The sequence below is a fragment of the Vitis vinifera genome, chromosome 14, assembly GCF_030704535.1.
Source record: "Vitis vinifera cultivar Pinot Noir 40024 chromosome 14, ASM3070453v1".
NCBI lineage: Eukaryota > Viridiplantae > Streptophyta > Magnoliopsida > Vitales > Vitaceae > Vitis > Vitis vinifera.
Window position 1 is genome coordinate 20,551,477 of NC_081818.1, and position 72,089 is coordinate 20,623,565.

The 72,089-nt window shown below is 35.5% G+C and overlaps 3 protein-coding genes across 7 annotated transcripts; all 3 read right to left on the reverse strand.

Annotated features, from left to right (window-relative positions):
* Positions 1–5,084: 5,084 nt before the first annotated feature.
* LOC109123885 (uncharacterized mitochondrial protein AtMg00810-like) lies at positions 5,085–5,651 on the reverse strand. Its single transcript, XM_059742721.1, has one exon. It carries the CDS (start codon positions 5,649–5,651, stop codon positions 5,085–5,087), a length of 567 nt encoding a protein of 188 aa, XP_059598704.1.
* A 10,567-nt stretch (positions 5,652–16,218) lies between these two features.
* LOC100256677 (chloroplastic group IIA intron splicing facilitator CRS1, chloroplastic) lies at positions 16,219–36,617 on the reverse strand. 5 transcript variants are annotated; one of them, XR_009467550.1, is made up of 10 exons: positions 35,723–36,617; positions 34,253–34,784; positions 32,713–32,843; positions 28,395–28,745; positions 28,169–28,325; positions 21,468–21,760; positions 21,281–21,340; positions 20,838–21,034; positions 17,581–17,686; positions 17,068–17,384 (listed from the first exon to the last, which is right to left on the reverse strand). XR_009467550.1 is itself a non-coding variant. In XM_059742333.1 (9 exons), exons 1-8 carry the CDS (start codon positions 36,518–36,520, stop codon positions 20,870–20,872), a joined length of 2,487 nt encoding a protein of 828 aa, XP_059598316.1. In that variant the 5' UTR covers positions 36,521–36,617; the 3' UTR covers positions 16,219–16,657; positions 20,838–20,869. The 5 variants fall into 5 exon arrangements, 3 of the variants coding, with proteins under 3 accessions (XP_059598316.1, XP_059598317.1, XP_059598318.1); XM_059742333.1 differs by lacking the exons at positions 17,068–17,384; positions 17,581–17,686 and adding an exon at positions 16,219–16,657; XM_059742334.1 differs by lacking the exon at positions 17,581–17,686.
* Positions 36,618–38,576: 1,959 nt separating this feature from the next.
* On the reverse strand, positions 38,577–45,803 carry LOC100265283 (delta(7)-sterol-C5(6)-desaturase). Its single transcript, XM_002284044.5, has 3 exons — positions 45,357–45,803; positions 42,430–42,735; positions 38,577–39,149 (listed from the first exon to the last, which is right to left on the reverse strand). Exons 1-3 carry the CDS (start codon positions 45,571–45,573, stop codon positions 38,857–38,859), a joined length of 816 nt encoding a protein of 271 aa, XP_002284080.1. The 5' UTR covers positions 45,574–45,803; the 3' UTR covers positions 38,577–38,856.
* Positions 45,804–72,089: the final 26,286 nt, after the last annotated feature.

Sequence of the window (72,089 nt, forward strand, 5' to 3'; positions counted from 1 at the left end):
GGGAGGAGGATCTACATGTTGTCAATGTCTTCGAATTTTCCTTTTTTTTTTTTTTTTCTTTTTTTTTTGTGGAATTGAGATTGTTTTACTGGTTATGTCATAATATGGGAGGAGGATAGCACTGGGTCACAGCAATTCCACTGCTGCCAATTTGTAGGCACTACGCATCTTCACATAGCATTCTACTATTATAACAATTTTTAATCATGTTTTGAACCTTTTACAAATATTAAATATGTGTAGTGTTACAATTTTTTAAAATTTTTACTAATAATAAAAAATAAAAACATGTTTTGTGATCATATAACAAGAAACAATGGTAAAAGCAATGATTTTGGGATTATTTTTAAGTGAACCTCGATGATTTGTTATGTTTGACTGTTCTTTTAGTAAGGTTATGTTTGGTTCTTAAAAAATTTGAGAAAAAATAAAAAAGAAAGAAAATAAAAAAAAATGAAAAAAAATAAAAAATAGATTTAAAATCAATAAATTATTTTTTAATATTAATCCAAACTCATTTCACTCATTTTCCTCTATTATATAAATACTAAATAATTTTAAAATATATAAAATTTTAATTAATTTTAAATATATTTTATTTTTTCTTTTATAATAAAAAACATAAAAATATTTATTTTTCTTAATTTATTTTTTTTCTTCTACTTTTCAAACCAAACATAGTGTAAAGAAAAAACAAGAGTCCAAAGATAAAAGCAAACATAATGCTTTCTAGTAGACCTCGTTTTGGGTTGCCATTGCTGGCGGACCTTTGAGCTCCCATGCGCATACTGCGCATAAGATGTTGATTTAAGTAGTAGGACTTGGCTGCAAGCTTATCTTTAACGAGCCAGCCAAATTGGAAGAAGCTATTATAAAAAATAAAAACAAAAAACAAAAATTAAACATTAATAAATAAAAAATTAAAAAATATGGATGCTAGTGCAGTTGTGGCGTGGAAATTAATGCTGTGGGGAACAGAACAATTTTTTCAAAAGGCTCAATCAGTAGGCACAAAAGCCACCAATTTGGACTAAATCAAAGCCTATCAAACTTGGCCTCCAATCTTTGGAAAATTCAGACACTGGACAAGGCTTCTCACAATCATAGCATAGGCTTATCAGCCAACATACTCATAGTTTTCCACGTTAGAGACCCTTCAGACTCCACTCCATTAGTGTTTCAAACCAAAGATTGGTTCAATTTGTTAAAAGTCATAAGTATGACAAATATTAACTTTATTGAGTGGCAATGTCTTAGTAATAGGTATGGAATTGAATTTTAAGATGTATTTTCAACAGAAACATATTAAATGTACATGCCCATTTCAAGCATTGCAAGCAAAGTGTCCAAACATGTCACAGAGATGATGACCTATCGAATTAATTACTCCTTAAGGTCCATGCCTCTTCTTAAGTCTTTGTGCATAAAACGTGATCAGCCATGCTTTATGAATATGTCAACTGAATGGATCAAGTCAATATAATTAGGTTCCCACTTAGAAAACTTAAAGAAAAAAGAGAAAATAATAAGATATTTGTTTCATCATACCTAAGACCTTTCTTATTTTAAGTTAGAGAGGAGACCAATGAAAATAATATAAAAGGTATTTGATGAAATTTTAAACCAAAGTTAAGTGTATTTAGTTAATCCTATTTACAATAAAGTTTTAGCTAAAAAATAATGGGTCGAAAGTGTAATTGCAAGCAAAGTTTTCATGTGAAGGTAGCTTATGGAAAAGTTTAAGACATTCATAATATTATATTTGTTAGATTTCAGATGGTTTTGGAGCCTATCCGCATCTGACATCCATATTTGGATAATGGTTTTGAATTCAATTCAAAATATGTGTTTGAATTGATATGCTAATACTTCATACTGTTTGAATGGAATTCAAAATATATTATTTTGAATTCATATAGTTGGAATAGAGAGACATACTTGCATTTGAATTCAAATATATCATAGCCTATCACTACTCACTAGACTGCACTCTATAAGTCATGAGTTAGCTATTAGTGAGGGTTAGCATCCATCTAGAATGAAAGTGAGTAATTGAAGTCTAGAGTGGTTCTCTTTCAGAGTCTTTTATAAAGCAACTATCTTTTAGTTTTAGTCTTGGAGGACGAAAAGATTCAGAGAACTCTTGTAGCTCTTTATGTATATCTATTTTTTGCAGGCTCAAACAGCAAGCATAGTTGAGATCAACCTCGCTTTCACTAAAAGGTATTTAATCATATGATAATTGTTTGTATTATTATATCTCTGATGTTTTATTACAGAATTTATCTCCTCATACATGAAAACCCATTTGAAGAGTCCAACCTTAAGATGTAGCCTTAATTATTTGTAGCATTCAAATGAAATTAAATCTGTGGCACACTTATTTTGTTATGCTATAATAATCACTTATGTAGTTACAATACTTGACAGTTTTTATAATATGGATCTTAAGTAATTGTAAGGTATGATTATTGCCATATTTTGAAAAAACAAAAAAACAAAAAAAAGGGCCAATTATTGCGTCTTAAGCTTGAATATACTATTAAAAGCACCCTTCAACTAAACAACTGTATATCATTTCTAACTTTCTCATGTTTTCTTTGAGTTTTTAATGTTTATTGACTTAAGAATAATGATGACATTAAAATCCTCTTGGCACATCCCAGATGTGAGGATAAAGGGTGAATTAAACTAAAAAAGCAAAATTGCAAAGAATTCTAAGTGTAGTCTCTTTTCGACCAATAAAATGTTTTGAGGTGGTTGAAGGGGTTAGAATGTCCAATTGAGTTAAAACAAATTTTGTTGGATTCCTTGCTTTCCGAAATTAAATTTGACCAAAATTTGGAATTTTTGGAGTTCATTTGCTTGAGGAATAAATTACATAAATATGAGAGATATTCCAACTCAAAATGGTGCCACCAAGGGCTTCATGAGAACACCACTCCCTAGTGATCGCCCTCTTATTTTAAGGAGCATGTGATTGCCACCCATAAGTGACATTTTTTTATGCTTAAACCCTAGGAAATGGGATAGGCCTAATAGCTTACTAATTCCAAACCATCCTTGGGCCTTTTTCACATGGAGGAGAGATGTTCTCACATGAGGAAAACTTAAGGCTTGCTGAGAAAGGATATAAAAGGAGCATCGACATCCATTAAAGGGGTTTGGATCCTCTCCCTAGGGACATGCTAGCTAGTTGGTTCTTAGAGTTTACATTGGCAAAAAGAAGACCTTGGAATTATTTACATTCTTATTTTTATTAAGGCTATTTTAGAGTTTACCTTGGAAAAAAGAAGACCTTGGAACTTTTTTTTCATGTTTTAGGTTTTTTCTTTACATTCTTATTTTTATTAAGGCTATTTTCTTGTCTTGAATTTGATTTCTTTCAAGAAGTATTAAATCTTTTCATTATTATTGAATTTATACAATATCAATTTTGAGTTTTAAGATTTCTAAGCTTAGTTGTCTAGTCTTTGTTCTATTCATTCAATTTAACTTTCTTTCAATATTTAATGAGTAGTCACCTAGATTGAGGAAAGGAGGCCCTAAGGCATCCCCTTCCACCATTGGAATGGCTTTACTCATGAGATTTTCATAGTTTATATTCACTTTATTTTTGGATTCCTATCATCTAAATTTTGAAACCATTTCTTAACATTTGGAAATTAGATTTTAGGTGTTGTTTAAAGTATTTTAAGTGCTTAAGGGTGATACCCTTTTGACTTGGAATGATCATTATTGAACTTTTAATGTTGCAATTTAATAAATAGAAGACTATAGGGATTAAGCAAAATAACCAAACTTTTTAGATATTTGGAAATTAGAGTTTAGGGGTTGTTTTATGGTATTCCAAGTGCTCAAGGGTAATATCCTTTTGACTTGGAACGATCATATTGAGTCCTTAATATTGAGATTTAGCAAATAAATCAGCTTTTATGAAAAGGGTATATATACATGGGGATCTAACTAACAAGTTGAGATTTTCAATTCAATGTGAATGATATTGGACATTTTTTGACAAAGGGAACATTAAGATATCTTACTTGAAAAAATAATAATAGCAAAGGTCATTCAATGGTGAGAAAAGGGAACCCATAGGGTGTACCCCTTCCTCATCTATTAATTACAAATTAGTTAAGACTTTTTAACCAATTCTTGTTTTTCTTTCACATAGCTTTCTAAACCATTTTTTTTGCCCAAAACAAGAATTTTTGAAAAACTTTTCCACCTCCATTTCTTTCATTTTTTTTTTTAAATCTTTCCACTTCACCTGCATTCCAAGATCACTTCCCTAAGGTTTGACACCTGACTCATTGGGGTTTTAAAGCTACAACTACACCCCTATGCTTAGGGAATTGCCTTACTCTTTACATTTTATTTGGTGTAGTCTAGTTTTTAGCATAGTAGATAGTGTCAAAATATTGTGTGAATGGCCGAATGCCTTGGCCTTGAGTTTTGTATATTATATATAGACTTTACAAGGATGCTATACATGGAAAGCAAATAAAAGCAAATAAATTCCCGCATGATTCTAACCTTATACATGTAAACTATAATCTGTCAAATAATGTATGTTAACTGTACAGAATAATAAATGGAGAAATAAGAAAACAATTGTGGGCTAAAATAAGGAAAGTGTGGACAGCAAAGCTATCCTTTGACAGCCCCCCTCAAATTGATGCAGGTTGATCAACAAGCATCAATTTGCTACTTAGCAAGCAATGTCGATGACGAGGGAGAGCCTTGGTGAAGAGATCAACAATTTGTAAGTCAGTGGAAATATGTGGAAGAGTGATAACATGAGTTTCAAAGACTTCACGGATAGAGTGACAGTCCACTTCAATATGTTTTGTGCGCTCATGATAGATAGGATTGGTCGTGATCTTAATAGCACTTGTATTATCGGCATGTAGAGGTGTAGGATCGATCTCAGAAAAATCTAACTCCGCAAGCAAACCTCGAAGCAAAATGATTTCAGAACAAGAAAGAGACATCGTCTGGTACTCAGATTCCATAAATGACTTAGAGACTCTGTCTTGCTTCTTACTTTTCCAAGAGATCAATGCATCACCTAAGAACACACACTAACCAGTGATGGAGCGACGGGTATCCGCACAACCAGCCCAATCAGCATCACTATAAGCAGCAAGGCGAGTAGAATTGTCTACAGGGAAGAACAAGCCACGAGTAGAAGTGCCTTGAACATAGCGTATGATCCTATGGACAACAACCAAATGAAGATGACGATGAGTCTGAAGGAACTGGCTGACTTGTTGTACAGCAAAAGAAATGTTCGGTCTAGTAATGGTGAGATAAACAAGGCTACCCACCAACTTCCTGTATAAACTGGGATAAGCAAGTAAGTCGCTCTCCTCTTTGCGAAGCTTGACATTTAATTCCATGGGAGTATCAACAGAAGTAGCCCCTTGTAGACCAGCTGTAGCCACCAAGGCACTCACATACTTATGTTGATTAAGGGAAATACCAGAGGGACTATGATGCACCTCAAGACCAAGAAAATATGTGAGAGACCCCAGATCTTTCATATGAAAGGACTCGGAGAGATGAATTTTGAGTTGACCAAGTAAAGCAGAATTGGAACCAGTGATCACAATATCATCAACATAAACCAAAAGAACAACAATACTCATGTCTGATTTTCGAAGAAACAAGGAAGTGTCATACTTGCTCTGCCTGAATAAAAATTGTAATAAAGTGGTGCGGAATTTATCAAACCAGACCCTCAGAGCCTATTTGAGACTATAAAGAGAGCGACGAAGCTTACACACATGTGAAGTCGGAGAGGGAAACAATCCTGGGGGTGGCTTCATATAAATACACTCTTTAAGATCCCCATGAAAAAAAGCATTTTTTACATCCATCTGATGTAGTGGCCAATCACTGGAAGCAGCAAGAGTTAGAATTGTACGAACAGTAGTCATTTTAGCCTCAGGAGCAAAGGTATCTTCATAATTAACACCATATTCTTGATTATTCCCAAGTGCAACAAGTCGAGCTTTGTAACGATCTAAACTTCCATCAGATCGAACCTTGACTAAGTAAATCCATTTGCAACCCAGAGAAACAATAGTGGGAGGACAGGGCTCAATGTCCCAAGTGTGATTGGCCTCTAGAGCGGCAATTTCTTCCTGCATAGCTTGTCGCCAACAATCATGCTTGGCAGTATGTGAGTAGCATGTAGGAATATCAAAATTGGACAATGCAGTAGTAAAGGCTGAAATAGAATTGTCAAAACTGGAAGAGGGAAATCCATACCTATTTGGAGGTACAGACACTCAAGGAGAGCGACGTACTAAAAGTGTTGGAGGTGCTACAACTGACTGAATCTAGAGCGTGGTAGGATCAGATATCGAGTGAGCCACCGAAAGAGACTGTGAGTGGGAGCGTCTAGTATACACAATACCTGGTTGAAAGCGAGAACTGATTGGATGAAGATCTGAGAACTGCTACTCAAAAAAGGGAAGAACCACAGTAGAAGAGGACGGCACAGTAGAATATGATAAAAGAAAGAAATGTTGATTTTCAAAGAAAATAATATTCCTAGAAATACGTGTACGATGTAATGTAGGATCATAGCAAACAAATCTCTTTTGACACATATTATATCCCAAGAAAGCACATCGAACAAATTGATCAGATAATTTATGTCGCTCATGAGGAGGTAAATGAACAAAGCATACACAATCAAAAATACGAAGGTGATCATAACTAGGTTATTTAGCAAATAAGTGGAAATAGGGAGACTCTATATGTAAGACTTGAGAAGGTAAATGATTAATTAAGTGAGTAGCAGTTTTCAGAGCCTCTACCCAAAACATGGATGAATCAGAATATTCTAACAAGAGAGTATGTACCACATCTAGGAGATGACGATTTTTGCGTTCGACAACTCCATTTTGTTGAGGAGTAGAAGGACATGAACGTTGATGAATAATACCCTTAGAAACCAAGAATGCTTGCAACTCAGTAGACAAATACTCACCATCGAAATCTGTGCATAATGTCTTAATAGAAAATTGATTGTCAACATACACTAAAAATTCAGTGAAAGTACAAAAGACCTCAGATTTAGAGCGAAGAAAGTAGACTCAAGTAAATCTGCTATGATCATCAATGAAAGTCACATAATATTTAAATTTCTCATGTGAACTAACCGGGGAAGGTCCCCAAACATCACTATGGATAAGATCAAAGTAATGAGATGCTTTACTTGTATGCAAAGGGAAGATAAGAGTTTTACTTTTACCAAGTTTACAAGAATCACACTCAAGAGATAAAGAAAAACGATCCTTATTACCAGGTAAATCAGAGTTCAATACATGAGATAAGATCTGAGTATTGGGATGGCCTAAACGACGATGCCACACCATACTAAGATCTGAAACATTATTACAAGCAAAAGACTTAATAGAAGAAAGTGGAGAAAAATCTGGAACAGGTAAAAATAGTGGAAACAAGCGCCCCACTTTAGGTCCCTTCGCAATCGGCTCCCCCGTTACCTGGTCCTACACAACACAACCATTACCAGAAAAATTAACAACACAATTGTTATCAACTAATTGGCCAACAAAAATAAGATTCGTGGAAAGCTGAGGAGCAAGAAACACATCAGTGAACTTAGAAGAGGCATCGTCGATAGCAACTATGGGCAAAGAGCTGTCATTGGCAGTCTGAATGGAAGATTGACCAGTGTAGGGCCAAACATGACACAAAGCGGTGGGATTATTAGTCATATGATTAGAGGCCCCCGAGTCCACGTACCAGAGTTTAGTAGAACTGTTACCTTGGAACCTCATTGCTGATAATGCTGAAATTAACATCCATTGCACCATTTCTGGGGTGCAGTAATCTGGTGCAGGAGGTGCAGGAACAGAACACGTAGTTGAAGGAGAGTCATGTGCTGCAGAAGTTGCTACAGGAGGGACAATAACCGAAGTCTGAAATGCTTAGGCCTAACGATTCTGAGGGCAAATACGACATTCTTTAATAATGTGACCCTTCTGCTTGCAATAAGAACAAAACTTCTTAGGACAAGTGGCAGCAATATGCCCATATTCCTTGCAGCAGAAACACTGCAAGTTTTTAAAATGCATAGGTAGCGTGTCCTTGGGTAGCATAAGCTACAGTTGCCGTCCTAGAACTACCATGAGATTGCTCCAGAATAGCTTGAGTAATAAGGTGTTGCTCTTCACAAAGTAACTCACCAAAACAAATATCAAGAGAGGGAACATGAGATCTGTTCAATAAAGAGGAGCGGACAGATTCATATTCCGGACGTAGTTTCATAAGAAACTGATCATGTCGGGTAGTCGCGTGAATAGTCTGAATAGTTGAGAGAGCGGCAATAGGAACATCTGTTGTAACCAAATCAGCATATTCATGCCAAAGAGTCAGAAATGCCGAGTACTAGTCTTGGATGGAAAGACTACCATGTTGAAACATGGTAATCGCATGTTCTAACTAAAAGCGACGAGCATCGTTATCTTGATGATAAACTTTCTTCAAGTAAGCCCACATAGATTGAGCGGAGCGATGGGGCCGCAAGTGGGTGACAATATGAGGCTCCACTGAACCAAAAAGCCAAGACATGGTGCGTGCATCAAGCACAACTCATGAAGGAGAAGACCCAACATCCTGAGATTTGTCAAAAGTGGATGGTTTTTCAACATCTGTGTCATCAATATGATCCTAAAGCTCTTTTCCCTTGAGAAAAAGTTCAAACTGAAATGCCCAGGTAGAATAATTTGTGCCTGTAAACTTAACATACACAGGTGCGAAATCCATAGAAAATAAATAGAACCCAATACAAAAGGATGGACCAAAAAAAAATCCCAGAAGAAAACTGACCCACGACAGCCATAGAAATACCGAGAAAAATGGTTGTGGTTGGGTGCAGCACGGATCAACACAGACTTGACCAAAAGACACGAGAGGCACCTCCAAAACCAAGAAGACAGAAAAGAATTTGAGGGAAGAAAAATTAGCAACCTTGCTCTGATACCATGTCAAAATATTATGTGAATGACCGAATGCCTTGGCCTTGAATTTTGTATATTATATATAGATTTTACAAGGATGCTATACATAGAAAGCAAATAAAAGCAAATAAATTCCCGCATGATTCTAGCCCTATACATGTAAACTATAATCTGTCAAATAATGTATGCTAACTGTACAGAATAATAAATGGAGAAATAAGGAAACAATTGTGGGCTAAAATAAGGAAAGAAGTGTGGACAGCAAAGCTGTCCTTTGACAGATAGACCACAAGATATTTGGTTCCTTTCCCAATGTAATGTAAAGTAATATTGGGAAAGAACATACTAACAACCTAAATATATGCAAAATCAAAAAATAGAAAAGGGAATAATTTAGTATCATCATGCAAATGGTTGATGATAACACATTGTTATTGAAATTGCACAAAATTTCCTTTAGTTCTCCATTTTTTTTTCTTTTTTCTTTTTTTTTTTGGGAAATGGTGAGTGAATTTTCTCTCTCAAGTAGTGGTAGTGCTTGTCCTATTCTTAAACAACTTGAGTTTTTTATAGCTATTATGCTCATGAGGCCTATAGGCTTTTCCTGCTACTTTATAGCTTTTTGCCATACGTTTCCAAGGGTGTTTAGAGGTGTTTATTTAGAGTTACCTTTTCCTTCAATTAATATTTCTATTTCTTAGGCCTTATCTTCTCCTATCACAAGGAAAGAAGAAAAATGATCTCTGGCTTACTAGAAGAATTTCGAGTAGAGTTCAATATCCCACTTTCATTAGGCCTTTGTTTAATTGAAAATGGTGAGGTGTACCTTATCGTTAGTAGTCCCATCGATGACGAGTTGTTTTTTCCATGAGTTACTTTGAGGTCGAACTCAGGTTGTGTTTTCCTCCCTTGTTCAAGAATGTTGTTTTCCATCTTTGACTAGCTTCAAACTAGTTATACACTCACACCATGCGATTGATCATGTTATTGGTGTTAAGAAACCCTTAGATCATAGTTAGATACTATTAGGAACTCAGGATTACTCTGTTCCTAGGTCTTGGATCTCATAGGGAGCATGCATCTATTCCTAAGGTTATCTAAATCTAATGCAATAAAAATTAATGGCTTCAAAAACCATTTTAGAATAAAGATTTAGAGATTGAGAGACTCATACCTAGATTTGAATGTTTCTAGATCAAATCCACAAGGTGAAGAAGAAGTCTACAGTTTGCAAAGGTCTCACACACCCAAAGTCTTTCGTCTAATAACTTTGACCACAACCTTGGCACTCCAAAAAGTGGGCTTTGGAAGAAAGAAAGTTTTGGCTTTATCTCTAGGGAAGAGGAAAACGAATAACTAGAAACCTTAACCCCTAAGGGAGTATTCATAGGGTTCTCCTATTAAGCTTAAGTGACTTGAGCTCATGTGAATCACTTAATCTAACCCAAATCAGGTCTTAATTGATTAATTAACCTAACAAGGCTATATAATTAATTAATTATCTTAATTCAGATACCATGTTCACTATCCCTTATGCAAACTTGCATAATTACCAAAACACTCTTATGCATAAAAGTGAACCTAGAGCTAATTCATCCCTTGTAAACCATGTTATCATGGTATATGAGCTTAGAGTGACCATTAGGACCTATAGGAGAATTGGCTCTCTCATAATCCAATTCTAAAGTTGATTTAGCATCTTATTACAAAGAATCAACTACACTCTAATAATACCTTATGTAAATAATAACAAGACGAAGTTCGGGTCTATGACCTACTATTTACTACATGTAAACTCCCCATGAACTGGTGTTCATAATCTTATAAGATGGTGTTATCACCTATCAAAATTACCACTCCAATTCTTGAGTTATAAATCCCACTTATTATGTGATCAACTGACATACTCTAGCCCTAAAGAGTGTATGTCAGATTCCACTAATGGAATTACTATACCCACAGATTTCATGATCACATGTCTTTTGGATCACCCAAAGGAACACATTGTCTTAAACTCATGAGATATCATGGTGTCTCTATTAAGAATACCCATTGCTACCAACTTTCATCAATAGTGACACAATCCTTAAGGATATATGACCACTTTAGGGTCTCACCCACAAATCAAAATCTCTTATTGATTTTAGCATAGACTCAATATCATCTCAAGGCTGAGAATCTATGCAATATAGTAGCTTGATGAATTATGACAATTGATAGCATTATGTCATAATTCACCATAGGTCATGTCTAGTATGCATTATATACACTAGTGCACTCACCATGGAGAACTCGTCTCAAAAGTAAAAATGAGTCATATCTTCAATTATGAGGTAGTGCACTACAATCTCTACTAGATTGCCTAAATTCATAAATTAATTATGGACAACTTATGTACTTACAAGGAACTCATGACTTATATCTTTTATGCAACTCTTAATGCACATAAGTCATGTACAATGTAAGAAATATGGATTGAATACTTAAATCAATTTCAATGTATAAAAGGGACAATAAGAGGACAACGAAGCTTAACCTTGTTACATCATGTCTTGCTTTTAAAGGCTCAATCCTAACACATGTTATCTAACAACCTAGAAAAACTAGATCTACATGATAGAAGCGATATGAATATTACTAATTATAGATCTAAGGCTAAAAAAACTTACCTTTGATTTAAATCAAAATACAAATGATGAAGATGCTCATGATAATCTTCCATCCAATAACTCACTCTTTGGGCCTTGGCACTTTTGTAGGGTGGCTACATAACTTTCTTAAGCAAAAAAAAAAAAAAAAATGAAGGCTCTCTTTAGAAGATAAAAATTTGAAATTTCTTTTGTCTAACCCTAAACCCCTAAGGGAATTTATATAGAAATCCTTATGAGCTTAAATGACTTGAGTTTATCTTGAGCTTATGTCACTTAATTTAGCCCATTGGATCCTAATTAATTAATTAGCTTATTAGGCTCCAATAAACTAATTAGCCCAATCCAAAAAAGCAAAAAAAAAAAAAAAAGTTAATCATAAAATCTTATGTCATCATGTACTTTCACCAAAACGCCTTTATGAACATAGATGATTAATTCTCAAAAAACTTGCCAACAAAGAATATGAGCTCAAATGGGAACCTCTAATCTCTAGTTGGTAGGTTCTAGTTGTTTTGATCATTTAGTCCATTGAAGCACTCTATGATTAGAATATCAACTTTGTTTACCATTGTTTTTAACCTTTCTTATTTCTCTTCCACTTCCTTCTCATACATTGTATCACTTTTTCATAAAACTTCACAACACACAATATCAATCTAAAACAAAGTATTTTTTGGATACAAGAATTTTTTCTTTCTATTTTTCAATTTTCAATTACACATACACACACGCACACACGCACAAAGAAGATGATCTTGTCCGAAATGAAATTAACAAATCAAGGAATCAGATTAGTAGTCTTGGGCAATGATGTTGATTTTTCGATTCAATTATTTTGATTGTAAAAATGTAGCAATAGATCTGTTTTGAAGACCTATTAAACTAAATTCATCCTTGATACCGTTTTTTGCCTAAACCAAAAATGATTCTTAATTAAATTAAAAAGAATAAAAAAAAACTAGCATAACAACTACGTCATCTTCACAAGGTCTACTATGTATATTGTGAAACCAAAGTTTGGTTAATCTTGATTTTGATGATAACAAAACAAGGTTTAAAACTAATGATCATATTTCAAGTGTGATTAGACAAGACGATTTCCAAAGTGGCAATCACAAAGACAAATCAAGTCAATGACAAATCATGAAGAAGAAGACCACCTCAAAGAGAAGAGTTTTTCAAGACCAAAGCTTCATAAGATCTCTTTGTAAGGTTGTTGGTGCACTAGGACTTTCATGCATTTCATTCTTTATTTATGCACCAAAATCATCCAAGAGTAATATTGCTTTAAATATCTTAAGAATTGGATGATTTCATGTTTTTAACTAAAATTTTGTGTTAAATGATTTTCAAACTTGTGTTAAAAGGTTTTAAGTTGAAAAAAGTTGGGTTGTGAGCCAAAAAAATGGCTCAACCGGTTCAATCGGTCGACCGGTTGTGCTCATCCGGTCGAGGACCGGTTGAAGGAGGCCAAAAAGTTTCTCTCTCTCCCAGTGGCCTTCTCTTCCCGGTCAAGGTTGAGCCTCAACTGGTTGAGGTCCGGTCGAGGTCTGGTTGAGGCCCAACGGTTACCTGTAAAGCATTTAATGCTAACGGCTAGTCAACCGATCAACCCCTAGCTCGACCGGTCGAACCCCCAATGGCTAGTTTGACTTTTTTCTTCTATAAAAATGCTTCAATCTTCATTGTTTTAAGAGCTTAACCTTTCCAAATATTTCTTGATTATATTTGAGCCTTGGAAGAGTATTTTTTAGTGCACAATTATTTCAAAACTTGCATATCTTTAGAGCACCATTCAATCCTAGCTTTTCTTGTATCATTTGAGCTTAAAGTTCTTGTGCTAGGATTTTTGAGAGATCATTATATTTGTAAACCTTTGAAAGGAAGTTTCTCAAGTGTGGGATATCACTTGAGGGGTTGTTCAAGAGAGGGATATCTCTTGAGAAGTGTAAAGGGTGCTTGGAGCTAAAAGTCCAAGAGGGTGAATTGGAACCATAATCCAATTGTATTGCTTGAAGGCTTGGTTTGGAAGCCTTGGATTAGTGGAACTTCAAGCTCGGGATTAAAGCTAGAGGAGAGTAGATGTAGGTCGGGTTGTGCTGAACCACTATAAACTCTTGTGTTTGCTTTCTCTCTTCCCTACTCTTTAATTTATATGCAATTGTCTTTATATTACTTATTATATACTTGCATATAATTGTCTCTTCATTCACATAGTTTATATTTGCGAAAAGAGACCATCACCCTATTCACCCCCCCTCTAAGGTGATTACCATAGGTTGGATTAGCCTAAAATTCCTAACATATATCTATATTCCTTCATTAATCAGTTAGATCTTAGATTAGAACTATTCTTTGTAAAATTGAAAATTTGAACTTAGATAAAAACTAAAAAGATCAATTCAACAATTGAATAATCAATGATTTTTTTTTCCAAAAAGATAAAGACCAATAATTGAAAAAATCTTTCTATGCACAAATTTTGATAAATTAGAATATGATTTCTTGTCTATATGCTTTAGATCTCTTCTTAGAGGTCTAACTTCTATTCCATTAAGCATTGGTTCATTCCTAGTTCACTCTTAGAATTAGACATACATGATTTACTAAAAAACACCAGAGCAATTTTAACAAGATCATCAAATGTATTCACCAAGCATCATATATGTGAATTCTACAGTAAACATCAGAAAAATACTATAAAAAAATGATAAATCTCATATCTAAAAAGATAAAGTTGAAATCATTATAGACAAATGTACTCGTTCTTCATCCTTAACCGCAAAAGGTCGATTCTCCATATATTGACTAAAGTTTTGTCTTCTATTCCATGATCTTTAGAGGTGAAAACCATGTCTGGAAAGAAATAAATTTCATAGAAAATATCTTTAGAGAGAAAATTACAAAACTACTCTTGAAGCCTAACGAGTCTATATATGATCTACTTCTTAATAATCTCCAAAACTAAACTAACAAGATATTTATACATGAAGACATCTCATTTTCACCCAATAATAACTTGTCATGTCATCTAAACTAATCATAGGAGAATCTACGTAACTAAAAACAATAGTTCTAATATAGTTATTACAACACTCGTAACATTTCAATGCCACAATTAGAAAATTCGATACCAAAATGATAAGGCACTTTCATCTTTATTTCAACTCTCGGTGTTGACTCAATCCTATTGATATAGTTCAATAAGTCATGATACACAAATTGGTATATCTTCATTTCTCGAATTGCATTTGCATGTCAAATTTATGTACGAAAACTTCCATTAAGATAAGACTGATTGAAATAAAATTCAGTAACGTTTAATATCGCTCAATACCATATTTTTCACATTTCCAAGTATTGAGATAAGATTTGATATAACAATTGTTGTTCCCCTGATCATAATAGCTTTGCCTTTTTGTTGAAATCAACAACCAATATCAAAATGGAAATTTGATATCCCACAAGTATATTGAATTGTCATTAATCTTCATTGATTCGATACACCATTACTTTATCAAAAGGCATTCCAATACTGGTAATGTTTTATCGTCAGGTATCAATTCCTCTTTGTTGTATTGAATGAGGTATCAAAATTAATTGTTTCATCACCAACTGCTCACTGATCTTTAATCTATCTTGATTGCTTACTTTAGATTGATGTCAAGACTTGAAAATATCTTATTTTTACACATATACTAACTAATTTCCAATATCAAATCCAAAAATATAGGTTAAAGAAGGTAATTTGTATGCATTTGTCTTAAGAAACTATCCTTTTAGCTTCAATAAACCATTTAAATTACATACAAATCATTAGATCTTTAATTGACAAATCTACAATCAATTACATTCTAATCATGGTCAATCATTAGTTGGTCAAAATCTATAGCTTTCCAAACAAAAAAAAAGGGACTAACAAACCTAGTACAAGTGTTAGGTCCCCCATAAAGATTGAATTACCTATTGTCAAAATTTTAAATGAAATTTCTACAAATCTAATGCTAAATATGATGATATTAAAACTAAAACTCAATTAAGGTATTTAAAAATGATGAATAGATAACCATAAGATAGAAAATGTGATAAAAAAAAACACAAAGTAAAAAAAATAAATAGAAATAGATATCTAGACATATTTTTGCATTAAAATTGAATCAACACTTTAACTAGGATCCTCAACAAAATAAATACAATTTTATTTTTCAAAATTTAGATTCTCTAAACTTTAAGATCTAATTCATCTTTAGATCTAGTCAAAAATCCACACATACATAATCTAATTGAACCATATTGAATCCTACTCCTACAACAAGCATTCCATGTACATAAAGCATCATTCATATCAAATTTAAGAGAGATTTCAAGTGAATCCATACAAAGAAGGAGAAAATCATGAATCTTATAATAGAAAGTGAATTATACCTATACTTGATGCACTTTTAGTGTAGATCCTCTCCCAAGGGCACTCGTACTCCAAATGTGAAGTGTTGTAGCCATTAAACATGGTAAATTTTGCCTTTTTCATCTTATTTGACAGTCAAGAAAATGATAGAAAGTAGAGAAAGTAGAGAGAAGAAAGTAAAAATTCAAGTTCACAAATCCCAAACCTACATTCAAAATGAGTCTAAAAAGCTCCATACAATAACCAACCAACCTATATATAGCTCCTCAAATTAAAGGGACAAGATATCCCATTGCCACATCACCCTAAAACATTAATAACCATCCATGAATGACCCTAATGAAGTCAATTACGAAACTGAAGTTTACATTTATAGTTAAAGGTAAAAACATTAGAAATATTTATATTAGCATCAAAAATTTTGATAATTCAAAGATGGATGTCGATAACAAGCGATAACAACCTCAAAGTCTCAACTTCAGCATCAGTGTCGAAATAGCTTCAACATGGTTATGGTATCAAACTCAATATTGATCCACTGTCACCCTCTATCGTATTTAGATTCCAGCATTGATTTCTCACAAGCTTGCATTCCAAAGTCCCTACCAAAAATTGATACCTCAAATCAAGTAATTATTTTTTGCTACCACCTTTCTTGTATCAAATTTGGTAATTGCTTAGGATATGCTATTATTGTATTGCTTATTGAAATGGGACCAATACTTCGATACATAGCATAATTCTACTCTCCAACTTTCTTTCATGTGTTCATTCTTTTGCTTTCCATTCATCATCGAAATACCAAGATTTCATCCCTATTTTACTGCATAAAATCCTCAATATCCTCATTAGCAACGAGGACTAATAAAAACATAAGTTAAGTGGAATGATTTGTATACTTTTCCACCATAAACAGCGCCTGCATTACATGCTCAGATCAATGGGGATATACAAAAGCTTAGAGATGCTGCTCATCACAATGGGGATAGATAATGAGCAAGAAGTGAGAAAATATTATAAGAGCAGAGGCTAACTGCAATTGGATAAACGACCAGAAAACATTGTAAAGTATATTCAACCAGTGGTTACACTAAACGTGCATAGACTGAGGCAACTGAAGATTCAATGGTGCAAATAAAGAATGTACAATCAGACAACTAGAAAAGCACAGCCATTCCATCCCATGCCCTTAGAGCTATGTAGTCAGAGTCATTAATGTTCTTGAACTTATTTATTGCTTTCTTGGAGTATAGCATTTGTTCCCCAGGATGACTGGTGGTAGTTTCCAGTTACCTTTCTCATCCAGAGGGCCAGGCCTGACTGATTCACCTGTTGCAACCAATATAGGCCGTATGCATCAAAGATCAAATCTCATATGCCCTAAAACTTTGCATATGATTAAAAAATATGTCAGAAATTGGAATAAAACAACTGCTTGTAGTCACCTGTGTGGTTGCATTTTATTCCATGATTATTGGTCTAACTGCAAACTAAAAATTATTAGATATAAGGCTACTTCTCTTACCATGCCAAATGGAAGGATATTCTTTTCTTCTTCTGTTGGCAATAGGTATTCAGCAGTCTTCTTCAGCCTCAGCAGAAGCTGAAGCAAGACATGGGGTATGTTATACCTTCCACATTCAACACAATCAAGAAATTAGTATCATCCAATGAGCTATTCAGTTGGTTTGAGCATTATGTGATTAAGAGGAAGGTCCTGTATTTGGGTCTATACTGAATATATTTACCATCAATTGGAAAAAGGAAAGGAGGTATATGAATCTATAATTATTATACCTAAATAATTACAATACATGGGAGGGGATATGAATACAGCCTACTTTCTGACACCAAAATCAAACAAAAATAAAGAGCGGTAACAATTCCAAAATCAAAATCATAAGTAGCAATGTAAGCCAATCAACCAACATATTAAACCAAAATTTCATGCAAAAGCCCAGACAAAAATGATGTCAGAGACAACAGTACTTGCAAGACATTGAAAAATTCACTTTACTGCATAACAATGCTTCTGAAGAAGATTTCTCATACACCTAATCACTACACACTCTGCTGAGATGTCTACCCTAGTACAAATCACTGCCCACATAAGACATCCTGTTGTATTTGCAAGTAGCACAGAGACATACACACCATCTCATTCTCTGTCTTCAGCATAACTATGATGATAATCTGTTATGAATAGCTAGTGTTGTACTAACTGTTCTGGATTTAAGCACTTTAACCCTTTCATATATTCTCTATATTGCTTGCGATGCACTCACGCATTTTCAATCCTCTGATCTTGCTGAATCTTTATCCAAGGATCTTCTCTGTCCCTCTAGATCCTCTCAACATCTTACTCAACAAAGACTTTAAATGACAAATTCCAACCTTCCAAAACCTTTTCCATAGCAATCAAAGGTTAATGTCAAGACCTACACAACTACCAGGCACATTGAATTCAAGACAATAATTTTAAATTAACAAGTGATTTAACATATCTTAAGTCAGTAATCACTCAATAGCCCAAGTCTGACAATGAATTAACACATGCTTGCAAGAGGTAAAATTTCTTGCACCTGTTGTGATCTCATAAAGGCACCTCGAACTCATCTTGGCCTCATCTCTCTCTGAGAAGTTAGCTCACCCCCTAGGAATCCCTCATGTCAAGATAGGTACTCTGTTTTAGTCTAAGGAGAGAGGCCAACCATCTCATCCTCCATTGTCTTATTGCACAGTGTCGGGGACAGAAATTCTTCCTTTTGGCCGGTGTGTTCTGGATTTCTCCTAGACATGATAATGATAGCATTCCAGGGTTTTGAGAGAGAAACTAGGGGGGCAGTGCTGCGATAGAGACTAATCATACCATTCCTTAAACAGAGGAAACTTTCTTTTCACCTGTTCATGATGTCACAAAGCACATGGACATGATATGCACCTCACCTTTCTCTAACAAGTTAGCTCACCTGTTTGGGGTCCATATAAAAATGTGCACTTGGTTTAGTCTGTGAAGAATCCAACCATCTCTTCCTCTGCTGTCTGATTGCCCTGGGTCTGTGGCAGAAATTGTTATGTTTGGAAGGTGCTTCCTAGGTTTCTCATGGGATATTCATACATTATGTGATAGTGTTCTAGGGCTCCAAGAGAAAACCTAGGGTAGAGAGTAATCATTCCATTCCTTAGCTGACATAAAGTGAGAAGAGTGCCAGGATTTTTGCTAATTGATTTGAGGAAAATAGATGTGCTATATGATGCTGCACATACCTCACTTCACTTTAGATATCTTGTTACAGTTATGGGGAATTTCCATTAGTTTGATTAGAATGGGTAAGAGAGGAGTGTACCAGTGACTTGAAGGGCCAACTGATCACAAAGATGAAAGGACACTGCCCTTACACCCTTTAGAATGGTTTAGACTAAATTTCATGGTTGTTCTTTGAGCAACACAGGGCAAGCAGGAATTGGTAGAGTATTCAGAGCAAAGCCAACTTGATTCTTCTTGACCATTGAGATAGAGGCCCTTGTTTTATTAGAAAGATTTGGTTGAGACATTGTCAATCCCATTCATAACCCATGATAATATGAGCTTGAAGCTTCCTTCGTAACTCCCAGAGCTTCTTCGTAGTGGCTCCGTTTGATGCGTCATTTCATAGGGAACCTTAAAGTCATGACTTTATGTGGTCGATTTTGGTGTCTTAAGAAAACAAGAGGCTGGGAAATTGGATCCTTCAATTCAAAAAGTTATTAAACCCTCAAGAGAGCACTAACTCTCCTCTATGTTAGGGAGGCACTAAAATGGAGATGTGAGTACCTGACCTGGTTGTTGTGATGTCCATCAGATCCTAGGACTTAATGAATAGCCAACTATCTTTACATCAGAACAGCTAAGCCCACAACATAGCAGGATGAATGAAAGTGAATGAGTGTAAGCTTTGTTGCCTGAACATGATTGTAGCTAAACCTACCAGGTAGTGCCATTGTAGCACCAGAAGCAGGCTGAGCCTGTCTTGAAAAGTGTGGTTCCTAATCTTAGGAATATACCTTTTTTCACTTATACATCCAAACTTTATTTAACAGGAAGGTAAAGGAAGCATCAGGGAGCTATTGTAAGAACATTAAGGAGGCTGTTCTTTCATAAAATTCCAATAATTTCTCCTGCTCCTCAGAGGCCCACAACAATGGAGTTGGTGCTCCCAGCAGGACATTGATTTATTAGGAAGACTATATATATTTCTATTAATAATATTTCTCTCATTTCTAATAAAAAGGGGAAAAAGAAGAAGGAAGAAAGAAATAGTCATGGCCTAACCTAGGCATATCACAACCCAAAATGTCATAAGACATGAGTCAAAGGAGCTCTCTCAAGAACTCAAGTCAGAAAACATTACCTTCATTTATCTGACCCACAAACAACTACCATATTTCCTTGCCAGCAAATGTGATCAATCTTCATTTCTAAATTTGTATTGTCATCATTCTATTTCATAGGTTTTTCCTCAAAGGGAAACTTATTAGCACCACATGAATCATCTACTGGACTGTGTATGCTATTGATCTAGGCATTGTAACCATATCCCTGTAACTCCACCACACATGCTACCGTGTTTTCTGTAGACTACCCATGCCACAAAATGCCTGAACATAGGGTGATGTCCAGATTGACCCTATTGTCCTATCCATTTCTGGAGAAATCTCAAGTGGGCTAACCTTGCTTATACATCTAGGACATGTAACAATTTCCAAGTTGTGTGTGTGTGCGTGTGTGATACTAAAACTTACCAGAGACATTTTGAAGATTCCAAGAACACTTGCTAACTTGGAGGATGGTGAGCTGAGGACTCCCCTCTGATGGCATACCCACACCTTTTTACCCCTTGAAAATAGGATTCATGATATGCCACATCAGGTGGTTCATGCTTTGTGAACTTTTCAGATTCTCTTTGATCAATTCTTCTGCTTCCTTTCTGTAGATCTGCCTGAAAGTTTCATAAACTAATGAATTTATCAAGTATTCTGGTTAAAGTTTTCAAATGTGATGCAATGCATGAACAAATCTGGCATGCTACAAAAAAATATTTGGGATATTAACTAGAGGTGTCAACCAGAAATACACAAATTTCCTTCCATGAGGTTATTTTGCCCAAGTTGATATGATACTAGCTCAAAAAGACAAAAAGAAAAAATTAAAAAGATTCTAAATGAACAAAGGCTTAGAGAAATACCAGTTTAAGCTTCAAATCTGAGATTGCCTGCTGTCTCTGATATGCAAAAAATTTAAGTGACTGAAACAGAGAAAAACAGGTTCAACTCAGTCCAGCAACCTTATGATGAAATGCTGATCAACTTATGAAGGGTTTTCTATTAAAAATGGGAAACATGAAGTAGTGAGAAACAGAGAGCTTCACGTACTCCAATTCTCTGCATTTCAAGGGACCTATTTAATGCTTCTCGTTTAGTCAGAAGATTCTTGGGCACCAACTTTATAGGGCGTCTGTAGTTTTTCCCACGATAGATGATTATAGCATGGCCTTCTTTTAGCTTGTCTATTGAAACTAGAACTCCTCCACTTTCTGATTCAAGCAACTTTGCAGTATAAAGGACCTGTGAAAATGATCTCTGCATTGTGATCACCTTGACTATTTCTCTATGCTTCCAGTGTTGATGGAGGCCTTCAATTACACCATCAAAGACCCCTCTTCTTCCTAAAGCCAATATTCAACTAAAAAATTAGAACATGCCATCTGGCGTGTGACCTAAGAAACAAACTCCAAGACTGGGCAGCCAGCAGCATAGAGAATATGGCAATTACGGCCCTGATTATTTTAACAGAAGTCATTGAGATAGGAAATTCATACTTCAATTGATTCCCTCTGTTAAAAAAGCTTTTTAAATCTATATGATGCCCCAGATGTTTCATTGCTGTCCAGGTTATCACTAGTAATCTTGGTTAACCTAACCTATGTAAAGGCACCCCAGTAAGGATCAGTCTTGTACCCAAGCATCAATCTAGAGCCTGAGATAGGTTTAAGAGAGGCAGGTGGACTTCTTAATGGATTTCACTCCACCTTTTGTCCATTTGAATGAGATTTTCACAGAGCTCTGAATGCCAGGTCAAGTCTGAAACCTGAAAGAAGCTTCCCTGCAAAGGGTAAGAGGGAGAAAGCCTTCGATGGCATTGAAACAGAATCAATAACGGTCCAATATAAAATTATTTAGTAGCAGGTACGATTGTCTGTCTTTCTCATGCCTTACCATTGATAGTTCCTTGAATTGAAACTTGTCTTATTGGAAATCTTTTTCAAATTATGTCATAGGCAGAGATGACCATAAGAAATTTTCTTTCATTATGATCAGACCAAAGTAATCTCCTTGCTCCTGTCCAGCAGGAAGAGGATGCATATCACTTGCAGTTCTTACAATGCAAAGCCACTTTTGTGATATGTTTCTATTTTTGCAGGATACGGTTTTCATTGCGATAAACTTAAACTCACTAAGAACCTCAACCTTGTCAAAGTAATGTTGATGAGAGGTCTGCAATGCCCTAGTCATTAAAGAAATCAGAAAACAGACTCATGAGCTCTTGTTCCTTTGACACTCTAGATTGCCTAACATAGCAACTTCTCTAAGAATGAATCAAATTGTTTGTACAGCAGAAATAGTTTGCTTTTGCATGTACCTTCCAGTCTTTGTTTTCTAGATAGATTGGATCTGGACCAGAACAGAGTTTGTCCGAGTGCCAGCTGTTAAAAAATAACTCAAAATCTTATCTGTTTAGTATTTTTGGAAATATGGTCCAAACTTTAATATGATTCTCATTGGATATCCAATCCAGTAACCTAATACTATCAAAATAAATGAACAATGTATATAGCTTTAGATTATATTTTATATGTAATATTATACTGTTATATAGCCTATGCTAATAGACAAACACACAATATACCTTTAAAAATATACACTGACATATAGTTATTTTGCAGGCAAGTAGGGGTAAGATTTAAATGGTAATGAAGTGAATACACACAAATAAATAAAAAAGTAAACTACTCCTTTGCTCATCAAAAAATAAATAAGTACACAAATAAATAAAATAACTGTTTGTTGAAAACTTCTAAAGTTTAGGACTTAGTTTTATTCTAATTTGGTGCAGAAAAAGTTAGGATAATTCATTTTTATATATTTGTATTTTAAAAAAAGTTTATTCTTAGTTTAGAAGAAGTTAGTTGTACAGTTTGTTAGTTCTAGTTTGCAGCTAGAATTCAATACGCATAGTTGTATATAATAAGCATATGTATTCCTATTTTTCTTAATAAAAATAATACGATTCCTTTATTCTTTTCTTAAACTGCGTTCATGGCATCAGAGCTGGTTCTTTTCCAGGCCCAGTGACTTGTTTGCAATCTGGCTTCATCACCAGATTATGGACGATTATTACTCTATTTCTTTCATCCCTTTGGGATGATTTAGTTGTTCAAAGGAGATGTCAGGTGTAAGTGAAGAAGAAGTTTTCTCACAAGTCTGAAGGTAAGAAAGTAGAAGAATCGTGATGATGGACAAGACAACTGAACCTACCATGGTTTCTGAAAATTCTTCTCTTAGTGTTTCTATTATGGAAGGTTTGTCAACCGAAGTTGGAACAGTAGCTGTTAGCCAAGAGAAGAAGTTTGATGAAAATAAAAGGTGTGATTTCTGCAATAGGCCATGACATACTAGGGAAACCTGCTAGAAGCAGCATGGAAAACCATCAAATTGGAAAGGGGGAAAAACCTACATAATGAACCTGAGGAGCGCAAGCACTGGCAGAAACTCAAAGTAGTATTGAGCCATCACCAATGAGCAAAGAGCAACTTGAACACTTGTACATGTTGATGAATCAGTCCTCTCAAAATCCCTCATGCACTTTAGCCCATAAAGATATTTTTCCTAGAGCTCTAAGTTCTATTTCTTTTTATACACCTTAGATTATTGATTCAAGTGCTTTAGATCATATGACTAATCAATTTCAACTTTTCTCATCCCATACTTCATGTTCTAGAAATTTAAAGATTGGGATTGCAGATAGTACTTTGCCTTCGGTTGTAAGAAAAGGTACTATATTTTGTTCTAAGAATCTTACTCTCAAAATTAGTCCTTTATGTTCTGAATCTTGCATTGCAAAATTCTCACATTCTTGCTGTAAATTTCAGGACATTCATTCCAAGATAATGATTGGCAATGCTAGAGAGGTTGATGAACCATATTATTTTGATGAGGATTCCCTTGAGAGTAAACAAGCTCAAACTGCAAGTAGTAGTGAAGTTTCTTTTTCTGCTAAGAATCAAATAATGTTATGGCACTATAGACTAGGCCATCCAAGTTTTCAATGGGGAAAGTTGTCAATTATCTAAACATCATCGTGTTTCTTTTCATTGTAACCTTTCAAGGAATCCAAGCCTGTTGCGTTTGTTCATAATGATATGTGGGGACCTTCAAGGGTGACAAATTTAATAGGTACAAGATGGTTTATCACATCCATAGATAATCATACTAGGATATGTTGGGTGTATTTAATGAGAGAAAAATTCAAGGATAAGAGAATTTTCAAAGAATTTCATAATATGTTAAAATTCAAGTCTAAATCCAAATACAGGTTTTCAAAACCCACAATGAGAGGGAATGCTTCAATACCATTCTTGGCCCTTCCTTGAAAGAACAAAGCATTGCTCATCAATCCTCATAAGAATTGTTGAGTATAAGAACATACACATATTAGAAGTGGCTAGGGCTATTATGTTTACCATGAGAATTCCTAAGTACCTTTACAGAGAGGTAGTACTTGCAACTTCTTACTTGATAAATAAAATGTCTATTAGGATTTTGAAATTTCAAACCCCATTATAGTGCTTCTTGAAATGTTTCCCTCAAACCAGAATTATTAACTCTCTCCCATTAAAGCAATTACTAGGGAAGATTCTTTTTTGAAAATTTTGGGTTCATTACCCATGCCTATAATAAATTCAAATTTAGGAGGAGAAACACTAGTTGACCAACCCATGCCTATACAAAATTCAAGTTTGGGGGGTGAAACACTAATCGAACAGCCTTGCATCGAACTTCATATCTACTTAAGGAGGAAGAAAGATCAAGGTTGGAAAATCAACCTCCTACAACTCACAAAACATCACATTCAAGTGTATATGCCATGGCAAAAACAATTATTCCAACCCCTAAATCTCTTCAATTTGTTATTCTCACTTCTAAATCTCTTTTCTCTGATAATTCTAGTGCAGAAAACACCTTTAGTGATGATTTAAATGTTCTAATTGTTGTTAGGAAAGGTACTAAGGTTTGTACTAAACACCGTATTGTTAAACATGTCTCATATCATAGACTTTCTCCCACTATGAGGGCCTTTACTACTAATCTGTCTAGTGTTGAAATTCCAAAGGATATACAGGAGGCTTTAGCTGTTCCCGGGTGGATGCACTAAGAGGGAAGAAATCCATGGATTGTATATGGGTATTTACTTTGAAATACAATGCAAATACATCTATTAAGAGTTACAAAGCAAAACTGGTTGCAAAAGGCATCACATAGACCTATGGGATTGACTACCAAGAGACATTTGCACCGATTGCAAATATAAATATAATAAGAGTTCGCTTGTCCCTTGCAGCCAACTTGAACTGGTCTTCACAACAGTTAGAGGTCAAGAATACTTTTCCAAATGGTGAATTAGAAGAAGTTTATATGGCCTTGTCTCCAGATTTTGAAAGAAGATTTGGGAGTGAAAAGATGTGTAGTCTGAAAGAACCGCTCTATGGACTGAAACAATCACCAAGACCTAGGTTTAACAAATCTGCTAAGTCCATTAGAAGCCATGGATACTCGCAAAGCCAAGCAGATCATACTCTCTTCTACAATCATAATGGGTGATGACAAGTTTGCTATACTAATAATCTACATGAATGATATGATATCTAGCTGAATTGGAGTGATTGAAGAATTTTCTAACGAAAAAGTTTGAGGTACTTCTTGAAAATGGAGCTTGCTAGATCAAAGGAAGGTATTTTTTGTGTCACAAAGGAACCATACACTGGATTTGCTCAAACAAACTGAATTGCTAAGATATAAATCCCTCAAGACTCCAATTGATCCTATTTGCAAATTAGGGTCACCAAAAGAGAGTGTGTTAACAAAGAACAGTATCAAAAGCTTGTGGCATTGATATATTTCTCTCATACTCAGCTAGATATAGCTTCTTCAGTGAGTATTGTGAGCCAATTCATGCACTCTCCAAATGAAGAGCATCTTAAGGCAATCTATTGGAATCTTAAGTACCTAAAAGGGAGTCCATAAAAAGGCTTAATGTTTAAAAGCAACAATAACCTTCAGATTGAAGCCTACACCAATGCTAATTGGGCTGAGAGTATAATGGATAGGAGATCTACTTCATGTTAATGTTCTTTTATAGGAGGAAACTTAGTGACATGGAGGAACAAGAAGTAGTCTGTTGTTGCAAGAAGTAGTGCTAAAGTTGAATTCAAAGTAGTCACTCATGGCATTTATGAACTTCTTTGATTGAAGAAACTGCTTGAAGACCTAAGACTTCCCAGTTAGAATCCAATGAAGCTTTACTATGATAACAAGGAAACTATTAATATTGCTCATAATCCAATTCAACTTCATAAACTAAGCATGTTGAAATGGGCTGTCACTTCATCAAGGAGAAGCTGGAAGTAGGACCAATTTGCATGCCTTATGTACCTACTGAAGCACAGTTGGCAGATGTTCTGAGGGACTTCATAAATAGATGTTTAAATACTTAATTAACAAGTTGGGAACAATAGATATTTTGAAACAACTTGAGAGGGAGTGTAGAAGATTTAAGAAGTTTAAGAATAAATTTTATTCTAATTTAGTATATAAATTGTAAGGATACTATAGTTTCATTTTGTTTCATTTTTTTTTTTAAAAAGTTTGTTCCCAATTTGTAGGAAGTTAGTTGTATAGTTTGTTAGTTCCTAGTTTATGCTTGAATTTAGCATACATAGTTGTATATAAATAGGCATCTATTTTCCTATTTTCTTAATGAAAATAATAAGAATTCTTCATTCTTCTCTTAAATTGTGTTTTGTTAAGACGTGTGGAGCCTAATTATTATTCTGACAATATTCGCCCTAACGCAGATTGACCTTATGCAGAGACAGCACATGGATGAAACGAAATTTTGTAAGGGTATTTTGGGAATTTTACACACGTAATTTGGTTAACCTAATTTTTTTATGTTTAGGGTAGCCGAATTGGACAGATTGGGGTGAAATTGAGAGAGATAGAAAAATATAGAAAGAAAAACTTAGAGAGTAAGGCATTTGTGATTTTTTTGTAATTTCATTTCATCATAGTGAAAATCTGCAACGACAACAAGTAGATGTAGCTCTCACATTGAGAGTAAACTATTATAAATCTCGTGTATTCTTGTCCTTTAATTTTTTTCATATTCGTTTATTGTTGCTTTTGGAAAATAGGATTAGAGTGTTTTAATCCTAATATGGTCAAGTTATTTTGCAAGCAAATAGGGGTAAGAGTTAAATGGTAGTGAAGTGAATACACACAAATAAAAAATAAGTAAACAACTGTTTGCTTATCACAAAAAAAAAGGTAAACAAATTAATTAAATTACAGAATGATGCACTACTAATGTTGATTTCAGATTACCGATGAGGCTTTACCAGAATGCAGATTCGCAGATCAAATTGGTGGGAATAACCTAAAAAGCTTTCAGGTTTATAACAATGGAGATTCTACATGATACACTAAGAAGAGAAACATATTTCTGCAACTCAATCATAAATTGAAAGCTAAATCCTGGATGAATACTGGTGTAACTAAATAGACTTTAATTGTTTACCTTTTTCCGTTAAATCATGAACTCATTTTCAAGAGAGGTCTAAAAGGAACTAAATCAGAAAAACAGAAATTCTGAAAAGAAAGTATCCCCTAATTACCTATTCTAATACATAAAACTCATTTGAAATCAGCTAAGCCTGTTACTTCAAAAGTTTGAATATCTAGAACAAAAGTTTGAAGTAGAGAAACAGATCTATTTGGAAAGTGAACCTTTTCCTTACCAAGAAGGAGACTGCTATCCATTTTCTGTCCTATCTTTCTGAAACATTCTCTCTCCTCTTCTGTTATCATTTCTTTGTCTGCATCATGATCAGCAGGTCTCCAAGCAGAATTCAACTTTGCTAACACTTTGGCTGACCTCTCTATCTTCCTTTTAAGCTGCAAAATCCATCATAAAGATTGTCAAGAGCTGAGCATAATGAAATAAGATGATAGCTCGAACCTTACAATGAAAAGATTGCGCTCCTGCTTTTTCAGTTCCTTCTCTAATCTTTCTTTTTCAGCTTCCAATTCAACTTCAATCTCTGTATTTCCATCTTTCAGGCCCCTGAATTCTGTTTCTATATTCTGGAATTCTGATAATGTTCCAGTAGTGCTAGTGTTTGCCAGTGGTTTATCAGTCACAAAGGAAGTTTCAATTGCTTTCAGCCTGGCATCTTCTTCACGAATCTGGCATCCTTTGAACTCCATTTCTCTCTCAACTATTAAATTTGCAACTCTACAAGGAAGAAAATCTTTGCCTCTATAAAGTATGATAAAGAACTTATTACGCAGTAACAGAACTCCTCCAGTGAGACACTGCATTAATAGGACAATGATGTTAAGTATATAAACTAATATAGCTTTATAGGCATACTGTATACTTGCAAGTCACTGGATGATGAGTGAACAAGTGTTACTGAGTCTCAAAATACAAAGATAAACCAATACTTCAATTAGTGAATGTTTCAATAACTTTTTCTTTGAATCTTGCCAACGTACTGTTTTTTTTTTTTTTTTTTTTTTTTTGAAGTTTCCAAGAACATGTATATTTTTTTTTTGATAGATAAACAACCAAATATATTAGAAAAGGCTCAAAAGCCGCATGTATACAGGGGGTATACTAAACAGCCCAGAACAAGGCTGAAAAAAAACAAAAAAAAGGGGGAGAAGCCTCACCCACCCTCAAGTGGACCCAAGCCACTCCAAAAAGCCTAACAGAGAGGAAGTTTCCTCACCAATGTACACCCTAGCCCAACACCACAAGTTACTTACAAAAAAAATTTTGAATTTCTGAATATCTAAAGACCCTCCCCTAAAAGCTAACTTATTCCTCTCCTTCCAAACCGTCCAAAATATGCACAACGGGATGGAATTCCATATCTTTTTTCTTTTTTTCCCCACAAAAGGACCCCTCCAGCTAAGTAACACCTCTGGGAACACCCATTGAACACCGAAAATGGCAAGGGTAATCTCCCAAATAGTTTTAACCACTGTACAATGTAAAAGAATATGGTTCGCATTTTCCTCTTCGCAGCCGCATAAATAGCACCTATTAGGGAGCTGCCACCCCCTTCTCTGAAGCTTATCCAAAGTGAGGATCTTCCCCCACGAGGCTTTCCAAGCAAAAAAAGACACTTTTGTTGGAACCTTATCCAACCAAATGTGTCTATTCGGAAAAACACCGGCTGAGGAGCCACTCAAACTTTTGTAGGCCCCCTTGGCCCCAAAAACTCCGTTGCCTTACCGCTTCCATCTCACTGAGTCCTCTTCAGGAGAGATCCTGAAATCCTTCAGAAGATTCAACATATCTCCTATCTGATCCATCTCCCAATCATTGAAATCTCTAGCCAAACTAAGATTCCAACCTCCTTGACCCAGACTAGAATCCCACACTTCACAAACTTTGGCATTCTTGTGACACGCCAAGGTAAACAACTGAGGAAAAGTTTGAGAAAGCGCCTCATTGCCACACCACTTATCCGTCCAAAACAGAACTCTATTCCCCTTCCCAACCTTAAAATCAATGCTCTCCCAACACCAATCCACCTCCTTCATGATCTCCTTCCACAAACCCACCCCAAAAGGCCCACACACTTCCTTAGTCCGCCACCCACATCCCTCTTGACCATATTTCACCCCTATCGCCGTTTTCCAAAGATTATCCTTCTCATAGGCATATCTCCAAACCCATTTGCCTAGCAAAGCTTTGTTCAACAAGTCTATCTTTCGAATGCCTAAACCACCCTCCTCCTTAGGGCTGCAAACCACCTTCCAATTAATCAAGTGAGCTTTCCCCTCCAAACTTCCGCCCCCCCCCCCCAACAAGAAATATCTTTGAATTTTTTCAATCCTTTTTGCCACAGCCTTAGGAATGTGAATTAGGGAAAGGAGGTAGATGGGAATGCTGACCAAAGTGCTCTTAATAAGAGTAATTCTTCCCCCCTTCGAAATATATTGTCTTTTCCACTGAGCTAGTCTTTTTCTCATTCTCTCCTCCACCCCATCCCAAGAATAAGAGGTTTTATGATGGGCTCCAAGGGGCAGCCCCAAATAAACAGTGGGTAAAGCCCCCAATCTGCAACCTAGCTCAACCGCCAACTCCTCCAGCTCATCCACTTCCCCCACAGGAATTAGAACACTCTTAGCCAGATTAATTCTGAGGCCGGAGGCCGCCTCAAACCACGCCAAAATCCAGCTTAGATTGGTGAGTTGCTCTCTTCTAGCTTTGCAGAAAATGAGTGTGTCGTCAGCAAAGAGAAGGTGAGTAACAGTCAGCTCTTCCCCCCCTCTCCCCCGCAGCCTACAGCCTGAAATAAAGCCCCCCTCACCAGCCCGTCTAATAAGGGTGCTAAGCACTTCCATACCCAAGACAAAAAGGTATGGAGAGAGGGGGTCTCCTTGCCGCAGCCCCTTTGAATTCGAAAAGAAACCAGCTGGAACCCCGTTGATTAATATGGAGAATTTGGAAGTAGAGATACACCACCACATCTAATCCATCCAACGAGAACCAAAGCCCATCTTCCGAAGAACCTTCATAAGAAACTTCCAGTTGATGCTATCATAGGCTTTTTCGATGTCCAACTTGCATATCAACCCTTTCTCTTTTCTTTTATACCAATAATCAATCACCTCATTAGCTACTAGAGACACATCCAAAATCTGTCTCCCTCTCACAAAGGCATTTTGGTCAACAGAGACCACCCTATCCAGCACTTTCTTTAGCCTATTTGCTAGGACCTTGGCTAAAAGTTTATACAAACCCCCAAGCAAGCTGATTGGCCTGTAGTCCCCCAAGTCTTTAGCTCCTCCTTTCTTAGGAATAAGGACCAAAAAGGTAGTGTTTAGAGACTTGGCAAAGGACCCATGCTCAAAGAAATCCTTAAACATATCCACCACCTCCTCCTTTACAAAATCCCAACAATCTTGCCAAAAGGCCATTGTGAAGCCGTCCGGGCCTGGAGCTTTGTCACCCCTCATCTCCATCAGTGCAAAATAGATTTCCTCCTTAGAGAAAGGCAACTCCAAGTCTTCAGCTTCCCGGGAATTAATTTGATTGAGCTGCAGCCCCTCAATATCCGCTCTCCACCCCGGCTCTTCTGAGAGTAATTTCTGGAATGCGTTCACTATCCCATCCCTCACCTCTTGATCCTCGGTCAGCAGCTCCCCATTAATCATAATCCTGTCCAAGGAGTTATTCCTGCGGTGGGCATTAGCCATACGGTGAAAATAACCGGTATTCCTATCCCCTTCCTTGAGCCACAGTTCCCAAGACTTCTGCCTCCAATGAACTTCTTCCATTAGCACCCATTTATAGAAAGCATCCTTGGCTTCTTTTTTCTGCTCAGTTTCAGCTATGGACGCCTACCTCTCACTCTCCACTCCATCCCAATACTCCAAATGCTGAAGGGCAGAATTTTTGTTGACTTCCAGCCTTCCAAACACCTCCCTGTTCCAAATTTTAATATTATGCTTCAAAACCTTCATCTTATAGGCCAATCTGAAGCTGGCTCTTCCTCTCACCTCAATCCCTTGCCACCACCCCCGGAGAAATTAACCAACAATTAGCCAAAAATCTTAAATTGTTAGATTGTGGGCCAACAATATATATTAAACTGAATAATACTTTGCATGTGAGTTCAATAAATTGGCGAAATAAACAACAAAAGAGTTCAAACCCATGTCCTCCTAAAACAAAGCTCTAATATCATAATAAACTAACAATTAAACCAAAAGCTTAAGCTTGTGGGTTATTTATATGGAAAGAGAAAGGGAGGCGGTGTTGGAAGAGGGAACGTGGTCTATGCTTGTGTATGAGAAACCTTGCCATATATGTATCAGATGAGCAAAACTTGTGCAGGCATATGGTCCAACTTTTCAGGTGCTAGCATACTCCTTGACAGTCCCACACAACAAAATTCTCATCCAAGCATAACAGAAATTTAAATTGATGGTCTTCCGCATGGATCACTACAGGATGTCTTAGCGGTTCCCATACATCAGTAAAGTAATGCTAGAGTGATTTGATCATGAAAGGCAAAAATTAGCAGCTGTTATGCTAAGATCAGGATGAGTTCCATGTGAGGGATGTTTGAGAGTTAAGCTATCTTGGTAGAAAAGGTAGCCAACAAACATGCACCTAAGGTTACTCAGCAATCACATGCATAAGCAAGGTCACTTTTGGAACAAGTACAGACTCTCCTAACCCATGTACATAAACAAACAATCAATTTCTAGCACATATTCTCACATTTACAGCATGAAATCTCCTTGTTACTAAACTTGCCTTGAGCTCATTAGCCATTTGCTCATTCTTAGTGTTTGGAATTCCCCACTTTATTGCAATCTTTACTATCAGACTTTTCTCCCACAATTTCAATATAGCAGCAGCTAATCCTTGAAGCTTTCTGTTTCTCCCTTCAGAAAATAAAAGGAAAAAAAATTAAATGAAGAAACTTGAAAATGCACACAAGTAGTACATGCCCATGCACACACGCAGAAACACACACAAAACACGACTTTGCATGGCAAAGTGCACCAGCCATCATGCATAAATTTCATGGTTCTTATTCTTCCATGTTAAGGTATGTGCCCAAAATATCCAACATTTTCTTTTCCTCTTTTTCTCAAACTATTACACAAATTCTTACATTTATTTCTAAGGCAAGTTCTAGTGCAGTAATGTCTAGATTAATATTTTACAAGCACAAATCAGGGGTATAACTAATAGTTTTCAACTAATGAATTGTACTCATGCACCATTTACCTATTTTCTCAGCATTCCATATCATATTATATTGTCTATCATAAGTTTTTATACACGACAAAATAAATGAAAAACATGGATGCATATATGAAAGACATGTTATTGCATGAATGACGCACAAATAATACATAACCAATTTATGAAAGATATTAAGGTTAAAAGAGGTAAATTGTTCATCAGTATCATTTACATGACAGCATTAACCACTATAGTTTCTTAAAAATTAACTCAACAAATATGATACATTAGTGCATGGTTTGTCTTACAATCCACACAAAAAGCTTTTTGAATTTTACCTATAATTTTTAGTTCCAAGATCCAGGGCCAGAACAGGGCTCAGGTTTAGATTCTACTTGCACAGATCATTAAGAAAATTGTATAACAGAGTAACTTAATTGTGTATCAGAGGCTGGTGCATAACCGTTCCTTCTCTTTTACTCATCTATTTTATGAGAGCTGCTTCTCTTCTTTTTAACAGAAATGAAAGAGTAGATATATTGCAACTAGTGAAAATTCACAATAAGAAAATCCAATGAGGAAAGGTTTTACTTGGAAAATGTTTTGAGTAGAAGAACAATAGGGTATAATTAGCTTGTATCCAAATTTCATAACACAAAAGATTATTTTCTCTCTTCAATTGAATCAATCCACATTCTAATACAAATGATTCCCTTCTTATACATGCCCCTAGAATTTATATCCTTGGAGACAGACACAGTTTAAATGAGATCAGTATTCCTCTTCTGTGGTTGTATTTCTCCTTTTCTTCCCATTCTAATAAGAAACTTGGTTTCTCTCTTTTCCCTTTTTATAAAAGAAATTATACTTATTCCTTCCTCCCTCACTGAAGTCTTCCTCATCAAGGAAAAAATAAAAGCTTATGACCCATGGATAAATCTTATTAACTCACTTGACATATTTATTTGGTTCTCTTCTTGTTTAAGCTAGTTTACTAATTTACACATGTAGCAACCGTGTTGTAAAATGCATAATTCATTTTGCTAAAAACATGCTCAGGGAAAAACAAGCATATAAAAATTTAGGTAGGGGGGTTGGTTACCAAGGACAAAATGAGTTGGTAGAGCGTAAGCAAGCTTCCGCAAGTATGTCAATTCATCATCAGTCAGCTTTGATCTAGTCTGAGGTGGGGAAAGCCTGAATGGAGGCCTAAATCCAGGAAGCACTTCTGGAAGCAAGTCTGCATCAACTGGAAGAGGTTTTGGCCTCCACCAGTCAATAAATCGAGGTCCTAAGCCATCTAGTAATCTATCCGCTTCCCTCTCATACAATGACCCATTTACAGGTTGAGAATCCACCATTTCCTCCATAAATATGCCAGTGGGTGAAGAGTCCTCTTCTCCATCCTTCCTGCCCATCTTTTCACCAGTGGTACTTTCATGAAATTTTATTTCAGAAATTGTAAGGTCGTCTTCAAAATTTGATTGATTGAGTTTTGAGTTAGAAGCATCTGCACCAGCTACAAGTCCTGGACGCATCTTTTGAAAATGTTTTGAAGTTGACTGATAATTGGATCCCCTATAAACAACAAGAGTGTCTTTCTTACTCCAAATAACCAAGCCTCTGGTCTTGATCTGCTCAACAAAAACAACAACAAGAATAATAATAATAATTAAGATTGCAACCATAAGAAGCTTCCAAAAGGAAAACATGAGAGAGAGAGAGAGAGAGTGAGAGAGACTAGTAAATATAAATATAATAGCAGCATAAACAAGATTTAGGAGTTCAGATTAAGGTAATGTTTGTTTTTTTAATTAATTCTAAATAGAACTTATAACTAAATAGTGTTTAATAGTATTAAGTGTTAAGTTATTTGTTTTTAAAATATTTTATTTCTATTAATTATTAAGAAGAAAAGTAAAATTAACACATTACTTTTTGTATTTAGAAAAGGCAAAATATTTTAGCTCTTTCCATTCAGTCAAAAAATTTAAGAAATAAGTGATAAGTTAAGAAAAAGTACAAAACACAAATAAACTGAAATCTGAAAGTTACTTTCAGCAAAAAGTTAAAAAAACAAATAATGCCTAAGATAAATTCATATTCAGTTTACTTAAATCATTTAAAGGGAGAAAAATGAAAAGTTCACACCACATATACAAAAAATAACCAGACCAAGATGAGCTTTGGTACACTTGGTCAACTTCTACTCTGTTGAATGACATCTTGCCCTTCCTTTTACTTGATTCTCACCTTCATTCAGCAATTTCATACACACTAAAAGAAAATTCAATCTAGGAACTGAACCAATCATGCGGAGGCTCCTAATTGTTCGTGCATACTGACATAGCATAATTTGGTGTTAAAAGAACAGCTAGAGGTTGCTCAAATTATGGAACTCATAGTACCAGGCAAAGTTGCTTCAGCTTACCCAAAAAGTGCCCTTCAACAACGATGTACACAATAACAGATTTCATCGAAAAGAAAATATACATATATAACACACTATTTGATTTTTCAAGCACATATTAGCATCACAAAAATCAAAAGCAGACAGAGAAAGAAACTCAACCTCAAGAATCTCCCGCGCTCTATCCATATTCCGGCACAAAGGCATGTCGAATTTGACCATGGCAAGTTCATCGCTCTTCCAAACCATGTGAATTTGATCGACAACACTCTCAGTCACCCCAGCTTTCTTGACCTTCACCCATTTTCTCATTTTCACAGCCTCGCCTCTCAATCTTTCCAGCAACATTGGATCAAGAGTCAATTCCGCGGCAGTCACCACTTTCTCCTTCTTCGTCCTACGAAACACAACCTTCTCCGTCTTCAACCACGGCATTTTCCCGCCGATTCTCGAATTCTCATCTCCCCCAATCCCTTCAAGTGAAACCCCAAATTCAAATTCTTCTGTATTTTCTTGTGTCTCGTCTGAAGTGTGAGTTTCTTGAAGTTTCACAATGCTTTGCATGATCTTTTTCATTGCCTTCGCCCCTCTTCCGCCGCTCACTTTCTCGGTCAGAGACCGGTCAGGCTTTTCAGCTCCGGCACTGCCAGCTACTTTCTTGGGTCTTGCTTTGGAGAGGTCCAGGACTTCATTGGGCTGGAGAAGAAGAGGACCTTTCATCCAAGGAGCTGTGGGCATTTTAATGGCGGCATCGGTACCCGAAACGGGCTGTGATGAGATTGAATGATCTGGGTGGTTCGTGGTGGCGGTGGTGGTGGCGGAAATGGGCGGAGGCTTGAAGGAATGAATCCGTTGAGGGTTTAAGATGCGAATGGAGGAATTTGAGAGTGAGTTGGAATTGGAGGGAAATTGGGAATGGTTCGGTATAGGGGAAAGAGAGAGAAAGAGAGCGGGAGACATGGATGAGATGTCCCAGACCTTCGAGAAGATTGGTGGAATTTGAGTTTTGCCATCCAACGTCTACTGATATTTTTGCATAGCCACACCACACCACACCCATCCTTTTTGTTTTTTCCTTTTGACGCAAAATTTTAATAATATTAAATTGTTAATCGAGCCAGATATCTATAATTACACTAAAATAAATTGAATTTTTTTATATAAATAAAAAATAATAATATTAACCTACCATAAATTATAAGAAAATCATTTTTTTAATTAAAACTTATTTATTTTTATTTTTATTTTTTATTTTCCATTTATAAGATGAAGCTTTTCTAGGTCTAAAGCTTATGGGTAAAAATATTTTCAAAAAACAATTTTCAGGTTGATTCCTCTAAACTATTATAAATTTAAATATATTTTTAAAATTGTCATATTTTTAAAATTAATGCATTTTTTTTTTTCAAAATCCGGTTTCAAGTTGATACAAACATATTTATTGTTTATTGATTTCCACTCAAAATCTAAATTATGTAAAGTCTATTTGTAGGTTTATATTCATATTAAATAACGGGGCTTTTAGTTGGAGAAGTTGTAAGGAAGACATGGTAGCTGATTCCATAACCAAGAAATGATGTTTTTCACATGGATATATTAATTTTATGGTAAGATATGAAATATACATACCTATGTATCAAAATTTTATTTTTTTTATCAATTTTTTATTTTTTAGATTTTTTTTATTATAAATAAAATTTTTGATTAATAAAAAAACAAAAAAAAAATGTTTACAAAATAATATTAATGTATGATATATAAATTATTTTTATATATTAAATAACATAATATAAAAAAAACATTTATAAAATTCAAATATTTTTAAATAACATAATAAAAATATTTAAATGTGACATAATTTTTATTTTAAATATTAAAAATAATATATTTCATATTATTTTCTATTCCATTCACAAATTAAATATAAATATAATATAATATAACATGCTACCTTTAAATGTTTTATTCATAGGATTATGTTTTACTAAAGAAATAAAATAAAGCAAGACAGCTACACTTACTCTCATGGATTTTATGCATGCACAGCTTGGTTTCCTTCCTTTCTGATTTTATTAAGAACAAGGATGACTAGGGATTAAATGACAAATCTCCAAATAGGGTTGCCTTAACCTTTGTACCAACTAGATTTAACTTGAGGGCTGCTAGTCATTGTCTACAATGTGAGTAGAATCAGTGGGGTAATGAAAGTTGTGAAGTTGGAAGTTGGAAACCTAGCCAGCAGCTGTTTCATCTCTACCAGGCCCCCAAGCTCTGCAATCAACCCATTGGCATCGATATCAGGTAGGTTTCTTCAATGATTCAAACAAATGTATAGTCAGATTTTGTCAATCTCCTTCATCCTGCACAAAAAAAGCTACATACTATGTATGAGGTTCAGGGATTGCCCAACCCTGGACATACTAAATGATTCTATCAGGTTCCTTTCCCTCAGAAACATGGAAAACATATACACATGTACATATCATTACCAATGCTCAAATGCCAGTACACAAAGTAGGTTTTTTCCATGGAATAGAAGCAGACAAATGACACAAAGATAAGTTGTAGACGCATAAACTCTTAACAGTGTTTGGGATCATAGACCAAACTGAACAAACTGCCACGGGCTCCAAGCAGTTGCCATTTTGGACAAGTGGTCTTCTGGCAAACAGGTTACCTATAAATTTTATGAAACCATCATCCAAAGACACTATTATTTCTGAAATGTTTTTCTTTTCCTGTTCAGATTAGAATTTTTGCCTCTTACAATGATCTAATTTTGATAAAATGGGTATATTTTTTTCAGCCAAGCCAGATAAATAGGTCAGCAAACTACTGTCATGAACCAACTTGTTTTTGAGATTACTCATTTCTTGGTTTGAAAACATGCACATAAATCAGTCATGCTGAAAGAAGATTTCTGTAGCAGGATCCTTGAATTTTCAAAAGATTGAGGTCAAATATTAACATATTAGGAGGCACTTTGATGCCATTTTGTTCAATATCACATTATTGGTTTGGAAAACAACGGCTATTATTCCATTCCTAATGTGGTCCACAAATTGTACAACAGAGCTTTGTCTGATTGAGAGCATGCACCAGGGTTCAGGATTAAATGAATATCAAGCACAAGGGAACGAAAGCTGACCGAGAAACCCACTTTCCCCTTGCTTGGCTAATGCCAAATTTCTAGTCATTGACACTACCGACATGATTTACACAGAAAGAACACAGTCATCATAACATCCAACAAAAACACAAGGACTAACCAATCTATAGATGTAAAGGCAACTGCATCAAGTCACCTTCTTGGGTGACTCCTCAGGGTCACAAAGAGTTCCAAACATCCAATCCATCCATACTGTATAGTGACCATAGTTATGCCGGTAGGTAGTGTGGTGAATGGTGTGGTAGGCGGCACCCATTACTGGCCAGATCTTGCCATCAATGCAGTCATGAATGTTTGCTGTCCATATGGCCTCAATGAATAAGAGCAGTACGTGCGTCAAAAAATGGGTCCGAAAAAGGAAGAGTGCTAGAACATGGGGCAATGCTTGCAATATCCCATCTAGTGGATGAAATGCCAAACCTGATATAGAAACAGGAAACCAGTCATTAGTTCATTTAGTTACAGTGAAACTTTTCCAAGAGGAGCTTCAGATTCGACAAACTGAAGTTGTAAGTGAATGTTTCAAGGAAATTAAATTGTTCCATTTTGTTATCCATTAAGGGGGGAAAAAAAGAGTTGTTACCAAATCAAGCATCCAGCCAATCCCATTGCCAAAATTCACTTTCTAAGAAGAAAGAATATTACTATACATCAGCTATTTGAGGTCAGAATATGAGTAGTTGAAGATCTTTTATCCTATTTTCAAGGCATGCTCCACACTAAAATTGTGGGATTTGACAACGTAGCTAAATCGCATCCAAAGAGAATTTTACTGAGTGATCTACTTATACAACACAATTAACCTTAGACGTTAATATCCAAGAACCTTAGTCTAAGCCTCTTTAGTTAGTAGTATTATTTATGCAGGATCAGTAAAGAAAATACCAGGACACCACCAATTGAGGCTACTTGTTTGTTAAATGCAGAAAGAGTGGGTACTAGTTCCCAACAAACCACCAATCCTTGTGAACACCCAGAATCCATCTTAGTTAGCATGATAAGCTACACATCAATAGACCCAAGGGTATAAAAAGGAAATGGGAAAACTTCAACCATTTTGCTATGATACTTATTCCTAAAAATGGTTAGACAGGTCTAACACCTAATGCATACGCATGCCTGTTACCTAACTATCAAAAGATTAAAAAAAATACACTTTAAAAAGATTATACACCTGACCTGCTACAGGCCCAAGTGCATGCACATAGAGATGTGAGGCAACTTTCAAAAGATTTGATCAAGACTGAACGAATGAAAAGCACATACACCATCTCAATCTACTTCCTCAACCCATGCAAAAAGAGAGTACAAAATCAGTTTCAACCCAAATTACCTTGTTAAAGAGAATCTAAGATGTCACATCACATTACAAGTGAAAACATAATAATTATATTATTTATTTTTATGTGTTAATAATATATGGAAACAAAATATGAACTCACAATTTGCTCATGAGCAGACACTGATAGCTAAAAAAAGAATGTACCCACAAAAAGATACAAAAAGGAGACAAGGAATTGTCTATTTTACCTATGATGCTTAAAATTTTTTTAGGTTTAGTTTTGTTTAAGTAAATTAGTTTGATTTGTTAAAAATTAACAGATTAAGGTGATGAGAGAAGTATTTGCCTGTAAGGACAAAGGCTGGCAATGATCTTCAGTGGAAGAATTCAAGTTTCAGGGTAAAAAGAACGAGACTAAACATGAAAATGGGAGAACAGGAAGTTGAGAAATAGAAAAAAAATTTTGGAAAATGGAAACATCTGGCATCCCATCTTTATCAAAGCAAGAGTATCACCAAACTTGCGCCTAGGTCTAATATAACCTTACTGATGGGTGCATGGAACTCCAATAAGCACACAGTCCAGTTGTTTGGAGGAAGTCATAACATTCAATAATATCCCTGAGTCCTAATTACACAACCCATAAAATTTTGAGGACATTTAAAATTGGAATATCTGCACCCCTTTCAAGCCTTCTTTGTGAAAGGTCTGCTATTTCAAACACAAGGGTCTAAAAATTAGGTGGTTGTGCATTATTTAGATATGTGTGAAAATGTGTCCAAAATTCAGTTTGAGGGCTGATGTGGATTCCAGGTTGTAGGTCCTCAACAATTAGAAGAGTGTAAGTACAACAAAAGGTTAAAGTACATTTGGTTTCCAAAATTTACTTGCCTCTTTTGTTCTCTTTATTTGGGATTTCTTTGGTGCTTCTATGCTCATTAAAGGATTTGTTGCTAAATCAGTGTGGTCGTTAGGTGGTGAAAAGGAGATTGGTATGAAGGATAACATTTTTTGTGTTTGTCTTGTTTTACTTGGAAGGAGTGGAATCAGAGAATTTTTTGAAAACCTAACAATCTCAGATCTGACTTTGAAAGACTTCGATTACAAAGTTCTGCTTTAATTGATCCAGAAACACTTAAAGGGTGATGGATATTTCTTCTCTGGGGTTCCTTCACCGCTTTGGGAAAGAGGATAAGCCGCTTTAGGGCCTTTGTCTTTGATTCTATGTTGTTTCTGCTTTTGCAATGTGGCACCCCCTGCATACTTCCTCCACACCAGGGTTGTTCTCCCATTTCCTTCTAGGAGCCTATACCTCTAGTTTTCCATTCCAGAAAAAGAAAGAAAAGAAAATTATTTCTGTACATAATGGTTTCAAGACTGCAATAACCTACTGTCTGAGTTTTTTAATGGGCTTCCACAACATGGGTGGGCTTCTAATCCATTCTATCTTGATCCTTTCCTATTGTAGTCTAATTATGGAGAGTTTTTCTTTCATTGGGTAAAAATTGGAGTGTTACAAAGTTTTATAGAATCTTCAGATGAGGTTTCTCTACAAGAGGTTAAAGTTTATTGGCGACCCCTATCCTGGCACCAACATAGCTCTAAGGAATTATTACTCCACCCATAAACTGACCCCTACTAGTCAGGATAAAGCCTACTGGTTTGGTTCTGGCTATGAATGAGGCCATCAACGTCTTTATTATTCTTCTCTCTGAACATAAAATCAACCATCTTCAAGATGTATCAACTGAAATAGGAAACATGATTATTTGGAACAATATAAAAATAAATTGTACATATTTTTCTGTGGAAAGGTAATACTAAATGTCCAACATGTGGAGAGAAATTAACTGGTAAACAAATGACAAAATTAGAGGGGTAAAAGAAATATACGATAACTAATCAGACCCTCAAGTGAGCATCATCTCCTTTACACAAAATGTTCTGAAGAAACTCCCATTGATTTTTCTCCCAAGAGCAATAGATGCCCCAGTAGGAGAGCTCCAAATCTGCTCAAATGGACCAAAAAATTGATTTGATCTTTTTGCCATAGGTTATTTTATGAACAGGAGTCTGCTTAACACCAGCAATAACATAATTCACTAATTTAACTTTCTTATCAACATTCAAAATCTAATTGCATGTCAATTGGTGAACTATTATCCCTATGGCATGATGGATATGAACTCAAAATAACAAGCCAAAGGTGAATAGTTCAATTGCCCTAAGCAAAAAGACTTCGAATTTTCTTGGTTATAATTGGGTGACTTTAGTTTTCATGAGAAATGGTAAAGATAAAACTTGGAAAATGAGAATCTTCCTGCATTTCCTGCAATTGCAAAGAAGAGAACTGACTCCTGAAGTGTTGAATTGCCCCACAACATAAACAAGGGAGAGGGAACAGATTACATAACTTACCAGCAAAAGGAGAAAGGGTGTTCTGTTTGTTGTAGATATGATGTGTTGCATGAAGATACTTGTAGAGAGGCTTTATGTCATGCAACTCCCTGTGCATCCAATAAATACCAAACTCCACAAATACAAGATATACTGCTAAATTAACAAAGTAGGCAGGCCAACCGACATCACTTATGCTAGAATAACACCTTGTCCAACCATTTTCTACCATGTACTCAGAGAGCGTTGGAAGAGCAGTGTACCATGGCATAGCCTTCATGGCAACATATATTTGCAAATACATGGCTCTTGTTGTAGGGATGGCATCTGTAACAAAAGTATTAAAACAGATCAAACAAATATTTCAACATAGAGTCGGGTAGAATATTTCTTTTTCTATATATCATCATGCTATGAAGTATAATACAAGCTTGACTCCATAAATTTCCAGCCTTCAATTTGGCTTCCAAAAATTCCTAAATCTTATATTCAAACAGCAGTGCTTTAGTAATAGCTTTCAAGGCTCGTTTCCTGAGCATGATATATGCTAAATTTCTTGTAAAGTAACCCTTCTGTCCTTCATGTTTAGATAATTCATCTTTTCTGCAATTAGAATTAGTTCAGTTAATCTGATCAAAAAAAAAAAAAGAATTAATTCAGTTAACTTTATTGCTGTATGATCTAAAAACACAGAATTTACACAAAACAACACAGCTTCATTTCATGTTTTAACTATCCAAAAGCATGTGCAATTAAATCCTTTTTGTAGGTTCATTGTATAACTTCAGGATATCTATGTCCAACATCAGAATGGGTTTTTAAAATTGTTAACTTATCAAGGGAATAATGTTTCTAAAATAATATCACTTAATTCTTAGGTCACAAATTATGGAGATAATCCTTCAAAAGCAGTGCTTGTTGGTCTGTGGCACCTTGTTTGGGTCAGAGACATCCCTATTTCCAATTTGATATTCCCTTAAATCCAATGGCTCTAGCCTATAACCTTAAGGCCATGTATGGTATGTAGGCTAAGAACATTGGATAGGATAAAGAATGTTATTCCCACATTTGGTTGAGAATGGGATAGGATAAGTGGGCAGGATAATTTACCCAAGGCTTTCTCATTTCCCCTTTTGGATTTGACGTCTCATTAGATAGATGAGGATACATGTCATGTCTATTATAATTCTCCTTTCTCCACAACTGTCCACTTCTTCAAGCTATTTTTTCTCTCATTTGATTATTCTGTGATGCAAAAAATTGGGAGCTCAAGAAATTAAATTTCAAATCTAAAAAGGAAAATAATTATATTTATCTTAAATTTTAGATAAGTTATATGTACACAGCAAATAATTTCATATATTTAATATATTACATAATTTATAAAATGATTTATGAATATTTTATTTTACTTATTAATGAAGAATAAAAAGATTCATTAGAAACAAAGCTGAGGGGTGGTCTCCAAGTGACGTTGAAGATGGATTTTTTAAAATACCAAACATAGGTATGAATATATTTGTAACTTTTTTTAATACCAAACATAGCAATGAAATATGTTTTCCTCCTGCCTTTATTCCAGTGGTGAACCATATATTTATGTAGAATATAATACGCCACAAGAAATAATAGCATATATCCTTATCTAGAATAAGGAGATTTACATTTCTAATCATTTTCTGCTAAAGCTAATTGGGCTGCCAGTTCCATCACAATAGCCTAGGTGGTAGCCGAAGAAGGTTACTTACTATGACATGCTTAAGAAGAAGAACAAACTAGTAGATACATATTTCTTGTATCAATCAATTGAAGTCCTAATTGAAGTCCTCATGCGGATCAGACAATTGAAGTCCTCATGAGGATGTTGGTCCTTCATAATGGTGATTTCTTCAGCAGCTGGCTAATTTAAGGGTAATTGATGGCATCAATAGGACATTGATGAAATCACCATTATGAAGTGAGAAAACTCTGGTAGCACCGAATTGTTTGCCCTTCTTCAATGCCTCATGGAAAAAAAGAGATTTGCACAGCCTTACAATTGTCCTGGGAGAGTTAATTAATTATCTTTATTAAGTGCTTGTTAGGAAAACCAACAAATCATACTCATAATTTACCAATCAACTAAAATAGCTTTTCATTTAGTTGCAGAGAAATTGGACAATAAGAAAAGAACAAAATAATTGACCCATAATTTTGAGCTTCTCTGTTTCCAAAATTAAGAAGCTCAACTCACCTTAGCCAAATTGTATTAAACTCAGTCAGGGTATGCATCCATTTACTGGGGTGGAAAACAATAAAATTTCAGGATTCAAAATTTTAATTTCTTTCTACATTTTCAGCAACCAAGCAGAGAATGAAAGGAAAAACTAAAACTCAGTGACCAAACAAGAAGATATAACACCCCATCTGAGGTCAAACATCTTAAAACAAAAATAAAAGTGAAACAATTGTTACATCCACTCATAACATGTTCATTTTTTTGCTATTCAACAACTTAACAGAACCAATTCAGAATCATGCAGTTCAAAAGAAATATTCCCAAGGGAAACAAATAATTCAACGACTACATATTCAGATAGATATAAAGAGGGCGTCCAATCCGCTAAAATACAAACAAACAGAAATCGAAATTAACTATAAAACAAAAACCATCTCGCCAAACATTGACAAGAAAATCCAAACGCAGCAATATACCCATGAAACACCTAAGATTTAAAGAGGAAAAAGAGAGAGATAAAAATGTACCCATAAATTAACTTAAAAAATTAAATGCAGATCAAGAACCAACTTAAAAACTAAACAAAACCCACCTGATTCCGAACACACACACATACACACATTTCAAACACACAAAAAAAAAACAAAAAAACAAAAAAAAAGTTCAGAAATTTGTCGTGGAACAGACAAAAAATTCTACAGCAATTAGAAAGGAATAGATAAAAGCGTACCTTTAGGTACATAAACGTTGCGCTTGAGATAATAAATGTAGAAGCACCAGAGGAATCCAGAGACGAGGTAGATTAGGGTTCCACCAATGTAGTTACGGAGCCACGTCTGGACGAAGTGGGGCCAGGTCTCCCAGAGTTTGGCCGGCAAGAATGTGCCGAGAACAATGCGGTTGTAGAAGGAAGTCTCGGCGACGAAAAGGTGAAGCTGATCGTCCATAAGAATAAAATCCCGGAATCACCGGCACCAGAGATTTGGCCGGAGACAACCAGAGGGTAAAAGACAGACTGAGAACGGGAAAGAACGCAGTGATGCGTGCTTAAGATTCCTCTGCTAGTATGCCTTTCGGCCTTTCCAACCACTTCTTCAAATGCATTATTTAGGGTGTAGCTCGCACCACGACCGCCAACCTGGACCTCCGATCATTTTAATTATTTTCCATTTACAATTTTATGTATTTTAATTATTTTCCATTTACAATTTTATGTAATCTCATCAAATAGAAAAAACACCTGTCCTCCCACACAACCAGTAATAAATTTTCAAATTATTCACATATTTTAATCATGTGGGTCCCATATTGTCATACTTTGAGATCTTCAACGACATGGACGGTCAGGGTTCATGAACATGCTTGGCTGGAGGATGGCAACACCATGGAAAATTGATCGTTGCCCCCAGTCTTCTTTTGTGTGGGTCCCTTGTATGGTCGTGGACATTGTCGCTTACGTTGACAACTATACCCTTTTGATTTTAGTGCCCTCACATGAAGGATAAAGAAAATCTTAGACCAACTCCATGTGTTTTTTTGGGTAGTTCTGGTAATAAATAAAGTTGTCTTAATCACACTGGGCATGGTTGAAAAATAGGAAGTGTCCATGACATGAATTTCAATTCGAATAATTTGTTAAGACGGTGGTATTTTTTTTTTTTTTTTTTTTTTAACAGAACAAAATTTTGAAACTTTTGAATTTTTTCTATTCAATTAAAAGTAATAATTCAAAATCTATTAATTTTAATTTTTTCTATTTAATTAAAAGTAACTTATTAATATCAATTGATATAATTGATATTAATAAATTATTTTTAGTCGAATATAAAAAATAAAATATTTTGAAAGTGTTTGTTTTTTTAACATTTTTTTAAAGGAAATTTGCTTTTAAACTTTAAGTTGTTTATTTTTTTACTTTTTTATGATTTATTATAAACTTTTTATTAAATAAAAAAACATAACATGTTAATTTTTTTTTACTTTTTAATATTTAATGGAAATAAAATATTACAACATAATACTTAATGCTATTAAGTAAAAAAATAAACACCATCTTTATTTTTTTTTATTCAATCAAAAAATAAACACCATCTAAATATGAAATCGATGCTTATCAAAAAACAGGATTAGTTACAATATGTCATATGTATCAAGTCCATACTTTATATCTTGATTTATTTTTAATTTTGATTCATTTATTTGTATCAAATTTCATTTGCTTGTATCATAATCTTATGTATTTATATCTTTATTTAATTTTTGGTTTGATGTGATATATTTTTGGTATTGGGTCTGATTTGGTACATTTTCTTGTTATTGTTGATCATACCATGGATTGACATAACATAGAGCCATGTGGATGCTTTGAAATGTTTAAATTGATGAATAATAGTTTTTCATTCATACTTTCTTTCGTTCATGTACAGAGTATATATAGAAGGTAATCACCATTCTAAAAATGGGAAAGGATGATACAAGGAAAAAATAATATAAGGAAATAACAACTAATATCCTAATATCTCAACTTTCCTAATATCTAAATATTCATAATATCTTAACTTTCCTAATATCTAAACACTAAATGATATAAGGAAATAATGATATAAGGAAAGCATTCCTAATATCTCAACACTCCCCCTCAAGTTGGTGCATAGATGTCACACATGCCCAACTTGTCTAAAATTTTTTAGAATACTTGACTTGAGACAGCTTTGGTGAGGATATCGGCTAACCAATCTTGCTTTCCACCTTGGATCAACTAAGGCTTCCTGCACACTGTTAGGAATAACTACAGTAGATAATTGATTTACAAATGACTTATTTGATTCAAACAAATGATGGTTAGACACATAGTTGCTCATGGGATATTTGACTTTGGTAGACAAATCAGGTTCATATGTGGGTTTAGGAATACCTCTATTATGACGATGTGGTAATCGTTTCATGAATGGATCGGGTTTCAAATTAAGAACACCCTCAACAAACGACGATTGGTTTGGTATTTCAGTGAAGACATCTTCGAACCCAAATTGTTGACCACTCATATCCAACTCACCCACTTCCTGGTTCACTAGTTCAGATTGTCCAGATTCATCTTCCTTAGAGATATGATAATCATAATCAAGAGTCTGAATTTCCTTATGGTACTCCCCCTGAAGTTCAGACTCAGATGAAAAATACATCGAATCTTCATGAAACACCACATCCATTGTAATATACATTTGTCGAGTTGGAGGATGGTAACATCGATATCCCTTTTTGTGCAATGCATATCCAACAAACACACATTGCAATGCTTGGGAAGTTAACTTAGTGCGTTGGTGCTTGTGTAGATGCACAAATGCCACGCAACCAAAAACACGAAGAGGTAGATTTGGGACGGTTGGGGCAATTACGGCATTAGTAAGAGCTTGGAGAGGTGTTTGAAAGTTAATTGAGCTAGAAGGTACCCGATTGATCAAGTATACGGCAGATGTGATTGCTTCTCCCCAATAAGATATCGGTGTTTTTGCTGCTATCAAGGAAGCACGAACAACCTCTAACAAGTGCCGATTTTTTCGTTCAGCGACTCCATTTTGCTAGGGTGTATTGGAACAAGTAGTTTGATGAATGATGCCATGTCCTTCCAAATACTTTTGAAGATCAGAAATTTGATATTCTCCACCATTATCACTACGCAGAACCCGAATCTTTGCATTGTACTGAGTTTCAATCATTTTATGAAAATTTTGAAACAACAAGTTCACTTCATCTTTGATCTTCATCAAGCATAACCATGTCATTCTGGTACAATTATCAATAAAAGTAACAAACCAATGTGAACCACTCAAAGTTGGGACTTTGGATGGACCCCAAACATCAGAATGTATAACCATAAAAGGAGACGGACTTTTATTCAAAATTAATGGAAAGGAAGCACGATGGCTTTTAGCCAATTCACAAATATCACAACGGAAACCAGAAATATCACTCTTTGCAAACAAACTAGGAAATAATTTTTTTAAATAACCAAAGGAAGCATGTCCCAGACGTCGATGCCACAACCAAATTTCAGACTTTTTCTTCTCCCCCTCAGATCCATCTGCCATCAAGGCTTGTCGCAACTTATTTGAATCCTTTGACTGCAAGTCCAAATAATAGAGTTTTCCCTGCTTAATACCAAAACCAATCGTCTGTCTTGTTTGGATGTCCTTAAAAACACAAAATTCAGGCCAAAAAATGACAATACAAGATAAGGTTGCAGTGATTTGAGAAACTGACAAAAGATTGTAATTTAAGGATGGAGCAACTAAAATAGAATCCAAATTTAAAGTATCAGTAAGAGTTAAGGATCCTTCCCCAATGACTGGGGTTGTGTTACCATTGGCTGTGGAAACAAATTTTTGTGAGGAACGTTTAACGGATGAGACCTGTCTAGAATCAAAAGTCATATGATCTGTAGCACCAGAATCAATTATCCATGCAGTATTAATAATAGGTGTAGAAGTATTTAAAAACTTACCACCATAATATGTAGCGGCTATCAATGCAGAGACTTTCTCATTAACATTAGTCTCTATTTTTATTTCGACAATAGCTGCAGTCGAGGTTTTCTTGGAATCCTTCTTCCGTTGATCACGGTTGTGATCCCACCAGTCTGGATATCCCACAATTTCAAAGCAACGACTCTTGGTATGACTAGTCTTATTGCAGTGAGTGCATTTGAAGGTTGACTTATCAATATTAGGGTCTGTCTTAGGATGGTTGGTCTTCGATTGGTCCTACCAATTTCGGGTTGATTGTTGTCGGACTACCATAGCTAAGGTGTCAGGGTTGTCAGATTCTGCTTTCATACTAGCATGACGTACTGCCTCTCGTCGAATCAATGCATAGCATTCTTCCAAATTGGGAAGAGGATCTTTGCGTAGAATCTCTCCTCGAACTTGCTCAAAGTCACCACCCAATCCAGCAAGAAAGATGTGCACCCGTTGTCGTTCAATGGATTTCTGGTATGCTGCAATGTCTTCAGGGTCTTTCATGACTACCTTATCCCGATGATCCAATTCGCAAAAAAGTTCAGTTAACTCTCCATAATATTCAGAAAGAGACATGTCGTTTTGTTTGGCAGTGAAGGCTTTTTGATTCAAAGTGAAAACTTGTAATTCATCGCTTCCATCATAAAAGGCCTTTGATAATGCACTCCAAATTTCTTGAGCGGTGGGTAAGCGTAAGTAACGCTTCATAATTTCTGGACTCATGGACATTAACAACCATCTCTTCACCTTTTGATTCTCAGCATACCATTTTTCATATCCATCTTTTGACTCTTTTGGTAGATTTGTCTTACCTCGGATGTAGGAAAGTTTTTCCTGTTCGGCAATATGCATCTCCACGAGTTGTGACCAAACGTCATAGTTTGATTCAGTCAAAATAATTCCTGGATTGAAAGTACCTTCAGATTGAAAAACAATAGTACTTTTTTCACTCATTTTTTTTTTCTCTCGCAAAGGAGGGGCAATTGTTAGCCTTACGACAAAATATCCAGGATTTCAGTTCCCTGGCTCTGATACCATGTTCAAATTGATGAATGGTAGTTTTTCATTCATACTTTCTTTCGTTTATGTACAGAGTATATATAGAGGGTAATCACCATTCTAAGAATGGGAAAGGATGATACAAGGAAAGAATAATATAAGGAAATAACAACTAATATCCTAATATCTCAACTTTCCTAATATCTCAATATTTCTAATATCTCAATATTCATAATATCTTAACTTTCCTAATATCTAAACACTAAATGATATAAGGAAATAATGATATAAGGAAAGCATTCCTAATATCTCAACATGAAAATATCTTCTCGTTTTGCTTATCAGTTTTTATAATTTCTTTTATTAATTTGATTAATGAATAAATAGTATTTCCTTTATGATGAAGGGTCACTACTACCAAATGATGAAAATTTCATAATTGTTTTGAATTTTCTTTTTTTAATGATGACAATTATGAGAGAGAAAAATGATATGGAAATTTCAACCAATGATAAAATAAAAATAAAGGAGAGAAAGAGAAAGAAAGTGGGGTTTTGGAAAATATGATTTAAAGGTGTTATTATTTTTAGAATAAAAATAATGGGAATATCTACACAATTTGAGCTACTCTATTTATGTTCTGTGATTAACTCCTTAGAATTTTCAAATATTTTCTTTGTCTTTCTCAACTTTACTACTTAGAGTTTTGGGTTAAAATGACCCATTTATTAAAAAAAAATATAGGATATAACCACTTTATAAAACTTATGTTTAAATTGGTATCTTTGATACCATGTAGGAGTCATGTCATAAAAATATATTTTTTTTTCACAATTTTAATTAAAGTCTCAATTGGCAATTGAGGCTTCATTTTTGAACTAAAATCGCAGTTGCCAACTAAGACTTCAATTTTTTGAACTAAAATTATAGTTGTCAATTAAAACTTCATTTTTGAACTAAAGCCTCAATTGGCAATTGAAGTTTCATTTTTTAACTAAAGCCGCAGTAACCAATTGAGGTTTTAGTATTTGAACTGAAGCCGTAGTTGCCAATTGAGGCTTCATTTCTAAACCGAAACCTCAATTGGCAACTGAGGCTTCATTTTTTAACTAAAGTCGCAATTGTTAATTGAAGTTTCGGTTAATTTTTTTAAAAAAAAATTAAAATTTAATTAAAAATGATTAAATTACAATTTATTATTGAAATTAAAAAATATACTTTAATAATAAATTATTTATATTTAAACTTAAGAATCTAGTATTACTTCAACAAACATGAATTGATAAATAAAAGATATTATAAATGAATATTTTATTTATTAATAAATTAATAATCTTAAAATAATAAATTTATATAACATATAAATAATATATAAAATTATATAATTTATTAATTTAAGATATTTAATTTGTTGTTTTTTTAAGATATTAATTTATTTGTATTATGACAAACTTAACTATATCGAAATAATAGTATACTTTTAAGCTGCAGTTGTCAACTGAAATTTCAATTAGTTTTTTTTTTACTTTCAAATTTAATTAAAAACTATTAAATTACAATTTATTATTGAAATTAAAAATATATACTTTAATAATAAATTATTTATATTTAAACTTAAGAATCTAGTATTACTTCAACAAACATAAATTGATAAATAGAAGATATTATAAATGAATATTTTATTTATTAATAAATTAATAATCTTAAAATAATAAATTTATATAACATATAAATAATATATAAAATTGTATAATTTATTAATTTAAGATATTTAATTTTTTTTTTAAGATATTAATTTATTTGTATTATGACAAATTTATCTTTATTGAAATAATAGTATACTTGTAAGCCGCAACTACCATATATAGATTTTTTTGAAAAAATTAGTTAATGAAATTAATTAGAAAAAGTCTACAACAAAATGTAATTTTTAATAGTTTAATCAAAGTCACAAAAAAAACCCAGTAAACATTTATATAGTCGAATATATATAATCTCGCATGCTTCCATAAGGAGAGAGTCTATGTATAATTGATACTCTCTTCATTTTTTGTCGTTCATTTCTAACTGTAGCAGGTACTGCATGTAACACATGAAGAACATCTGTCCATGATGGAGTTGGAGCTGGAAAAAGAGGTGGTGGTGGAGGTAGCAATTTAGGTCGACGTAGGCGCTTACCCCTCAGAATGGCTGGGGGTAAATCTAGCTGAGTAGATGTGTCAATCTGTATAGGCATAGGGGCAAATATAGATGGCTCTGGTGATGATAGAATTGATGTCCTAAACTCAGGTCCTAGTGGAGTAGCTAAGGAAGCATCTAGGTGCAATGAAAGAGGATCGACATATGGGGTAGTAGGCATTGAAAGTGGGTCTGAAAAGGCAAGTGGTTGTATTGATAGTGGGTCTGAATAAGTAGGGGGTTGTACTGATGGTGGGTCTAAAGAGGTAGGGGGTTGTAATGTAGATAGGTCTAAAAAGGTAGGGGGTTGTACTAATGATGAGTTTGAAAAGGTAAAGGGTTGTGCTGATGATGGGTCTTAAAAAGTAAGAGGCTGAACTAAAGGTAGGTCTAAAGAAATAAGGGGTTGTACTAATGGTGGGTCTAAAGATGTAGAAGATTGCACTAATGGTAAGTCTGAAGAGGTAGGGGGCTGCATTGATGATAAGTCTGAAGAGATGGGTGACTGTATTAATCATGAGAATAAAAAGGTAGAAGACTGAAATGATGTTGACACAGACGAGGTGATGGGTTGACAACTAATATATCTACTTTCCCCTCGAGATGTCGATCGACCTCGAACAAGTGGTAGTCAAGCAACTGTCGACTAAGCTGGTGACCTACCTCCTCCATGTTCTACATGTGGGATACAATAATCCTCCTGAATAATGCACATAACATCAGCGACCATACGGATAATATCAACAATACCAATGCGACAATCATCACTATCAGAGTCCTCTAATTCATGACCTTCTCGAGATATGATCGATGTCATAGTCTTAATCTGTCACATAAAATGATATATAATTATTTATTGGAATAAATATTATACACAATATGTACATAATATTAAAATGATACAAACCAAGAAGTGGGCAGATAAGGCAGTAGTCTGGTACTGCATAGGTCCAAAATCATCGATAGGTGTAATAAAACGACTTGTAATACGATGGTACCATGTCATGTATGGAGCATGGTAGTCCATATGAGGCTCTATAGGCTCCGTAGTGACAATGTGGTCCCCCTTAGCCTCCCATAATGCCACGTAGCGCTCATGATACAACCTCCAATCAAACTGACGTCGACTGCATTGATCTATGGAGTGAAGGTCAGAATCTATATAGGATGTCAAAGGAATATCCTGTATGAGTCCAAATTGTTGCAACACATCCTTAAGACGATGCCACTCAATAATATATATATATATATATATATATATATATATATATATATATATATATAAAATAAGTGGTGACATCGTTTGCCAAATATCCTGATGAGCTAAACAAATGTCTGGAAACAATGGTAGTATATCATTTGTGTAAGGCTGCCATAATACATGATATATTCAAATCGTAGTATGTATTTAATAAAGTTTAAATTATAATATTAATATTAATAATCTTGTTAAAGAATACTAATATTTAGCTCAAACCTAATCAGATCATTGTCTATCAAACTCATCTCTGTATGTGACCAACACATGATGATGAGTGTCTGTATAAGATAAGGAAACTCTCCACCTACTCCCTAGTGAATTTGGCAGGAATCTCTCATCTATAGGCATTGGTGAATGGGGAAGTGATCTACTAGGAAAGCCCACATGTAATCGTTCCCATTACCATAACTAAAAATGAAACAAAATTATGTTTAAATGCACATAATTATGACAAAATTACATAATTAATAAGACTTGTAGTTATACCTACAACAACTAAAATGACCATGCAATAGTTTCTGCACTATCTAAGCTAGTTTGACATAACTCTCAATAAAAATATGCTAGTGTTGCACTCCCCCAACTATATTGTGCAATCTCTTAACATGGGTAGAATTGCTAATTGGAGGTAGGTTCCTTTTTTATCTAAAAATAATGAACCATCAACTAACAATAAAAGATATGCTCTAGCATGGCATTGTAACGTGACCTCACCTAAAACTTCTAGTGGTAAGTGAGAGAAATGGGTAGTAATAAAACGAACTCTAAGGGATGCTCCACGAATATTAGTCTCTGTCGGTCGAACACCCAATAACTCATCACAAAGTACATGCCAATTGATATTTGTAGTACCAGTGACAAGATGACCATGTACACGTAATCCAAATAAGATCGCTACATCCTACAATGTGATGGTCATCTCACCAACTGACATGTGGAATGAGTGCGTCTTTGGGCACCATCTCTCAACCAATGCAATAATCAAAGGCCAATCAACCTTAACATGCCCCACTTGATGAAAGGCATAAAATCCTGACTGTATAATGCATGACCGAACACGATCATCCAAAACCCACTCTCGACGAAACCTGTGTTGACAAGTCAAAACATGACCCATATCTAGATCAACACGAATGGTGGATGATCGATGTCGATGCTGAAGAGTAAGCACAGATGTATTCTTAGGATCAGGACGAACAGGAAACGACTGAGTATCCATGTCTACATGTACATCAATACATGATATAAGCAAAATATGAATGAATTGGCAAGATACAACAATTTTTAACAACATGAATTTCATGATTAAAATTTTAAAAATTTGAGTAGCATCTCCCCTAAATAGTAGAGATTCAGATTTTTTTCCAAGTAACCTAATATAAGAAAAATATGAATGAATTGACAAGAAACAACAATTTCTAACAACATGAATTTCATGATTAAAATTTTAAAAATTTGAGCAACATCTCCCCTAAATAGTAGAGATTCAATTTTTTTCCATGTAACCTGATATAAGCAAAATATGAATGAATTTACAAAAAAACAACAATTTCTAACAAACAAACGTCAATAAGATGTTCAATAAGATAGTTTCTACATATATTTTAAAAGGATTAAGGTCAATACTAGTAAATAAGAAAATAACAGTACAATAAGATGTTCATGAAGTACATCAACTCCTCTTATCATTGGTTTCTCTATTAGGACAAGAACGTTGATTGTGACCTGATTGCTTGTAAAGTCCACATGTTTGTGGAGTTCTAGTTTCCCTTGCATCCATCTCATTATGCAAACGACTTGATTTTGGTCGACCAGAAGTTAGACGCTTCATTGAGTCCGAAGGTATAATTATTAGTCCATTATATTGAGGTCACTCCAACTCATCAAATATGGGATAAAACAAGGGAACCCATGTTGATAGGTAAGCACGTGTGGTGTAATAACCTTGTACAAATTTTTGAAAATAAATTGACCGACAATGACATGCAGCAAGAATGTGCGAATAGGGGAATCCTAACAAAAGTGTTTTGTTACATGTGCAAGACCTTGTTTGAAGGTTAACATGATATGTGCGAGGTTTCCTATTACTGCTTCCAACAGAATGTCTAGTTTTAACGTGAAAACGCCCCTCCACATGATCATACAAAACAACCTCATGTGAACTTGCCTTAACAACTTTAGCTTTTATCTTGGCATCAATATATGGAGTGAATTTTTCACCTGAAGCAAGTCGACTGGCACCATGCTCTCGCCTAACTATGAAGTAATTGTTAACCTGATAGAAAGTTAATTGGACTAAAGCTGTTATTGGTAAGTTACGAGCACCCTTAAGGACACCATTAAAAACTTTAGACATGTTAGTTGTCATAATCCCATATCTTCACCCACCATCATGTGAAAGTACCCATTTTTCAAGAGGAATATGCTCCAACCAATTTCTAGCCTCGACATTTATCCGACCAATTGTATCCATGTGAGAAATAATTTTTTTAACTTTACTCTCCATAACAACCCTACACATGAGATCCTTTAAAGTTTTATCTTTGAACTTTGTGTTGAAGTTACTCGCTACGCATGCAAAATCTATGATAAGCATCTAGCTTAGTCTATCCTGAATATGGCTCATTTACAGCAACTGTAATGCCAGGATGATGATCAGAGATCAGACACAAGCCTTTCTTTTATATTACTCCAACTCTGATACATGCCAAAAACCAACTCCAACTATCTGTATTCTCTCATTTTGTAATGGCAAATGCAAGTGGAAACAATTGGTTATTACTATCACATCCCATAGCAATCAGCAAAGTCCCTTTATATTTTCCATACAAATGTGTCCCATCAATACTAAGAATTGGTTGACAGTGAGTAAACCCTTTAATAGATGGAGCGAATGCCCAAAAAACACGCTGAAAAATTTCTTCATTGGGGTTGTTTCCAGGAACCATTTTAGAATACACAATACATCCAGGATTTGACTGCTCCAAAGCAAAGAAGAAGCGAGACAACTTTGCCTAAGACTTGTACCAATCACCAAATAATCAAGTCATTGCTTTCCTTTTTGCCTTCATTGTTTTTTGATAAGAAATCTGGTAACCAAATTGTTTGGAAACAACAACTTGAATTACAGCAACTATAATGGTCATTTCTACATTCACCAATGTTTCAATATATTCAGATACAAAGTTAGAAGCCAATTGAGAATGATCCTGATTTATACATGGATTGACACATGTATGAGGACTTTTGTACTTTGTGATTCTAACCATACCCGTATCTTTCATCGTCATTGCCCTTAGTCACCATTGGCACTTTGGTGCTTTTTTAAATTTAAGAACTAACACACTTGCATTTGATATATAAATAGTAAACTCTTGGTGCAACTTTATGGAAAGCATATTCACAGCATGTTGCAAATCTAATTTTGAGGGAAATATTTGGCCAATTGATAACTTCCCATCAATATTTCCTAAAGTTGGATTTTTCCATGGAGTCCAATCACTTACAACACAATTAATTGCCTCGTCCATATTTAAAAATTGTGATGTAGGTGGCATATGGTATGAAATGGGTGTAAATGTTGCCTCTAGGTTGTCATTAGAGATATTAACTTGGGTGCCATGTGAGAAGGCAACTGGTGATGTGTTTTCAACCTCAAACTCAACCTCAGAATTATTAGACCTATCACCAACTTCAAGGTTCACATATCTTGTGTTTTCACATTCCACAACTTATTGGACCATCACCAAATCAATATTTTCTCTTTTTTGTTATCAACATTAGTATCACTTGCCGACATCCGTGTCAAATGGCCCATTTAATTACTCAAATGATAGTGATTGGGAGTTTGCTCTATGAATAATTGAACTAAAGACATTCTATACCTCGATGGCACCGCTAGCATACGTGCAATTGTTCGATCATTTCTGACCACTATGAATAATGGTTGTTCTTTTCAGAGTGATGTCGACATTTCAAGACTAATTGATAGTGTATGTCAACACCAATGATAGCATATATCATATTCAACAACACCACAAAGGTCGTATGAATGGGCACATCTATAGGCTCAATCTCTACATTATTTCCAATATATCTCAATTCCGTTTTTGTCCTCAAAATTGTTCCATTCCAATAACATAGCACTTCTGTTGTGGAATCAGTCATAATTGTCTTCATATAAATAATAAAAAATGGTTATTATATAAACAAAAATAATATTTATTTAAGTAAAAAATAATACTTTATGATCAATGATTCATAAAAGACAAGAATAAACTAAATAAATATTGGAATAGAACAAAGCTTCATGTCTAAATATCAAGTTCAACTCAAATGAAAGTAATTTATAAGCAAATAAGTGTATAAGTAAAGAGTATGATGATATTATGAATTAATATCATAATATCAATAAATATTTGAAAATGAAGAACTCATAGAGATGAAGAACTCATGGCATCAAATTCATATGTCATTTTATATTAAAAAATAATAATAATAACATAGGGTTTAGGTTCAATTTCTTTTATTGATTTTTAAATAAAAAATCATGAGTATGTCTTAGATGACCTAAATGATGACAATAAATTGTAGCATTGGTCATAATACTAAACATCAATATAGGTATTAGGACCCTTGTCTGGGGTGGTAGCATATTCAAAATGGATAAGAATTATTTCATCATTCCCTAAATACTAGCTTCTACCTAATGGTTTTTCCATTCACAATTTGTACAACCATATGGAAAAAAAAATAATGAAAGGCTACTAAGGAAGTTCCCCGAGTTCCAATAACATATATCACATCTAAAAAGACAAATCAAGTAACTTTAAAAATTGTTTTTAATTGTTTTTAAGAACAAAATTATGTTCAAGAATTCAAATATGAAATACAATTTGCCCAAATTATTCTTCATAAAATTACTACATATATACAATACAAACATTTATATTTTTAGAAAACTATCTAATGGTAATACTCTTGTTTGGATGTTGAGAAACCGTTGAGCTTACTATTATGTTTATTATTGCGTAATTTAACGTATTTTATTTTATTTTTTGGTCTAATAAAATGTTTTACATGTGTTTGGGTTACAAACACGTTTAGTTTATTTTTCTAATTTGATAATTAGGATGAGATTAATTTTTAATATTTTATTGATAAAATTAAATTAACATTTTTATATTAAAAACTAAATTTTAAAATAAATATCTGTTAAATATGTTAATTTTTTTAAAACAAAAAATAAAAATTCATAATTAATAGAATGAAGCATGAGATTATGACAACTTAATAACTTATTGCATTACTTCTTTATTTCTTTTCCTAATTCAAAGTACAAGATTAAGCTTCCAAATTTCACTTAAATCTTAACTGGATTTTCAAATTTTATTTTATTTTATTTTTTATTTTCCAACATTTTCCAAACCTTTCTTTTTTGAGGTGTTAAATCAATTTCCAAATTTTATGTCTATTTTTTCTTGCATTTCAAGTGAAAATGATGGATGAATTAATTGATTATTTTATTGTTGGGATTCCAAAGAGCATTTAAAAAATGGTCGCCCTCATTCTGAAGACCAGCCAACCTTCACGAAGAAATGAAATGAAACAAACCTTTCTTTCTAATTTTTATTTTCCTGAGAAAATTTCATTTTCCATGAAACTTTAAGCCACATCTAGAACCTTATCTCTTCTTGCTGAAAAAATAATACTTTTGTTTGGATATTGGTAAAACATTTTAGAAAATTGTTTGTAAACCAAACTTTTGATTTATGGGTCTTATTTGCATCTTAAGGGCTTGAATCTTTGGATGATAACAGACCATTTTTGCTAAAATAGCAATGAAGGACGTAAATAAAAAAGAAAAGCAAAAGCAATTGGAAAAAAAGGAACAAAAATACAAAAATACAAATATGTATATGTGCTTTATAGAATTTTTCTGGAAACTCTTATAGGGGGGAATTATTTCGAGCATACACAGATTCAGTTACATCTTTAGGAAGGGTTTTGGAGAAACCTAAGTGCCCTGTTTCAATTCAATGGAAGATCCCTCTATATTTCTGAAAACTGAGATTACGAGATAGGGAAAAAGATGAGAAAGTGCCAAAAGCTTTACATAAGACAAGCTAAAAGGAAGATTGAGATCAACCTTAACCTTGATGCTTTGCAGCTCCAACAATGTCTCTCTCACAGTGGCCCATTGGTAGGGCTAGGGTTTGAAGAGAAAAATTGAATAGAGCAATAATGGGATGGGAAACAAATGGAAAAGTAAACAAAAATAATATAAAAATGGTATTTCTGCTTACGTGGACAGATGAGGGCTACTTTGAACAATTGTTTTGGATGAAGCCCAATTTTAATATTAAGTTTGGGAAGAAGCCCATTTTGGTTTAAAACTCTATGTAAACCATATTAGGTTGTAACCACTTTGAATTTTGACTCATGCCCAATTGGTGTCTCAGCTGATTTGTGTTCAGCTGGTGCTCCTTGATTGAGGAAGTGATCAACAAAATTTATACCTATAACACCATACACTAGGGTAGCAAATACAAAGCTACTATAGTATAGTGGCTCTAGGGTCGTTCACTGGGAATGACTAACAAGCAATCAAGGATACCAATTCCAAGTGAATTGGTCTTGTTTCATTTCACGGTTAGCTTAAGAAATAAAACACAAACTTTGATTTGTAAAGGTTGAGATTTAAACTAACTAACTTAACAGAAGTTTGGAATAATTTAGGAAGAAAAGCATTCCTTGGAGATTTAGGTTCACTGGGGTGGTTCCTCATGCAAAAGACATAGCTCCGGTCAGATGGTTCATTTCCTCGCATTAGAGATTCAACATATAGTCAATTCTCTAACCGGTGATGTACAGAGACTCCTTCAATTAGATTTCACTTTAATTCTCTCACTGATGCAACTTGCAATGGTTCATGCCTCTCACGAGCACTTACCATTCAAGGTGATCTTTAACCTTGGACTTCCTTTCACAAACTCGCAAGCGATAACTAATGGATGTCTCCTAGGAGTCCAAAAGCTTACCAAGTGTTGGTAATTCCAGAAAATCCTACCTTGAAGTCACCTACCAGAGGCTCGCAAGGGGTAAACTAGTGCATTTCCACGGTTGGAAATCACTTGCCTTACCAAGTGTTGGCCCAGGTGACTCTAAGGTGTTTTAAGTTAACTAAAAACATTGAAATCACTAAAGGATTTCACTTCCTCTTCATTACTAGCTAAAACCACAGAGCTTAGCATTCTTGCACTTGGAACCTTCCCCGGCAACCTTAGCTCCAAGGAATTGGAGGTTTAGTTACTCATTCTCTGGGGAAAACTCCTCAGAGAATTCATAACTTAGAAATAAAATGAAAATACATAGTGAGAAGGTAAGGCAGTAGAAAGAAAAGACCTTTACTTGCTTACCCAAACGTTTACAGAAGGAACTCCTCTCCGAGAACAGGCTCTCGAGAGGTATATATATCAAACCAATATAAAACTAATTGTTACAAAGATATTTGGTCTTTTTACTAACTTAAAAACTAAGGAATCATGTAATTGGTGGTTTACAAGGAGTATTTTGGGATTTAGACAACAAAAATCTAATGGAAAATATCTCCCAATGTCGGTAGCAAGCTTCGGGAGGCTTCAGGAGCCATTTCGCAGGTAAAAAATGAGGTCTGCGAAATTTCGCAGACACCCAAGAGGGCTGCGAAATTATTTCGCAACACCGAGCTATCTTCACTAGGCTGCAAAGTTGGCTTCCATCTTGAGGTTTCCAGCTCCCTTCTCGCGGCATGGTTCGTGCATCGTCAGAAGGAGAAACACCTTACTGTACAAAAGTGCTGCGAAATTCTCGCAACAAAAGGCTGATTCCGCAACACTTTAGAGTGATTGACTTGCAATGGCTGCAACTTCTTCGTTTCAACTCCGAATCGCGTACCGTTTGAAGCATTGGATTTTTGACTTCCTGAGCTTTGAAATGGTATATAGCATGCATCATTTGGACTTCAGAAAGTGCTCCAAAAGTGGCTGCTACGACTGTCATCAAGAATAGGCTTCATGGCAGATTCTCTTTGCTTTTTCTCCTTGCAATCCGGATTCACTCTTGGCAATTGAATTCTAAGCTTTGACCAAGATTCCTCATAGCTCTCCTCAGTCTTGACTTGCTTTGGTGATCAAAATACTAACAAAAACACCAAAACTTACACAAAGTGATCAAAATTGCTTTAAAGGATCCTTAACATGCCAATTGAGTTAAAAGGCCTAAACTACTACTCAAAAGTGTTAAAAATGATTAATTAAAGGCTATCAAATAGCACTTTTTGAGCAGTAATCACTCCCCCCAACCGACATATTGCTAGTCCCTTAGCAATATAGGAGAGAAAAATGAAAATAAATAGCAAACTAATCTAAAATTTACAACATCATGCTAAAGGAAAATAATTCTCAAGTGGCATGATGATCTATTTCTCACATGAATCATTAAAGAAATACAAACCCAAATCTCAACAAGAGTCATAACAACTATGCTAAACACTGTCAATCAAGGGAGTGCATTATGCAAACTGAAGTTTTAAAATCATTTCACTTTCTAAGAACTAAACTTCAATCTTCCACAAAAATCTATGTGTATTGGTTCCTTAGATTCCGAGAATAATATGCTACTAATCTCACCCCCAACCTATCTCTTTTCAACACTTTAGCAAACTGACCAAAATCAATAAGAAAAGAACACACTATCATCTTTTTTTTTTTTTTTTTTTTTTTTTTTTTAAGGTAGCTTTATGGGGTACTCTTTCTGACTTGTCCATGTAATGGGGGTCCATCGATGACTCCCAACCAATTAAGGTTTAGGGCACCAAGTTTTAAGGATCTTTCAACCACTAACTCCTCGGATTTTTCCCCGGACTTTTAAGAATGAGTTTCTAGTACCCAAGCATCTACCATATGCTAACTCTACCTATTCACCCTTATAACGAGCATTGAGGTCGGTGTCTCCCAACCAATTAAGGCTTAGGGCACCAGGCTTTAAAGGCTTTCACCATATGCCCCTCAGACCTTGCTCGGGTTTCAAGGCAAGCAAACAACTTTCTTTATTTCAAAAGGCTCATTGGCCTTTTGCAGGGTGTTTCAATTTTTATCAACTGAGGTCAAATATACCAAGTCCCAAAATTATCCTAAGTCAAGAGGGAAATAGCTTTTCATCTTATAATCGGAAACTAATGTGCACAGTGTGTGGATAGCTTAAAGTGGAAGAACTCAATTCAATTACAGTAGAAGTTTCAACAATTGAACCACTTTAGTAAGCATAATCCATACTCTAAGTCAAGTGAAAAAACAACAGTTCAATTTCTCTTGGTTTAATTTGAAAATTTTTCCTCAAAATTCATGGAGAATAGAGTAACAAGAGTAAAAAGTAAAAACTACAACTAATTAACCAATATATTTGCAATACCAAAAAGATTTAGAATACTTCCTTCCTCATACCCCCCAACCGAACTGAGCATTGTCCTCAATGTGATTTGAGTGACTGTAATAAAAGGGAGGAAGTAGTACCTCCATGCTGATATCAAATTCGAATATTGATTGGGGAAAACCACATGTTTAAAAAAGAATAGAATATGTGAGAAAAGGAAATAAGGAGATGCTAACTTTTAACAAGAAAAATTCAACTTGTATTACTTTCTGTTCATTTGATTACAATGCTAAAGACAAGTAACACAAGGAATCCCATATATATACCAAAATACTGGGATTTCATTTCAACTAAAACAAAACAAACATGCATAAAAACATAAATAGCAAATATATATAATGTCTGATGAGTGGGGTGATGGTGCTAGGCAGAAGGATCTGCCTCCTCAGTAGGTGGATCAGTTGGGGCTTCTGGCTCTGGAGGATGAGACTCTGAAGGCTGAGAGTGTGGCTTTGGTGGAGTATCAGTGGAGGGCTCTACAACTTGTGGCAGATCGAAATGGACTTGAAGCTGCCTTAGGATGGCAGCTTGTTGAGCCTGAGAGGCTAACATCTGCTCCTGGCATGCTTTGATGGCTGCCAACTCCTGAGCAAGATTGCTCTGGGAAGCTGTAAGAGTCTCCAATGCACGGCACAGCTCTCGATATTCGGATATAGGGATGGCCATCCTCGGCTCAACTGATGTGGATGGCTGTGATGGGGCAGGTGCAGCTGGTGAAGCTCAAGGGATGGCAGGAGTAGCAAGTGTTATACCTTCAGGTGCATGTCTTGGGGAGGCTCTCCTTGCTGCTGACTGAGGCTGCCCAGGCTGATCAATTTTATAGGCCGTCATATTATTCCATTTATCAAGAGTGAAGGGCTCACGGCATATTCTCTTTTTCTCCAGCTGAGGCTCAGCCGGGTATCCTAGATGTTCCAAAATTTGGCATAGCAGTCGTGGGAAGAGGAGTGGAATGCAATCTGCTCTTTGAAGTTTCTTTTTGTGAACCTTTTCCTCAAAGTATAGAAGGGCTGCCATGATCAAATGATGAGGCCCAAAGAAGAATCCTTCTGACATTTTGTACAGGGCTTCCAGGAGAACTCCCCTTCTTTGGGTCCAATGCTGCAGGGGATAGATATTATGCCTAAAAAAGGCATCAATCAAAAACATAACTGGAGGTAGCTCCCCCCTCAGCAAATGTGATCGATTTGCAGCTCCTCTAGTTAGGGTGCGAACCATCTCTAGCTCAGTAGGATTTGCCCAAGCTTTAAAATTGTCGAATTGGGTTTGCTCAAAAGGAATTTGCAGGGCTTCTGCAATATGTCTTGCTCCCAAAATACCATGTCTCCTATCAATTGTGAAATGAATCAAAGTTGGATTTCTAACCTCTTTAGTTGTCATGGACTGGTAGAAATCCGTGGCTATCCGAGGATAGAAAAAGTCCCTTTGAGCTAGCAGATGCTCCATATGATATCTCCTCAGCAGCTGGAATGATTGGGCAAGCTCTGGCCTCACTCTGAATGCTGCTAAATCGAAGCAAAGCTCAGAATGGAATGCCCGTGTTCGACAATCCAAATTCCCTTCTATTGGGGGCTGGGGCAGCATTGGCCTTCGGATCACTTCTTCCAGAGGTGCTTCAGCTGCAATTTGGGGCTCTGGAATTGGCGCTTGAGGCTCCTGAGCTTTTTCTTGGGGTGCCGGAGATGGTACCGGCGATGGAATTGGCAGGGAACTCGGTGATGGAACCGACGACGGCACTGGAGTTTGAACCGGTGAAGGATTTGGTGAAGATACCGGAGATTGAACCGGTGATGGATTTGGGGATTGCTCAGGGGATTGCTCAGTCAAATCAATTGGTTCTGAGCTCTCAACCCTGGGTTTCTTCTTCAATGGCCGACCGCCTGACCTTGTTAAATATCGCCTTGCCGGCGGCTTTGGTGGCGCCGGCTTCACTGGAAAAGGATTTGGTCTCGACGGCGAAGGCTTTGGAGCAGGTTCTGGAATAGAACCTGGACTTGGCTCCTTTCGCAGACTCCTTTTGCGATTCAAAGGGGATGAAGACTTTGCCCCTCGCGTTCGTGCCATTTTGGAATACCGAAACTTTGGCCGGTGCTGCTAAACGGAGAAGATGACCGGAGACACGGACGGCGTGGCTTGGCGAAGAAGACAAAGGGGCTGCGAGAATGGTGCTCTAATTTTTGAAACCCTTTTCGCAGCACTTTTGACCGGTATAAATAGGAAAAACGGAAGCCCAAGGATCAGTTTAAGTTTCGCAACAAAACGCCGATTTCGCAGCAACTTGCCATTTTCGCAGCAACTTCGCAGTGAGTTTCGCAGCTGCGAAATTGATGTTACTGTGCTGCAAAGTGGCACTCGTGTGCCAAAACCACTTTCGCAATTGCGAAATACCCTGCGGAATGGGACTTTCGGTGTGAAATCACGCTTTTCCATTTCGCAATGGGTTTCGCAGCTGCCAAATTGATGCTACTGTGCTGCGAAGTGGCACTCGTGTGCCAAAACCACTTTCGCAATTGCGAAATATCCTCGCAGAGACTTCTACAGTGCTGCGGAATGGTTTGGCAACAAAATGCTCATTTCGCAGAGGTTTCCTTCACCCTGCGAAATTTCGCAGAGCTCTATTTTTCCCCTGTTTTTGCTCTGTTTCGGCTCCAATTTCGACCCGATTTTTTTTCTTTCAATCACCTTGAAATTTCTTCCACCTGGGATCATTTAAAACAATTAAAACACACCTAAAAACATGATTTAAGATCAAAAACTAAGATCAAAAGTATGGAAACAACTTGAAAATTTATAAAATTTACAAAAATTTTGGACTGTGGTAAAACCACGTTCAGCAAACCCATTTCACTTAGGCTTTTTGAGGTTCAAGGAGGTTGATTGCCTCCTTTTCTGATTTGAATGACTCCATGAACGGCTTAAGACGATATCCATTGACTCTAAAGCTATCCTTGCCATTGGAATTCAATAAGTCCACCACTCCATTGGAATATACTCGGTGAATAACAAATGGACCAATCCACCTTGACTTGAGCTTCCCAGGAAAGATATGGAGTCTTGTGTCATACATCAAAACTTTTTGCCCTTCCTGAAATTCCTTGTTGGAGATGAGTTGATCATGCCACTTCTTCATCCTCTGTTTTGCAACTTTGGAATTGATATAAGCATTATTTCTTAATTCCTCCATCTCATTAAGGTCTAGAAATCTTTTTTCTCCTGCCTTGATCAAATCCATATTCAGCTTTTTTATTGCCCACCAAGCTTTGTATTCAACTTCCACAGGGAGATGGCATGCTTTGCCATAGACAAGACGATAGGGAGACATCCCTAGAATAGTCTTATAAGCTGTTCTATATGCCCACAATGAATCATGAAGCCTAATAGACCAATCTTTTCTGTTGGAATTCACCACTTTCATCAAGATGTTCTTTATTTCCCTGTTAGCTAGCTCAACTTGCCCAGAAGTCTGAGGATGATAAGGTGTGGCCACCTTATGCTTCACTCCATACTTGGATAACAGAGCTTCAAAAGGTTTGTTGCAAAAATGGGCACCTCCATCACTGATTATGGCCTTGGGCACCCCAAATCTTGAGAATATGTTCTCTTTAAGAAACTTGAGAACCACCCTGTGATCATTTTGCTTACAGGGGATTGCCTCAACCCACTTAGAAACATAATCTACCCCCACCAAGATGTAAGAATTACCAAAAGACATTGGGAAAGGTCCCATGAAGTCAATGCCCCATACATCAAATATCTCAACTATCAGAATGGGGTTCATAGGCATTTGATTTCTTTTTGTTAGCTTTCCAAGCCTTTGGCATCTATCACAACTCCTACACATGATGTGGGCATCTTTGAAAAGAGAGGGCCAAGTAAACCCTGACTGCAATACCTTCATGGCTGTTTTCTGAGAGGCAAAGTGGCCTCCACATGCATTCTCATGACAATGAGATAGAATCCCTTGCTGCTCCTCTTCAGGGACACACTTCCTAATTATTTGATCTGCACAATACTTAAAGAGAAAGGGCTCTTCCCAATAATAAGCATGAATTTTGGCAAAGAAGTGCTTCCTGTCCTGTGCATTCCACTCACTTGGAATTTCACCAGTTACTAAATAATTAGCAATATGAGCATACCAAGGAGTTTTCACTAGGAACATGAGTGATTCTTCAGGAAAATCATCATTGATAGGCAAGGGATGGGAATTATGTGCTATAACTAACCTTGATAAGTGGTCAGCTACTACATTCTCCACTCCTTTCTTATCTTTGATTTGAAGATCGAATTCTTGCAACAAAAGAATCCATCTAATCAACCTTGCTTTTGCATCTTGTTTTGTCAATAAATACTTCAGGGCTGAATGGTCAGTAAACACAATGATGAAAGACCCCACTAAATAAGCTCGAAATTTGTCCAAAGCAAATACCACAGCTAACAATTCTTTCTCTGTAGTTGTGTAGTTCCTTTGAGCTTCATTCAGTGTTTTACTTGCATAGTAAATCACATATGGCTTCCCATCTTCTCTTTGGCCAAGCACAGCTCCTATAGCAAAGTCACTGGCATCACACATCAATTTAAAAGGTAATTGCCAGTTAGGGGCTCTCACTATTGGAGTTGTTGTTAAAAATTTCTTCAGTTGATCAAAGCTATTCTGACACCTTTCATCCCATAAAAACTTAGTATCCTTAGCTAACAGCTCACAAAGAGGTTTTGAAAGACTTGAAAAACCTTTTATAAACCTCCTATAGAACCCTGCATGGCCAAGGAACTGCCTTACTCCTTTCACAGTTGTTGGAGATGGTAATTTGGCAATAAGCTCCACCTTTGCTTTATCAACTTCAATGCCTTTTTCAGAGATGATATGACCAAGGACAATTCCTTGACGTACCATAAAATGGCATTTCTCCCAGTTCAGCACCAAATCTTTTTCAATGCATCTATGAAGAACTGCTTCCAAATTAACCAAGCATTCCTCAAATGTACCTCCATATACGGTGACGTCATCCATGAAAACCTCCATAATTCTCTCCACCATATCACTGAAAATACTCAACATACATCTTTGAAATGTAGCAGGTGCATTGCATAAACCAAAAGGCATTCTTCTATAAGCAAATGTTCCAAATGGACATGTAAAAGTGGTTTTTTCTTGATCTGCCAAATCAATTTCAATCTGAAAATACCCTGAATACCCATCCAAGAAACAATAAAATGGATGTCCAGAGACTCTCTCCAGCACTTGATCAATAAATGGCAATGGAAAATGATCCTTCCTGGTGACAGCATTCAGCTTTCTATAATCAATACACACCCTCCAACTTGAAGTGAGGCGTGTAGTAATTTCTTCCCCTTTTTCATTTTGAACCACTGTGATCCCTGACTTCTTTGGTACCACTTGAGTAGGACTCACCCAAGGGCTATCAGAAATAGGGTAAATGATTCCTGCTTGAAGTAGCTTCAGCACCTCAGCTCGCACCACCTCTTGTAGATGAGGATTCAACCTTCTTTGAAATTGACGAATTGGCTTTGCTTCCTCCTCCATATATATATATGATGAGTACAAACTAAAGGACTAATGCCTTTCAAATCAGATATTTGCCATCCTATTGCTTTCTTACATCTCTTGAGAACTTCCATTAAACAATTCTCTTGATGATTGGTCAGAGATGAAGATATCACAATAGGACATTGATTATTTTCTTCAAGATATGTATATTTCAGCTCCACAGGTAAAGGCTTCAGATTGAGTTTTGGAATTTCTTCTTCAATAGCTGCCTTCTCTTCTTCATTGAACAAAGGTAGAATTCCTTCTATCTTTCTCCAACTTTGTAGAGTAGCAAGCCCAATAGGAGATTCAGAAAAACCTTCCTCAATATCCACAAGACTTTCATTCAACTTTTCTTGCATATGTTGATTGCAGTGCTCCTCCACCAAAGTATCAATTATACATAACTCTTCTGGACCTTCTTCTTCTTCTGGAGTGATTTGCTTTTTAGACATATAGAAAATATTGAGATCCAGGGTCATGTTACCAAAAGTGAGTTGCATAAGCCCATTTCTACAGTTGATGATTGCATTTGAAGTTGCAAGAAATGGCCTTCCAAGGATGATAGGAACTAAATTAGCTTCCTTTACAGTAGGATCTGTATCAAGAACAATAAAATCTACAGGATAGTAGAAATTATCTACTTGAACCAATACATCCTCAATTACTCCTCTTGGAATTTTCACTGATCTATCTGCTAGAGATAAAGTAATTGTTGTTGGCTTCAACTCTCCAAGTCCCAATTGCTTGTAGACAGAGTATGGAAGCAAATTCACACTTGCTCCCAAGTCTAGCAAGGCTTTCTCCACTATCTTTCCTCCAATCATGACTGAAATGGTAGGACTTCCAGGGTCTTTGTACTTCAAAGGAGACTTGCATTGTAAGATTGCACTTACTTGCTCAGTCAAGAAGGCTTTCTTGTTTACAGTCAACTCTCTTTTGATAGTACACAAGTCCTTTAGGAATTTTGCATACGTTGGAACTTGTTTAATCATATCCAGCAGTGGAATATTAACTTTCACTTGTCTCAATACTTCTAGGATTTCAGCTGCATTTCTAACCCCCTTTTTCCCATGTAATGCTTGAGGAAAAGGTGGAGAAGTTGATTTCTTCAGCATTTCTTCCTTCAGAAGCTCTTTCTCTGGAATTGCTTTGATTGTTGAATCAGATTCCTTCTTTTCTTCACTGATCTCATTCTCTTTATCTTCCATTTCCTTCCCTTTCTTCATCTCTTCTTCTTTCTCAACATGTGGCTTGGGTGTTGGCTGCTCAATTTTCTCACCACTCCTTAGAGTGATCAAGGCCTTCACATCTTTCACCTGTGATGATTCTCCCTCATGGCTTTCCACTTCATGGACACCTTTGGGATTTTGGTGAGGTTGAGAAGGAAATCTTCCTTTTTCTTGCAGTGTATTCAAATTTGTAAGGCTTGAAATTGAATATTGGATGTTATCAAACTTTTGGTTCATATCATTTTGCATTCCATCCATTCTTTTGTTCAACACACTCTCCATTCTATCCATTCTTTGATCAACTCGAGCATTGGTGGCTTCTTGCTTTCCCACAAAATCTCCCACTACCTTGCTGAGATTGGCTATTATTTGTTCAATACTTGAAGATTGCTGAGATGGTGGATCCGGCTGTTGGTATTGAGTTGCTCTGGCCTTCCATGAGAAATTTGGATGATTCCTCCAACTAGAATTGTAAGTATTTCCATAAGGAGCATTGTTATTGGGCCTGAATTGTCCAACAACATTTGCTTGATCTCTATACATTTCCCTTTCAACTGAAATTGCAGGGCACTCCTCCACCAAATGTTCAAATGATTGACAATTGGGACACAACTTCACTTGCACTGGTGCTTCAGCAACAGCTTGCACTTCATGCATTCTTTTCAGCTCCAACTCCTCCAATCTTCTTGTCATAGCTGCCAACTTTGCTTTCATGTCATCATCTTCTTTCAAATTATACATCCCAGCCTTTGCATTGTAAGCATTCAACTGAGACTTCATCTTTCCCACTTCTCCTTTGGTCGGTTCATCCCATCCCCTTGAAACATCAGCTACATAGTTCAAGAAATCCATAGCTTTCTCTGGATTTTTGCTCATGAAATCTCCTCCACACATTGTCTCGAGGAGTTGCTTCATTGAGGATGACATGTCATCATAAAAATAGCTCACCAATAGCCAAGTATCAAAGCCATGGTGAGGACAAGCATTTATAGCTTCCATGTATCTTTCCCAACACTCATAGAATTTCTCATTCTCTTTAGCTGAGAAGTTTGAAATTTGCCTTTTCAAGCCATTTGTTCTATGAGTAGGAAAAAATTTCTTGAGGAATTCAGCTTGTAAATTAGTCCAAGAGCGGATACTCCTTGGCCTTAAAGAATTAAGCCAAATTTTGGCCTTATCCTTTAAAGTGAAAGGAAATAACTTAAGCCTCATCAAATCAATTGAAGCTCCTCCCTCTTGGAATGTATTACAAACATCTTCAAATTCCTTGATGTGTGCATACAGATTCTCACTTTCCATCCCATGGAAAGTTGGTAGAAGTGGAACAAGATACGGTCTGATCACTAGCTGCTCTGTAGGGGGCACTATACATGATGGTGCACTCATACGAGGTGGATGCATACGGTCCCTCATTGATCTGAATTCATTGAGATTGTCTTGACGACCTTGGTGACTATGCTGATCTTCAGGTGCAGCCTCCATGATATTCAAGATTACTTCAAATTCTCCTTTCTGAGGTGTATCACACTTAACAAGCCTACCTCCAATGTCTCGTATCCACTTTGGCATACACAACTAGTATTCAGCTGCAACTTAAATAAAAACAGAGGACAACAAGAAAAACAGGGCTACAACAACAAAATTAAACTAAGCTAAATTTTAAAAAGATAAACTTAGATTATGAATAAACAAAGAAAGAATGAAAATTAGTAAAGTGAAAGAAACTTTACCAACTTGTGATGAAAATCACAAGTGCTCAAAAATGGTATCACAATGAACTTGACACTCATTCCCCGGCAACGGCGCCATTTGACTCATGCCCAATTGGTGTCTCAGCTGATTTGTGTTCAGCTGGTGCTCCTTGATTGAGGAAGTGATCAACAAAATTTATACCTATAACACCATACACTAGGGTAGCAAATACAAAGCTACTATAGTATAGTGGCTCTAGGGTCGTTCACTGGGAATGACTAACAAGCAATCAAGGATACCAATTCCAAGTGAATTGGTCTTGTTTCATTTCACGGTTAGCTTAAGAAATAAAACACAAACTTTGATTTGTAAAGGTTGAGATTTAAACTAACTAACTTAACAGAAGTTTGGAATAATTTAGGAAGAAAAGCATTCCTTGGAGATTTAGGTTCACTGGGGTGGTTCCTCATGCAAAAGACATAGCTCCGGTCAGATGGTTCATTTCCTCGCATTAGAGATTCAACATATAGTCAATTCTCTAACCGGTGATGTACAGAGACTCCTTCAATTA

What these genes read in the sequence shown, in the direction of transcription:
- LOC100256677 (XM_059742333.1), bottom strand. Translation starts at nt 36,520, where the DNA reads ATGTCTCCCGCTCTCTTTCTCTCTCTTTCCCCTATACCGAACCATTCC. An exon ending in AAATGGCTAATGAGCTCAAG is followed by an intron (nt 28,746 to 32,712) that starts GCAAGTTTAGTA and finishes CTATTAATGCAG; the next exon opens with TGTCTCACTGGAGGAGTTCT. An exon ending in AGGAGCGCAATCTTTTCATT is followed by an intron (nt 28,326 to 28,394) that starts GTAAGGTTCGAG and finishes TGGATTTTGCAG; the next exon opens with CTTAAAAGGAAGATAGAGAG.
- LOC100265283 (XM_002284044.5), bottom strand. Translation starts at nt 45,573, where the DNA reads ATGGACGATCAGCTTCACCTTTTCGTCGCCGAGACTTCCTTCTACAAC. An exon ending in CAACGTTTATGTACCTAAAG is followed by an intron (nt 42,736 to 45,356) that starts GTACGCTTTTAT and finishes CTTTTGTTACAG; the next exon opens with ATGCCATCCCTACAACAAGA. An exon ending in CACCCTTTCTCCTTTTGCTG is followed by an intron (nt 39,150 to 42,429) that starts GTAAGTTATGTA and finishes TTTCTATATCAG; the next exon opens with GTTTGGCATTTCATCCACTA.
- LOC109123885 (XM_059742721.1), bottom strand. Translation starts at nt 5,651, where the DNA reads ATGAGTATTGTTGTTCTTTTGGTTTATGTTGATGATATTGTGATCACT.